General features: G+C 42.5%; 7 protein-coding genes across 9 annotated transcripts in view; all 7 read right to left on the reverse strand.

Moving 5' to 3' along the window:
• The window catches only part of LOC120572400 (serine/arginine repetitive matrix protein 1-like), a 5,038-nt gene extending 717 nt beyond the window's left edge, over nt 1-4,321 (reverse strand). Inside the window, exons 1-3 of one of the 3 annotated variants that reach the window (XR_005641432.1) lie at nt 3,564-4,321; nt 496-537; nt 341-393 (exon numbers count right to left, since the gene is read on the reverse strand). Coding sequence is in view for 1 of the 3 variants with exons in the window: in XM_039821702.1 (XP_039677636.1) it covers nt 3,699-4,283 (585 nt within the window). In the remaining 2 variants the exon portion in view is untranslated. The other 2 variants (XR_005641433.1, XM_039821702.1) reach the window with 2 other exon arrangements.
• Nucleotides 4,322-23,521: 19,200 nt separating this feature from the next.
• LOC120572382 lies at nt 23,522-25,719 on the reverse strand. Its single transcript, XM_039821680.1, has 6 exons — nt 25,634-25,719; nt 25,122-25,463; nt 24,941-24,979; nt 24,738-24,836; nt 23,906-23,940; nt 23,522-23,758 (listed from the first exon to the last, which is right to left on the reverse strand). Exons 1-6 carry the CDS (start codon nt 25,677-25,679, stop codon nt 23,636-23,638), a joined length of 684 nt encoding a protein of 227 aa, XP_039677614.1. The 5' UTR covers nt 25,680-25,719; the 3' UTR covers nt 23,522-23,635.
• Nucleotides 25,720-26,135: 416 nt separating this feature from the next.
• Nucleotides 26,136-28,048, reverse strand: LOC120572367. Its single transcript, XM_039821650.1, has 6 exons — nt 27,939-28,048; nt 27,427-27,768; nt 27,234-27,275; nt 27,002-27,121; nt 26,863-26,897; nt 26,136-26,412 (listed from the first exon to the last, which is right to left on the reverse strand). Exons 1-6 carry the CDS (start codon nt 27,982-27,984, stop codon nt 26,233-26,235), a joined length of 765 nt encoding a protein of 254 aa, XP_039677584.1. The 5' UTR covers nt 27,985-28,048; the 3' UTR covers nt 26,136-26,232.
• A 4,255-nt stretch (nt 28,049-32,303) lies between these two features.
• LOC120572376 lies at nt 32,304-35,203 on the reverse strand. Its single transcript, XM_039821674.1, has 6 exons — nt 35,153-35,203; nt 34,643-34,984; nt 33,045-33,086; nt 32,832-32,942; nt 32,688-32,722; nt 32,304-32,539 (listed from the first exon to the last, which is right to left on the reverse strand). The coding sequence occupies exons 1-6, from the start codon at nt 35,196-35,198 to the stop codon at nt 32,402-32,404; spliced, it is 714 nt and encodes a 237-aa protein (XP_039677608.1). The 5' UTR covers nt 35,199-35,203; the 3' UTR covers nt 32,304-32,401.
• Nucleotides 35,204-35,989: 786 nt separating this feature from the next.
• On the reverse strand, nt 35,990-37,749 carry LOC120572368. Its single transcript, XM_039821651.1, has 6 exons — nt 37,695-37,749; nt 37,240-37,581; nt 37,053-37,094; nt 36,829-36,948; nt 36,713-36,747; nt 35,990-36,264 (listed from the first exon to the last, which is right to left on the reverse strand). The coding sequence occupies exons 1-6, from the start codon at nt 37,738-37,740 to the stop codon at nt 36,085-36,087; spliced, it is 765 nt and encodes a 254-aa protein (XP_039677585.1). The 5' UTR covers nt 37,741-37,749; the 3' UTR covers nt 35,990-36,084.
• A 7,028-nt stretch (nt 37,750-44,777) lies between these two features.
• Nucleotides 44,778-47,888, reverse strand: LOC120572380. Its single transcript, XM_039821678.1, has 6 exons — nt 47,833-47,888; nt 47,325-47,666; nt 47,140-47,181; nt 46,932-46,973; nt 46,795-46,829; nt 44,778-44,979 (listed from the first exon to the last, which is right to left on the reverse strand). Exons 1-6 carry the CDS (start codon nt 47,876-47,878, stop codon nt 44,800-44,802), a joined length of 687 nt encoding a protein of 228 aa, XP_039677612.1. The 5' UTR covers nt 47,879-47,888; the 3' UTR covers nt 44,778-44,799.
• Nucleotides 47,889-65,131: 17,243 nt separating this feature from the next.
• Nucleotides 65,132-69,073, reverse strand: LOC120572365 (signal-regulatory protein beta-2-like). Its single transcript, XM_039821646.1, has 6 exons — nt 69,031-69,073; nt 68,600-68,938; nt 67,744-68,079; nt 66,710-66,844; nt 66,563-66,603; nt 65,132-65,353 (listed from the first exon to the last, which is right to left on the reverse strand). The coding sequence occupies exons 1-6, from the start codon at nt 69,071-69,073 to the stop codon at nt 65,231-65,233; spliced, it is 1,017 nt and encodes a 338-aa protein (XP_039677580.1). The 3' UTR covers nt 65,132-65,230.
• Between the last annotated feature and the right edge of the window lie 884 nt (nt 69,074-69,957).

Genomic DNA, 69,957 nt, shown 5'->3' on the forward strand with positions numbered 1-69,957 from the left:
ATCTTCTCCTTTTGAGGTCATAAGGAGCAAGTTTACCTCCCCTTTCTCTGCTTTGCCAGAGAATTTGGCCCACCGAGAGAGAGAGACATCATGGCTTTCAAACGAGCAAAGTGGCAGTTGGTCAAGGCCACACCCCCACCCTCCACCTTGCCCCCCCCTCTCCTCCTCAATAGCTATAGACACAGAAATGGTACATACTAAGGAAAGCTCATTGTGGGACTGGCTCTAGTGGCTGTAATTCTGCACCAAGGCTGAATTTCAGGAAAGAGACTTCAGATACAGTATTAGGGGACCACTAAGGCCTATATAAAAGCATACAAAGAGAACCATGTCATGGGACCTTTGATGCTGGGTTCACCCTGTTTCTTTCTGGCTGCAGTTCTTCATTCACAGCTAAAGGGAAAAAAAGACAAAAGTTTCATTAGTTTAATATTACTGACCGTATATTTTGCTTTGGATTTATCCATCATGTCCATCAAATTAGATCAACTGTACCTGTCTGAAGTTTCCTGATTTTAACAGCCAGAACAATGACGACTATAGTGAGGAAAACAGTCAGAACAGTCAGTGCACTCATGACGTTTGTCATTCCATCAGACTCCTCTACGAGACAAATGACAGAATTAGGCTGTTTTTAAAGAGATGGTTAAGATTTAAAGGGGTGATAGAATGCAAAACCGATTTTACCCTGTCATAGTTGAATAACGACAGCTCGGTGGGTAAATAGGACATACATAGAAGCTCAAAATCCCATTGACACCCCTTTACTATGAAAATCTCATATTTTGAAACTGCCGCTGAAAACGGGCGAATCTCAACAAAGCTAGTTGCTTACGTAAGCATCTCAGGACTTGTTCCTTTGTTACGCCCATGGGTGTATTAAGAGAACGGTCACGCCCCAACATTTACATAGGCTACACAACTGACCTGAGATCAGGTAGTCTTCTGAATCTAGGTCAAACAGATCTCTGCTATTCCATTACAAAATTCACTTCTGAAACTTTTTTATGCGAGAAATCAACATTGTAAAGCTCAAATATGGGCCGTTTTCCGAAAATGGATGGCTAATTGCAAATTTTGTCCGACTGTGTGTTGGAGTTCAGCGGCCGGTGCTGCCTGGGTTGCTACATCGCCGCCCTGCCTGTCCTCTGTCATAGACCCCGGCCTGCTGTGAGTTCGATTGAGCTCAGCCGGTGGCCGGTGCTCAAAATCCGCGCAAACTCACCCTTTTCTGGGTGACTGGACTACCAAACGCCGCTGCCCTGACAGAGCTCCAGGGCCTGCAGCTTGCAGTTCTCCCTCTACTCTTCCTGCTACCAGCCGGCCGGTGACTGAGAGTGCGGTCAGCGAGCTTGTTACGCCCGCAATCTCTTACCGCAACCCGCAGGTTCCAGTTAATCTTATAATGGATATGTGTGTTGAGTTATTTAAACAAACAATCGGGGAAATAAACGCCTCTTGTCCGCAAGTCTCATTGATAGAGCCCGCGGTAAAATGGAGTCCATCAATGAGAGCTAGCTAGCCTCCTCCTAACGAGACCTCTGACATTCACAAAAACGCATTAGCTAAGCTTGTTGCAGTGTTAGCTAAGCTTTGTAAGACCTTGGGGAACCTCTTGTTATATACATGCTGTGACGAAATTCAAACTGTAAATATACTATGGTTATGCCGAAAGTGTAGCTAGCTAGCTAGCCGCAATCGTTTCCCATTGTATTGAATGGGACACATAGCTAGCTAGCTGCTCCTAAACAGGACCCCTCGCGTTCATAAAAAATTCTTAAATTGCAAGTTAAGCTTTGTAAGACCTTGGGGAACCTGTAATATACATGCCGTGACGAAATTCAAACTGTAAATATATATATAGTTTTTTATAGTTGATTTCTCGTATAAAAAAGTCTCAGAAGTGAATTTGGTAACAAAACATTGCAGTGTCTGGAATATGAGATTCTGTCGCTTCTCTAATGTGTGTGTATTGGGGATTCGCTCAACCAATCAGCGCCCGTCTCTAATGTGTGTGTGTATGGCAATTCGCTCAACCAATCAGTGCGCGTCTCTAATGTGTGTGTATGGCAATTTGCTCAACCAATCAGCGTGCAGCTCATCTAAATATTCATGAGCATACCATATTTGGAAGAAAAGCTCTTGTTACAAATAGGGCCAAAACACAGGGATGCATAAGGGCCAATAAAATATCAACCAGGCCATTTTCAGCCCAACCAATGTTAAAGTGATGGTTCGGAGTAATTCACCCTAGGGTCCTTTGCACCATGACCTCGAGCCAAACACCCCCCCAGAAGCTTTTTTCACCTGGATCTAACATTGGGCGAGTTAGCGTAGAGTAGCGTTAGCCGCTGAATAGCTTAGCGCGGGGCTAATGGAGCCACGTTTGTATCTCTTAAATGACCCCACTAATAATGCCCGAAATGATACCAAAGGTCTACACTAGTATATATAGGTTATGCACTCATAAAACGATGGATTGGAAAGTTTGTAAGTACACCAGAAGTTTATGTAAATAACACTTGCCTGCTGGCTTCTGCTCTCTGCTGTTATTGTTGCTGCTGTAAGACGAGTGCTTAGGGACGTCTACAAATTACAACACCGAAAAGAGATGCAACAAAAATATTTTTTAATTTAACTTATTTTTTAAAGTAAGTGCTGTAATATAACTAGCAGGAGACAAGTAATAATTGAGGTAAGTTTGGAGACATTACCTTATTTAATCATTAAATTAATACATATTTTTGTTGTAACTCTTTTCGGTGTAGTAATTTATAGACGGCCCTAAGTCTAACTGCAGGTAGCAGCAGCAGCAGCAGAGAGCTGAAGAGAGCAGGCAAGTGTTCATAAACTTCTGGTGTACTTACAAACTTTCCAATCTGGGGGGGTGTTTGCCTCGAGGTCATGGTGCAAAGGACCCTAGGGTAAATTACTCCGAACCATCACTTTAAGTACCCCATTAGGAGACCATAAGGAACAGTGTGAAATACCGTATATAATCATTCTATCACCCTTTTAAATGACTGGCTCTGTGCTTACTTGCACAGTGGAAAAGTGGAAAGCTTTCAGGCTTTCTTTCAAAATCGGATTCACTGTCACCTTTAAAACATATATAAATGACCTAATTTAACACACAGTGGTTTCTTTTTTGTCTTCATGCTGTTTTAGTACGACTGTGATAATTAATGTGAAATGTACTGTGAATATGATGAGAAAAATAGATCATTAATGCTTAACATATCTTACCTTGAACTTTTAAATGTATTGGAAAAGACTACATTTTTTCCTGTAAATTCCACATACATACAGTCAAGAGTAAAATAAATCCACTCTCTTGATTTTAAGAAGACAGCAGAGTCGTTGGTGCTCATCTCAAATCTGTTTTGAAATCCATCACAGAATGAAGCATTTTTATCAGGGTACATAGAGGAGATGCGGCTGAGCTTGGTTCTGTTGATCAGTCTGAACCATTCTGTCAATAATTCAGTTCTTATTTGAAAGTTTACATTCTGGTGCGATGTCTCATGATTTGGTGCTGACAATAACCGAGTATCAGGACTTACTGAGGCTGCAGAGAAGTAAAGCTGTTATCAAGGTGAAGCTCCTTCAAAAAAAAAAATTGATCAGCTCTATCACTTAGTCAGGGTGGGTGTTTGCGGCCTCGCTGCTGTGGGTTTTATGCGGTTGGTGGGTGGTTCCTAGGGGCTGGGTGCGTCTGGTGACCCCCTGGGGCGAGCGAGCGGGGTTCCTGTCGCCCGGGGGCCTGCCCCGTTGAGGGAGGGGCTGGTGCCTGCCGCGATGGCCCGGGGGTGCTCCGGGGTGCTCCGACATACGGACTGTGTGGGGGATGGGGTTGGGTGCCGGTGGGGCATGGACAGTGAGGCTCGGGCCGAGTGGGAGCGGGGGTTTTGGTTCCTCGTTTCGGTGCCTGGGGCGTCGCTGCGCGGGGTGGCGCTGCGTCGCTGTTGGCTGGATTCGACGCAGTGGTTGGTGTATTGGTGGCTTGCGTTGGGCAGTGTGGAGTGTGGCGGTGTTTCCCTGTGGGGTATTCCGGCACCGGGATGTGGCAGTCTGCGCTCCGTGGCTGCCGACATGGGGGCGGGGGTCTGGGGGGCACTGGCGGTTCGTTGCTTTGGGTTCGCCTCACCGGCTTCGTGGTGCATTCGGGGTGGTTGTGGAGTGCCCTTTTCCAGTCTGGTGCTTGTTTTTGTCGTTCGCTGGAAATTTACTGGTGGGGTGGGTCGTTGTTGTGGGTTGTTGTCATTGCATTGTTGATCGATCATTTGGTTTTGGCCGTGTGGCCTTGGTGATGGGCAGGCCGTTCTTGGTGTTGCCAACTGTGGTTTTGTGCTCCTTTTTTATGTTTTGTATTGTGTCCATTGTGGTGTCTTTCGGTTCGGGGGTTGTGTAACTCTCTGCATAAGAGACATAACTCTCAGTATAAGAGACTCTGGACAGTCTCCTCCATCAAACACCAATCATCACCTTTTCTCTCAGATTAAGGTCACAAACACACTGTGTAAGAAAGAGACTTTGGCTAGAGAGTAGAATAAAAAGTTGACAATTTGCATGAATATAATAAACTTAGCACAAAACGTAAGGAAATTTGTGTTTGGTAGATTATTTCTCCGTGGTAACAATGCTTTTTGGCAATAAATCTTATACCGTTGGAAAGCCTGTTTAGTTCCTGTTCAAATGGTGCCCCATTTGTAAGGAACATGCATTTGTGGGATGAGCAGCAGCGCTGAGTATGTGGGAAAATTCATGCAGAGTCAGATGTGAAAAAGAAGTTTTAATGTGCACAAAAGATAACACAGAAAAACCCAGAGCAAGTACCGGTAAGCTTGCTAAAGATTCCTTTGTCTAGCTTCGTCTTATATCATCCAAAAGAGTGACCCTCCTCCTGAGGAGCGCTCCAATGATCACCTTCAGATCATGCGTGTAAAACTTCAATTGGCTACTTTTGAGGCCTAAGACCACCTCTTTTGGGGATTTTCCACTAGATGAAGTCATTTAGCTGACTTTGAATTTTGAACGCCTACGCTTAAAGGTATTATGGAGGATTTTCTTTTTCCGGGTGGATCATCAAGACTATTGGTCCTCCTAGTTGTCAATCGTTCTGGTGATATGTTTACGTAAGGCCGCCGTACGTGCTCGTCCCTAGGTAGTTTTCGCTTTCTGCGCATGCGCACTTTCAGGTGTATATGTGTGGTGAGCATAGGTAGTGAGCTACGGTTTCAGCCATTCATTGAAGCTCGCCGTTCTCATCGTGTTTTTTCAAAATGTCTGAGGGTCGCAAGAGAAAAAGTGTCTAGGAATTGTATGACAAGAAGAGAAAGGCCTCTGAAGAAAGAAACAAGACCGGAGTGTTTTTGGGAGAATATTTCACACGCTGGCGTGCGCTAAAAGCACAGGCTGGGCTTCCCATTGATGCCTCAGTCGCGAAGTTTCTACTCACAGGTAAAGTTTGGCATGCTATAAAATCCATTTAAAATCACTGCTAGTAAAAGTTGATGTAAGCTATGATTAGCGATGCTAGCCCCGGCACAAGTCATGCACCGCGCAGACATGGTAAACATCTCAATTTGTGAAAAAGTGCAAATCTTCTTTGGGAAAGTAGGCTTGTATGAACCATGCCGACAGCAACTTGTAAACAGTGCACTCTCGTGCACACGTTTAATAGGCGTTCCCTTTCGGGAGCAGATAGAGTGTTGCGCATGTTTGCGCATGCATTTTTCAAAAAGTGGAGAGGGCGGTTCTTTTCTAAAATTCGGGATAATCCTCCACTATACCTTTAAGGCGTTTGGCGTGGTGCCCGCCGTGGCTTTTGTGGCTATACAGTGGTAGGCAATCCATGGCTGTTGGGGAGCTGCACGAGTGGGGAGAGTCTATGTGTAGCAGTGAGGAAGGCAGCCGCGGGAAGCACTAGGAGAGAGAAAGTCTGTGACTCCCACCAGGCAGACACATTGACATCTCCTATCTATATCACATTGATACACATTGTATATGTCCCCATAATTCAATTAAAAACCAGATTTATCATTTTGCCACAACACATCCCATTCTTCAACCAGCATTGGTCGCAAGTCAGCCAACGTGATTGTGTTGGTCACTCTGGCACGAACAGCACACCCAAGCTGATCCCACAAGTGTTGTAGGGTTGAGGTCAGGACTGCTGGCAGGCCATTCCATCCTCTCCACTCCCACATTCTGGAGGTAGTCTCTCATAAACCCCGCCCTGTGGGGGCGAGCATTGTCATCTTGGAGAATAGAGTTTGGTCCCAGACTGTGGAGATATGGGATTGCTACTGGTTGCAGAATCTCATCTCTATATCTCTCTGCATTGAGATTGCCTCCAATGATGACAAGCCTAATTTTTCCACTGGGGGAGATGTCGCCCCACACCATCGCACTGCCTCCACCAAAAGGTGTTAATCTATCGGTGCAGCAATCAGCATAGCGTTCTCCGCGTCTTCTCCACACTTTGACCCTATGATCCAACTGCCGTAGGCAGAATCTGGACTCATCACTGAACATAACGTTCCTCCACGTTCCTCATGTTCAGGTTCCAGTGCACGTGTAGCAACCGGGCCTGACGGTGAAGGGCAATGGCAAAGAAGATTTGGCAAATTTTTCAGTGCTGCTCATCCCACAAATGCATGTTCCTTACAAGTGGGGCACTATTTGAAAGGGAACTAAACAGGCTTTCCAACGGTATAAGATTTATTGCCAAAAAGCCTTGTTACCACAGAGAAATAATCTACCAAACACAAATTTCCTTACTTTTTGTGCTAAGTAGAATCTTTATTACAATATGATATTTTTTTTACAGTGACAGTACTGAGGACTTCCAATGAAAAGAAAACAATGAAAGGAAATAACATTCACTGCCTGCAGGTAGCAAAGTGTCTTGTCTAATAGCAACATCAGCATTGCCGCATCATGTCATGCAACTGATGGTAGAATTAGAGATGATAATTGTTTGCTCTCAGAAGTGAAACTCTTTTCATATTTTTTAATCAGAATCTCATGCAGCCGATTACCAAGCCAAATTCTGTATTTACGGTGATTTGTGTGAAGCAGTAATACTGTAATAATAGGGGTACGGTTCATGAAAAAACATCCGAACCGCTTGGTTCGCTAGTCTCGGTTTGGAGCGTGTGTGTGTCGCACGGTTCGTCAGTACACTGCTAATGTGCACTAACCTCTTACTGCCGTAGTGCCCACTTTCGACACCTATGTTAAAACACTTACTGGAAATGACGAGCAGGATGAGTTTGACAAACGCAACCCATGGGAGCTGATTGGACGATCGCGTCACATGCTGCTCCCAAATTTCAAAACAGACTGTCATGGCGGCTCGTTCAGAATACGATCTAATATTATATATCACGTCACATGCAGAAATGTCAAGTGGGAGAGAGGCTGCCCGGAGATGGAGGATGCGCCAGCCTCGTTTATAGTCTGGTGTGTGGGAACTTTTTGGATGTTACGTTACCTATGATGAAATAAAACAATATATAGAACTGCCACAGTGTGCATGTATTGTGCAACATGCATTCAATATCCTAATTTTAGCTATATAATCATATGCTGAAGTATATTCTGGAGTGTTAAAGATTAAAAGAAAAAATAACAAGAACCGTACAGAACCGAAAACCGTGATACGAACCGAACCGTAGGTTTTGTGAACCGTACCACTCCTATATAATAACAATAAGTTTTATAAGTAACATTTGTATTTCACCTTTCTTTTTTTTAAGTAAGATTTGTATTTCACCTTTCTTTTTTTAAACGTCTATTTATTGGTATTTTAGAAAGCAAACATTGCATACAAATTCTATTAAATATTACAGAAATAGTTTTACAAAAACATTAACATACACAAACACAACCGGGGGCTGTTTCACAAAAGCAGAATTTATAAATCCAGCATAACTGATAAAGCGAGGCTTGACCTAGTCTAATCTGTGCAGCCTGGCTTGGTGCATTTCACGAAGGCCAAGCCAGGCTGAGGAGGAGCAACTAGGTCGAGCCAGGCTGAAGTAATTCAGATAGATGCGTGTTCACAGCTTTCCTTAACAGACCGCAAGGTCGATAACAGATTTACTGATGCTAAAATGGAGAAAGAATACTTTATACAGAGTGAGCAGCAGCTTCTTGTGGAAGTATAACGTGAAACACAAATTATTTGTAAAAAAGAAACACGACCGCTGTAATGAAACAGCGAGAGAAACTGACGACTGCTCTGAATTGAAACTGTCATAATCATACCATTCAAGGATTAGGCTACTAATCATTTGCACAAATTAACCATTGTACTCTTTGCCTTAAAGGTAAGCAGAAGATCATTTTACTCAGGAAATTTAACATGAAGATCAATTTTCTACAAGAATATGATATATAAATATCTCTTTCACTTTGTTTCTCCCCCTCTCTCTCATGAGCTAAACTATAAATCATCCAAGTTATATTAACTTACACTGCTCCCTTTTAAAGCAAGGTGTACAACTGTTCATTTTTGCAAATGACAAGTGACTCATTGAATGGTTTCAGTTAAGAGCAGTAGTTCGTAAATGTATATTTTTGGACTATCATTCAGCCGGGCCGTTAATATCTGCCACACTTTCTTTTTTTTTTCTTCTTTTTTTTAAATAGAGGACGTGTTTCCTTCTTTACATATTATATGCTTTGTTCCCTCGTATATATGGACAAAGAAAGACACTGAAGAAACTCTAAAAATCAGGAAACTATAAAGATAATTAAGTGATAAATTTCATGCACATTGTAAACATGAATGTAACAGAGTATATGCATCAGTTATTTACCCCCAGGTAAATTAGGATATGTTCTAAAAAATTGTACAATCATCCCAAATTATAGTTGTTAAAGAATACAAAAAATGTATCAACTAAAATAATTTATCGTGCATTGGTCCACTATAGAAACACACATGTAAAGCACTTTATATATAGTGCCCTTAGTAACAGACTTCATTTAAAACACATTTGGCAACTTTATCAGCCTTTTCTAAATATCTCAACAACTGCCGTAATACACCAAACTTCAAACAACACTATGAACAGCAGTCTTCATTCAGCAATATAACAGTAACAATGTCACATGAATAATTATAAAAAATAATGGTCACAACTTTAAATAATAACAGTACTTAAATGAACAGCAACATGCACCTGTTGTATTTTAATGCAGGCTGATAACAATAATGGAAAACCACTGCTGAGTGAACAGAAAAGACTCGAGGATTAATAAATCCTGGCTGTTAGCCTGGTCAGGAGCAGCCTAGCTGTACAGAATAAATCTCCATGGTAACTTACCTCTGCTTTTGTGAAACCGAATCAAGGCTAAATTGAGCCAAGATAACTGGGAAATCCCAGTTTAATCCCTTATCTTGGTTTTGTGAAATAGCCCTCTGTACTGTAGATAATCAGATTAGATAATAAGTACAAAGCTGCTCCACATACGTCTTGACATCAGACCTCAGGTAGTTATCAGAGCTAAGAGTTAAGGGAGGAGCCAAGTGGATATGTATTGACTAGCTTCTACTATATCAATGAAGGGTTGCCAAGTCTTACAAAATGTTTCAATGGAACCACGCAATGTATATTTGAGTTTTTTCAGTTTTAGGTGCTGCATAATGTCTTTGATCAACATAGTCAAAGTGGGAGGTTGTGTCTGTTTCCAGTTCAATAGAAAGAATGTGGGTGCTAGAAGGGTTATGAATCTTGGTACCGAGAGAAGGGGTCCTGTACAGCCAACACTGGGTTGGTTTTGAACCGCGTGTCTCGTGATATTATAGCATCTTTCTTACATGTAATGCAGCAAGCAGTACTTTCCAACGAGGTGCATGACATTAACAGAAACAGCCTCCCTGTGACTTATGCTGCTTTGTATTATCTGAGGGGAAGTGGAACTACAGATGAAACGGTGTCAGAGTTTAACAGAGACAAATAGAGAAAGGAAAGAAAAAAGAAAAGCGAGTAGTTAATTTTTTTTTAAGACAAATGTGAAACTGGATTGCTGCTGTATCTCTTGAATTGTATTCCCCATACCAGCATAGACACACTGCTATCAAGTCAGCATTTACAAAATCTTCTTTTTGTATTGATGTGCACTAATTACATCTTTAAAGTGATGGTTCGAGTATAGTTTGGGTCATTTGCATACTCAGACCAGCCAAACTTCTGCCAGCCTGTTCTAATACTGGGCGTTATAAGTAGCGAGTAGCGCTAGGCGCTTAGTGGCTTAGTAGCATGCTAATGGACCCACGTTTGTATCTCTTAAATGACCCCACTAATAATGCCCAAAATGATACCAAAGGTCTACACTAGTATATATAGGTTATGCTCTCATAAAACGATGGATTGGAAAGTTTGTAAGTACACCAGAAGTTTATGAACACTTGCCGCTTCTCTTCAGCTCTCTGTTGCTGCTGCTGCTACTACCTGCAGTTAGACGAGTGCTTAGGGCCGTCTATAAATTACTACTCCAAAAGAGATACAACAAAAATATGTATTAATTTAATGATTAAATAAGGTAATGTCTCCAAACTTACCTCAATTATTACTTGTCTCCTACTAGTTATATTACAGCACTTACTACAAAAAAATAAGTTAAATTAAAAAATATTTTTGTTGCATCTTTTTTCGGTGTTGTAATTTGTAGATGTCCCTAAGCACTCGTCTCACAGCAGCAACAACAACAACAGCAGAGAGCAGAAGCCAGCAGGCAAGTGTTATTTACATAAACTTCTGGTGTATATACACAAACTTTCCAATCCATCGTTTTATGAGTGCATAACCTATATATACTAGTGTAGACCTTTGGTATCATTTCGGGCATTATTAGTGGGGTCATTTAAGAGATACAAACGTGGGTCCATTAGCCCCGCGCTAAGCTATTCAGCGGCTAACGCTACTCTACGCTAACTCGCCCAATGTTAGACCCAGGTGAAAAAAGCTTCTGGGGGGGTGTTTGGCTCGAGGTCATGGTGCAAAGGACCCTAGGGTGAATTACTCCGAACTATCACTTTAAAAGAGATAAAAATCAAATTCGGCACTATGAAGAAGGTTGCACATCTTTTTTCCTTCTTTTGACAAAGTGATGGTCAGTCCTCCTGTCCAACATAAGCAGATGAATATGATAAAGCATCAGTTTTATTGTGAACCTCTTCTCTGGTTTCATCTTGAGTCTATCTAGTAGAAGCATACACAACATTGGGCTCCATTTCTCTTGTTTTTCTTGTTTTTGGACGGAAAGCCACAGCTGCGTAGTTCAGCTCTTCAGAGGCCCGGTTCTGTCAAAGAGAATATTTACACTCCCTTATCTTTAACAAAATAATGAGTTGACACAATTTAAAATGATAAAACAAATAAAAGTAAATGATACAAGTTGATTCACCTCAGGCTGTTGTGGATTCTGTTCCTCATTGGTAGCTGAATGAAAGAGACAAAACGTCCAATCAGGTCACTGACAATCATTATTCATCATTACTTTGCTCTTATTCTGATTCGGCAAACATTTTTCTTTCAATATAGAACACAAGATAGAAAGAGTAGCTTTCAGGAAGTACCTTTCTGAAGTTTCCTGATTGTAACAACCAGACCAATGATGACCATTAAGAGGAGAACAGTCAGAGCTCCCAGGATCAAAATCATCAGCTTTGCTGTTCCATCAGACTCTGCTGAAAGAAAGAGAATAGAATTACTCTGTTTTCATTTACTGGCTCAGGAACATTTGAGAACATTACATCTTTTATGTTGAATCTTACTTTCAGACTTCCTGTCATCGTCATCAAGAGATTCATCACTGCCTTTTAACAAAATAAAAGATACATTACTTTTGATTATACTTTGAAATATCATATCACACTCTTATTTGGAATCTTTTCAAATAGCCACAGATGTTCCTTTTGTGCAATTAATAAATTAGCAAATATAGAAAGATGTTTTTTCATTCATGGGCTTGAGAACTTTGAGAACATTAACCAAAGTTAGGATAGACACATTGTTTTTATCTTGAAAGGACTAGCAGTCACTCTGCACAACTAAAGAAATGTGAAAGAGAATCTTACTTTCAGACTTCCTGTCAGCGTCATCATGAGAATCATCACTGTCTTTAAACAAAATCAAGATAAGTTCATGTCTGATTTTAACTTGAAAAAAGGTATCACTCTCTCATTTTAAAATTATGAAATGTGCTCTTTTTTTGACAATTATGATATTAGCATATATATATATATATAAAAAAAAGAATACAGAAAACAGGATTTTTATAATCTGACCTTGAAGTGTTGGTGGAGATGTTGGTACTCATGTTGAATCTTCCATTATGAATTCCATTACTGTAAAAAGGTTTTCCTGTAGAGCTGAACATTGTGGAGATCCAGCTGGCCTTGCTTCTGTTGACCACTCTCAACCAGAATGTTAGATCGTCTTGGATGAACGGGTTAGAGCATGTGAGTGTGACTTCTCCACCCGGCCGACCCTCCACAGTCTCAGTGTGAGACTCAGAACCTGAGACAGAGATCCAGCCTGAAACAAACAGCAGAGACTTGTTATAGGAAGGTAAACAATACCTCTTAATAAAGATGATAATAATAAACAAATAAGTTTTAATATTGGAATATATTAAAGTTGAGAGAAAAGTCTTGTCAGTACTTACTGATGCTGCAGAGAAGTAAAGCTGTTATCAGGCTCCGTTTCATCGTGGTGCGTATGATCACAGCTCTGTGATGTCTAACTGTGCTCCAGGAAGGCTGCTCTCAACTTCAGAGGTGGAGTCTTTGACAACAAATGATCGTCTCAACAGATACCAGACCAAGTTATTCTTGAGGTCAATTCCTATTAAGTTGCCAGAGTAATGTTCAAACCAACTGAAAACAATTTACAACAGATTCATCGGTGCGTAAGATGGTCGAAAAACAAATCCACTAATACAAAATAAGATTCACATAACCTTGGTTGATCCTATATCCTACAGTATATTATATTTTCAGAATGTAGTGGTTTCCCTCACAGATGCTGCTCATGTTTGTTCTGCACAAGCTCTTGGTATCCAGGGCAGCTGAATTAAGAAATTTACTTTTATTAAAAAAAAAACATACTTTTAAATATCTAATAGAATAGCTGTTATCCTCCGCAACATGCTTCAGTGTGTGAGTGTGAAGATCTGTTATCATTACATATCCATACGTACTCCCAGCAGTGGGTCTCTGGCTCTGGCCCACACACATTATTCAAATTTTAAGGACAGACAACAGATTCTGTGGTTTTATGGGTTTTATTGAGTCAAAGTTGAAAGCCGACAGGAAACAAATGCAACAACAGTCTTACTGAATCTTATAATGGTCTCTACAAGAGCTGCAAAATTACAGTCACCACCAACCAAAGTGAGATATAGACCAAAAGTATTACCACTTTAATTATTATTTTTTGTGTTTTGTGGCTGTTGCTAAGTTAAAGGTCCAATATGTAATATTTGTACTGTAATAAATCCAAAAATGACACCAATGCCTCATCAGATATTAAGGAAACATGTTAAACTGAAATACTATCTTTTCTGACAACAATGCTAATGTCAGTATTTTTTCTTTTTGAAATTTACATTCCGTGATGGAATTTCTGTTTATGTTTTGATCTGTGTGTTGTTATCAACTGCCCAGTTTGACAGCCAGGCCGGGTTGCCAGATATACCTGTAAAAACGTAAACCCAGCACGCTACAGCTGTAACGTTAGTACAGCCATGAAAGCAGCACACAAACGAACAGGATCAACGGAGATAGATTCTACCCAACCTAAAAAAAAAAAACAGCATGTTTCTAACAGTTGCGTGACCAGAGACTTAACAACCCCCTGGTAAATATTGGAGATGTATTTGAAAGATACTGATATAAGACAGCTTAGATCCCAAAAGGACGCTGAGTTGGTTTATTTCCTCCTGAACAGGTAAGCATAGCTTCAGGCTAATTTATCACAGCCACTAGGTACGGGCATTTTATGTCATTTCAACATTTGTGTACTCACATTGAATTATATAGCTAGAGTACCCGAGTTGGTTACTCGCAAAAACAATTGAGACACAGCTAGTAAAGTGATCCCGACTGGTCCTGGCTAATGCCGCCATGCTAACCCTGTTAACTGCTAACGGAACCGGAAGGACCAGGCAAGTGGGCCATGGATGTTTACAACGTGTAGTTCAGCGGCTGGAGCCGACAACGGTGAGTTATTTTAAGCCACGAGAGGGGGGCTGTAAATCGGGAAGAGAGGACTGTGAGTTTGCAGTGTGTTTAGTGATTGTTGCCGTAATTCTAAGCCAATGAAGTATGTTCCGTCGGCAAGGTAGTGTTATTTTTAGCATTTCGTTTTGTAATTCTAAGCCGAGGAAGTGTGCCTGACTGGCGTGTGGAGAGGACGGTGAGGTTGTTGTGTTTTTAGCGGTTCATACTGTAATTTTAAGCCAAAAAAGTGTGTCTGTCAGTTGGTTACAGAGCTCCGCGTGAGCACGTTTTTTTATGACTGTCAATATAGCCGGCATATAACGTTAGCTACTCCGCTGTGCTGTGGAGTAATGTCTGGCTATGTGAGACTAGCATCTAACGTTAGCTACTCTGCTGTGCTGTGGAGTAATGTCTGGCTATGTGAGACTAGCATCTAACGTTAGCTACTCTGCTGTGCTGCGGAATAATGTCTGACTATGTGAGACTAGCGTCTAGCAACATTGTTGTGAATGCTGCGGTCTCAGCCTGGCAACCCCCGTGAACTTTGAGTCTGGGCAGGATGGGGCGGGGGAAACGACTCTGCAGTATTTTGAATTGGTAGTGCAGTAACTATTTTAACCGCTAGCTGCCAGTATTACATACAATATTACATATTGCACCTTTAAAGTGAATCCTTTCTCAATAGTACATTGTTAAACTGTTTGATGCATGCATTACAATGATTCATCCAGTAATAATGTACAGTTTATTTAACACTAATAGGCAGAGTACAGAGTAGACACAGAGACACTATGTGAAGATATAGCAGGGCATGTGAGTTTCTTAGCTACTTACATAATCGACAACAATATGTTGAACTGCAAAACTATAAGTCAAAGTTAAAGAAAATCACCTGTGGGGTCCCCCAGCGGTCAGTGTTGGGACCATTGCTGTTTAACTTGTATATAAATAATGTATGGGAGGTGTTAAAAAAGTTGAAAACCATTTTATTTGCTGATGACATTAATTTAATCTGTTCTGGGGAAAATTTGGAACAACTCTTGGATACAGTGGAAAATGAATTAAAAAAGATGAAAAGTTGGTTTGATGCAAATAATCTAACATTGAACTTAACTAAAACAAAATTTATAATTTTTGGTAATCATGCAATAACGTTACACAAAAAACATATGATAAATGACATTGAAATAGAAAAAGTAAAAGAACTTAAATTTCTGGGAGTAATAATCGATGAAAAATTATGTTGGAAGCCACATATACACTATATTAAGGCTAAAATATCCAAATCAATTGCTATACTGTATAAAACCAATTACCTATTGAATCAACGCTCAATGTATACATTGTATTGTTCCTTCATACTTCCATATATTACTTATTGGTTGGAAGCAGGGCCGTGCAGAGACCTTTTGAGGGGCAGGTGCTCAAAGTATAAAAGGGGCACATGAAACAAGGCTTTAAATAGGGCTGTGCTCAAAATATGACTGACAACAATTTTGTACCATTAAAAAATTGCCGAAGCTGTTCAACTTCAAGCAGAGGAGCTCAGCTCAGTCCCATCGCGGATTTAGCAAGTGTTGTTGAAAGATGAACTGCTGCAACCTATTTCTTGGTATTTGCTTGGCAAAATTGCTAGCCAATTTTCATCATACATTTTATACAATTATACACCACATTCCTTGTTTCAGTTTATTCCCACATTTCCTCCTTCGAGTTTAATATTGTTTTGTTAGAGCGTTTGTTCATTCATTCATTCATTCATTCATACAGTAGGTTAGGCTAGTGTTGTAGGGGTGAACTAGCTAGCCAGCTAGCAAACTGCACACGATGGCAGACAATGCTAATATTGTCGACCTGATTTTGGCAAAGCCATTTGAAAGTCTTCCTTACGAGGAGAAATTTAGAATTAAACAGCAGGCCAGATTAACACCTAAGATTGATTTAGTGCAAAAGATAGGGCAAAGTACCAAGTCTGTTCAGCTCTCCTGGTATGACAAAGTTAGCTGGCTGACTGGAAGTGCTGTGACAAAGAAAATGTACTGCTGGCAATGCCTCTTGATGAAACCTTCTCATGGATATTATAAATTATTATTATAATATTATTGTATTATATTATTATTATTATTATTATTATTATATAATTTAATTATTACATTATTATATATATTATTATAATATTAATATAAATAAATGGACCATTTTTATGATGTAGGCCAAAAATGAGATTCCCCTCTTTGAATGACCAGCAGCCGCCACTGGTATACTCTAATTACATCTTTAAAAGAGATAAGAATTAAAACACAGCACAAAGAAGAAGAAGGCAGCATATTTTTGTCCTTTTGACGAAGTTATGGTCACTCCTGTCCACCGTCTGCAGATTAGTATAAATTAAGCATCAGTTTGACTCTGAACAGCATCTCTCGTTGCCAGTGGTGGAAGAAGTGGCCCTAAGGACTGGCATACAGACATAAATAAAGAAAGTGGCTGTAAAGTCTCTGGTGACAGAGGTTTCTGCCATTTACAGTTTTTTACAATCACTTTACTACTAATTTCAGAACCTTGACGTAATTTTTCAAAACTCTAGACACAAAACTCACAACCAATGATCAAAATGCACATTTTTCAAAACTCTAACACTTTTTTCAATTGCTTGGATACAATACACATAAACCAAAGATCATTTGTTCATTTAACAAAGATCACCTGTTCAATATGACACAACTTAACATCAAAGTACTACTATTTCAAAAAGCATTTCACACATTACATTTCAGATGATTGTCTATTCATTCCATTACAATCATCTAACTATCAATCGATACAACTACTCAAAATGATAAGTAACTGTTGCATTACTCTTAATGCATAATTGTATGGAAACAGACAAACAATATTCCATGTTTAGATCATGAAAGTTTCAAGATAACGAGATTCATTGTCACCAATTAGTGTGGAGCAGGAACCAATTAGACTACATGATCTATGGATGTAATATTTTCTCATCATTCTTTACTGTAATGTATTACTGTTTATCAGACACTGTTTCTATGGTCCCATGTACCATCTTTGAGACTATTTACAGTATTGACAATACTGCACTGTATGCATGCAGGCCTATATATATATATATATATATATATATATATATATATATATATATATATATATATATATATATATATATATATATTTATATGAATCACCAGAGGCCTCACAATACGATATCATCACGATACTTATGTCACGATACGATATTATTGCCTGTGGCCAAATCCACAAGCTAGAGTTGATGAAGATGTAGAAGTACAGTAATCACTTCTTTTTTTAGCTTTTTACAGTACAAGCAAGTTGAGGAACACTGCATTTGATGTTTTACAGTACTGTCTTTTCTATTTTGTAGCTAATTATTTTGCTTTGATTCAAGTAAACCTATGTTGTGATACTGTATTGTTTTTCATCAATATATTTCAGGTTATGGTCAATGAATCCACTGTCTGTAGTTTTCTCTCAACTACTGCAGTACTTTTACAGGGACGTATTTACATCTAGTACCATGATGAAACAGGTATCACCTATTTTGTGCTACAATATTTAATGATTGTACGAACGATGACCCAGTGAAACTATGGGTAGCTTGTGTGTGGGTGATCTAAAGTAATGTTTCATTGGTATTTCACAATCAATTTGTCTTTTGAACCAATGATTGTATAAGTGCAAGATTTATTTAAAGATATGAATGCACAATGCAATGTTTTGAACATTGGACAGCCTGTGTTACAAGTGATGATCGTTTTGAGTTTTGTGTCTAGAGTTTTGAAAAATGACGTCAAGGTTCTGAAATTAGTAGCAAAGTGATTGTAAAAAACTGTAAGGGCCCTATTTTAACGATCTGAAACGCAAGTATGAAACGCAAAACGCAAGTAGCTTTGTGGGCGGATCTCGGCCGCTGTTGCTATTTTACCGGCGGGATAAATGACTCTTGCGCCCGACGCAAATCTTAAATGGGTTGGTCTGAAGTAGCTAGGTGTGTTTTGGGCGTAACGTGCAATAAACCAATCAGAGCGTCATCTCACATTCCCTTTAAGAGCAGGGCCCTTGTTCCATGGCGGTTTGCTATTATGGCGCCAGATTTGCCTGGCGAGCGCCAGGGGCTACGCCGATCGCGAGATGCGGCAAAGTAATAAATGCCCGTCTTGTCCGGGTGGCGATGTTGCTGCGGCCTCTCGGGCGCATCTCCTCAAGTCTGGAGAGGATTGCTGCAGCCATGGAGCGTGGGCCTCCAAACACACCACCTGCACCTGTTGTGCCCCTTCCTCCTCCCCCCACTCTATCTCCGTCCACCCGCTCCACCAGGAGCGCATCGCGCATTACTCCCGGACCAGATCCCGCCGTAGTTCAACATCACGTCTCCTTAAGTCCTCTAATATTTCCTCATTTATGTCATCAACACATCCATGATTCATGGAAATGTTGTGTAAAACACAACAAGCCACAAAGAATGCTGCGACTTTTTGAGGACTGTACTGTAAAGTGCCTCCTGACCTATCCAAACACCTGAAGCGCATTTTCAGTAATAATTTCCTTTGTAATTATGTATGGTTTTCAAAAATGGGAACTGCTGCATCCATTTAGATGAGAGAAGTGTATGCGCGTTGTGCACACGCTACATTATGGCCAAGCATGCGCCCCTAAAATAGCATCTGAATAACGCGCTACTGACTTTAGACTAGCGCCACTGACTTTAGACCAGGTTTTTCCTGGTCAGTGGCGGAATTGTTTTCTGAAACTGCAGAATAGCACAAAGTAACGTTTGCGCCGGAACACGCCTCCTCTTTTCGCTGAACCGCCCCCAGGAGCGCAAATACATTCCCTAATTTACCGACGTGCGTCTGTGGAGGGAAAAGTCCGCTGTGCGTCGGGTGCAAAATAGGAATGATACATGCGTCGGTGTACAAAGGCAATCGCGCTGAGTGCAAGATAGGGCCCTAAGTCTTCACAAACTATGTCAAATCCAAGATGGCACTGGATTTCTTCCTCCTTCACCAGCTGGAGGGCTGCTCAGCAGCTCTGTGCTCAATGCTGCCACTGCTGGCCAGAAGCTGTACTGCAGTCATTTCTAACTGATTACAGTTTTTTTTATTCGCTTTGGTACTATTATCGCAAGTATGTGGTAAAACCTCACAACTGTTAGTACAAAACTCAAAGCAGATCATCAAAAGTTTTTTTTTCAAACATGTAATCACATGTTCAATTGACTAAGTACAACGCACAAAATTACACATTCACTTTTTCACCACACCTAATCAGTGTGTCATCAAGACTTTTGATATGCTTCTCATCTGATTTGTGTAAATACATTTGACCAACACTTAATCCAACTGATCTTAATGGTTAATCACTTAACCATTTGGTAAACCTATATATTTCCATTTCAGCAATACAGCATATGGGTTTTGAGAACTATAGAAATAAAATATGTGTTTGTAAGAACATATAAAATAACCACACCTGATGAGAACTCGTTATTGCTAATTGATTTCAGATGGGGTAACCACAATTGGTCATTAGATATAAGTGAGGGTCTGAACACTGGCAATTTCTTTCAACATGGACCAGGATAGACAGCAAGGAATTGGAAGAGCTCGTGGACGAGGGATCCGTCAGAGAGGTGGGCATGGGGCCCATCAAAGGGTTGGTCATGCGGAGAGGGAGGCAGAACTGTTGTCTCTAATGAAGTCCGGGCCATCGTCGTTGATCATGTGGTGAACCGAGGCCGTACTATGGCAGAAGCTGCCAGATTAGTTGAGCCAAATCTAAAAAGATCAACTGTCAATCTATTTATCCGAACCTTTTGCCAAGAAAACCCGGTAAGTGTGGAAGATGTATACTATTACATTCACAGTAAATTGTAATGCATGTTAACATGTTACAGTATTTGTACAGCATGATCTATTGATAGTATTCTCAGTTCTATGCTTAGAATTAACAGAAAACCCCATAGTGGTGGTCGTGGCCGTGTGCTGACCGACCAGCAAGAGTTGGCAGTGGTGGAAATGGTGAGGGCCAGGAATGATATACGGCTGTCAGAAATAAAGCAGGAAATTGAGGAGAACAATGACAACTTTGCCAATGTGGCATCCATTAGCCTACCAACAGTAGCCCGCCTTTTAAAGCGGCACCAGGTATCAATGAAACACATTTACCTGGTGCCCTTTAGAGAAAAAAAAAACAATGACCGGGTGAAACAACTAAGGGCTGAGTATGTTCAGGTACAGCACTATACTGTATATTGTTTTAAGGTTACTATTTGAAGCATCACTTGCATCATATGTATATTGGAACAACACTGTAAAAAGAACTAACCAAATTATATTTTTCAGAGGGTTATGGTGCTTGACGCTGATGTGAACCATCACAAGTACGTTTTTGTTGATGAAGCGGGCTTTAACCTTGCCAAAACTCGTCGCCATGGACGTAACATTATCGGCCAACGGGCCACTGTCCAAGTGCCTGGACAACGTGGAGGAAACATCTCTATGTGCGCAGCTATCTCTGAAGATGGTGTCCTAGGACGTAGGCCATTACTTGGCTCCTATAATGCTGCACATCTTATTGAGTTTCTCAAAGAAATTGAGCTGGCCTGTCAAGGTGAAGGGGTCACATATGTAATTGTGTGGGACAATGTCAGTTTTCACCACGCAGAGGTAGTTCAAGCATGGTTTCAGACCCATCCTCGATTCATGACCCTCTACCTGCCTCCATACTCTCCTTTCCTCAACCCTATTGAGGAATTTTTTTCAGCATGGAGGTGGAAGGTCTATGATCGCCATCCCCTTGAGCGTGCCACCCTCCTTCAGGCCATGGATGATGCATGTGATGACATCAATGTAGACCAATGTCAAGCATGGATTCGTCATGCCAAAAGATTTTTTCCAAGGTACTTGAACAATGAAAACATTCATTGTGATGTGTACGAGAATCTATGGCCAAATGCTCAAGACAGGCTTGAGCCAAATTAATGTAATGTGTGCACTAATTGTTATGTTTTGTTCTCATTTAGTTACATTATAGAAAATATAACTATGTTACAATTATATCTGAAAAATAAAAACTAATTTGCCCAAATGATTGTAGAGGATGTCTTCATTGATCCTTCACTTGATTACACATAGGAGAGATATTTTGGAAATGATAGATTATGTAAATGTAAGTAATGTAAGTGTATTGCCTAATGTGTAACTGTGTAATATGTATTTTATAGTACTATAGCATATTGATTTCAGCACTTCTAAGGCTGATTTGAAACATGTATCTTGCATTGTTTGCTGTTGGATGAACTGACTGTTAAAAGTACTAAACTGAAAGAAGATCATACTGTTGTGTTTCGGTGATTAAACCAAATGTTCTCATTACATATTACAATAATCTTGTGTTTGAAACGATGATCATGTGGACTGAAAACATTACATCAGGTTTTGAAAGAATGACTAGCTGCGTTACAAGTGTGATCAGTTTGGATATTTGTACTAAGAGTTTTGAAAATGTACACCTTACTTGTGAAAATTGTACCAAAGCGATTAAAAAAACCTGTAAAACAGTGGTCCCATTTACATATCTTCCAGGAAGAAACTACTGTCGCTCATAGCACCCACCCTACCATCCAGTGAGTTTGATTCTTTAATGACTCAGCTGTTTGGGAATCACCAATTGGAGTGTGTATGAGTATGTTGTCAACTTACCAGTGGGAGGCTCCTAGCTCTCAGTTTAACGACAGGTTACGGTTAGGGTTTAATGTGCAGGTATGAGGCTGCAAGAGGCATATTTGCTGCATGCAGGGTGCAGATGTATGAAGGTTAAAGAGTAAAATGAGTGTGAGGAAATTGGACAACTTTTGTGTGATAAGTAGTGCAGCTTTTGATGCTTGTGGTTTTATTGCAGAGAGCTGAAGGCCAGTCTTCCTGTGGCTTTCGCTTTAGCCGATACACAAAGTGTTAAAACCACAGTGGAAAATAACGAGGTGGGGGCCCAACACTTGTTGTTGCCCATACTGTATGTGCATGCAAACACAGCCAGATCAGGAAGCTACCCCTTTGTATTTCTCATATACACATTCACTATGTCAGCATACTGTACAATAGAGACAATAAAAAAATAAAAAAGTCAGTACATCTAGATAGAGAATCAAGACAGTGTAACTCCCTGCAGACTCTCCCTATAAGGACATTTGACAGAGATCAGTTTCCTTCACTGGCTCCTCCTCCACCAAACCTCAAATATCTTTTTCATCTTCAGATTATGATCAAGGACAATAAAAAGATAATAAAAAAAAGACAGAGACTGAGAGAAAGATGCATGTGAGAAATAAATCTATAGTCTAATGCAGACTGTTCCAAAAACATTTTTCAGATGAGGGGCAAAACATCTCATGTTGGCATAGAATCCAGGGGTTACTCTAAAACAAGGTAACAGTAAACAACTGTCGAACAAAGTGAAACTAGGCACCAGTGGTGTTTTTTAAAGCAGCATTACTCTTGGTTAGTAAAAACAGCGAGTCATTTGGTGTTTGTGGTCATGGCTGAAGACTTCCTGTGATGGAACTCATACAGAACATGTTTGTTACTGCAGGGCGCTGGTTCATTCTATTGCTAGTTATATATTTATGTATTTACAATATTTCCAGTCTGTACTAATATAGAAGCTGGTATGATTTTGTTTCATTTTATACTTTGCTAGCCTGGCCTCGTCACTCTGGTGTCAGGTGTGCTCAGACAACACTGTGCTGTCTCTTCCTGTGAAGAGATGCATACCCCCCCGCCCCCGACAGACCATTAGACTCTCCATATGAGTAACTTTGACTTCATCATCTTCGGTGTCTTTGTGTCTCCTCCTCATCAAACATCAGATATGTTGCTGTTCCTCTCATCCAAATGACACAATATACTTCCAGTCTGTACTAATACAGAAGCTGATATGATTTTGTTTCTTTTTATACTTTTATACTCTGGTGTCAGGTGTGCTCAGACCACACTGTGCTGTCTCTTCCTGTGAAGAGATGCATACCCCCCCGCCCCCGACAGACCATTAGATTCTCCATATGAGTAAGTTTGACTTCATCATCATCATCATCATCATCATCATCGGTGTCTTTGTGTCTCCTCCTCATCAAACATCAGATATGTTGTTGTTCCTCTCAGATAAAGATCGGAGGCAGACACAATAAGAAAGACCGAGATTTTTTGCTGAGAGAGAGACGGAAACAAACACAAGGAAGGAAATGCAAACTGACCATGAGTATAGGAACTTTATTTAATAAAAGAATGTTGCCATTGACTCTGGCAGCAGATGAATATAGAGCATCAGTTCCACTGAGAGTTGCAGTCCTATTGCTGCTTGTGTCTATCTGCTGGCGCTATAAAGAACCTGAGTCTCCACTTCTCTCTCTGATGCAGGCCTCCTGTTCCTTATTGTGTTTGGAAGGAACCTCAGAGCTGCAGAGTTCAGATCATCAGAGCCCACATTCTGTAGATCAATATAGTATTTAGTATCACATATCTCACACACTGGAACTACTTTTTCAGAAGGCAGTGGAGAATCTGTACTGGCCCTGGTTAATGATTTAAACCTTAAATATACCAACATATATTATTAACTACTGTAATACTTCACCTTGTTTCTTTCAGGATGCAGTTCTTCTTTAGCAGCTATGTGACAAAACATACGCCTGATTAGTTAACTAAAGCCTGGTTCAGACGGCAGGATAATTAGGCCGATTTTAGCCCCGATTCACCCCTTCCGACAATCTTAAGGATGCTCCGATTATCGTAAAATAATCTGATCAGATATTCCTGCCGTGTGTGGTGTGTTAAGACTGCTCTCGTCTGCTCGGAAGGACGTCGGGACCGCTCCGATCTCAAATCGGGGATATCGGCTGGATTTTTTTGGCCCGATTTCTCCTCGTGTGTGGTGTCCCCCGGGGACAAACGAGCACGGCGAGGAAAAGCACCGGGAAACAAAATCAAAACAGTCATGGACCAACTCGTGATGTAGAAAGTATAGTCCATGCTCGCGTTGTCTCCACTTCTTTGACCATCGCCTTTTCTTTGGATAACGTTTTTTTTTTTTTTTTTTTTCGGTTAAAAACACACTACAAACTATCGCCACTGCATCCTCTTCGTCCGCCATGATTGTTTACTCTGAAGTCATGTTTGATCTCGAGGGATTTTGCGAGATTTCCCGTCTGACCTGGGAATGCTCGGCAGTCAAATCGGTTTGTGTGTGATGTGTTGATTTTGCCGTGTGCTGCGCACCACACACTGTACGACCAAAACTGTTAGACCTGTGATTTGTTATCGCCGTGTGTGGGGTCTCTCAGGATTGGAAAATCGGCCGACAATTTTAAAATTGGCCCATGTGAACCAGGCTTAACCAAATACTTAGCAGTGGATTTGTCTGTTAAAACTTAATACAACTGAATGTGCAACAAGTGCTACGTCTGTACCTTTCTGAAGTTTCCTGTTTTTAACAGACAGAACAATGACAGCTATCATGAAGAAAACAGTCAGAACACCCAGGATCACAATTATTCCATCAGACTCCTCTACAAGAGAAAATACAGAATTAGAGTCTGTTTTTAAAAGAGATGGTTGAGATTGAAATGGCTGGCTCTGTGGACACTTGCACAGTGAAAAAGGAGAACCTTACCTTCAGTCTTTACATCCACTCCAAAATCTGATTCGTCAGCTAAAAAACAAAATGTTACATAATTTGACACATTGATTTCTTGTTTGTCTTTATGCTGTTTTTATATGACATGTGACAATAAATGTGATATACACTGTTAATATGATGGAAACAGATCTCTGAGGCTTAACTACAATCTTACTTTGAACTTTTAAATGTGTTGCACCAGCGATGACTGAATGTCCTTCTATGTAAATTCCACAGAAATACAGTCCAGAGTCAGATAAATCCACTCTCTTGATTTTAAGAAAGACAGTAGAGATGTTGGAGCTCATCTCAAATCCATTTTGAAATCCATCACAGAACGAAGGTTTGCCATCAGACCCGTACATAGAGGAGACACAGCTGGGCTTGGTTCTGTTGATCACTCTGAACCATTCTGTCTGAGTTATAACGCTGGAAATGTTGGAGCACATCAGAGTGACGTCTCCACCAGACTGGACCTCCACAGTGTGAGACTCAGAAGCTGAGACAGAGATCCAGCCTGAAACAAACAGCAGAGACAGAAAGAGAGTTATCCCTGAGTGTATCATGCAGCACTTACTGTATTAAGGCAACATTAACAATAATTCAGTTCTTATTTGAAAGTTGAAATTCTGGTGGGTAATTTGTTAGATGATTTGGTGCTGAGAATAACCAAGTATCAGTACTTACTGAGGCTGCAGAGAAGTAAAGCTGTTATCAAGGTGAAGCTCCTCATTCTGTGTTCAACGTTTCACTTCAAAGATAGTTTGTACCGCTGAGCTCTTATAAAGGAGTTTAGAGAGGCGGGGTGTCTTCTTTTTTTTTTTTTTCACACAGCGACCTGCCAAGCAATGCCTTGGCACAGATTTAAGCTCAGAAACGTTTGGTTCTTGGATCTTATGTCATACACGTTAAAGCACCCTTACCTAATCCATAACAGTCTGGTATGACATGAAATATGACAAGATCTTCTACCAAGGACCAGCTCCCATATAATAATGTTGTTAAAGGGTTCATTCACTCTGCATCTTTGTGTCAAAGATTCAAAACCCAACACTATGGAGTTTTCCTGTTGATGCTCAAATCTGTCCTGGTGACATGACATGAGTGATGGCAAGGCCAGTCAGCCGGTCAGTTGGATCAGGACTCTCTGTACAGTTTTGAATGCAAATGATGATGTAATTTACAAAGATAAAGTAGTTAAGGGAGTTTATTTAAAGGGATGAACTATTTTAGCAATTGTACAGCTAGTTCCACACACTGTCCACACATAAAAATACATCAGCAGATTAACATAATGAAGCATCGGTTCCAGTCTGAGCTGCAGTTCCAGATGTTTCCTGAGTCTCTCTGGTGGCAGCATACACAACATGTGTCTCCAGCTCTCTCTCTGATGCAGGCCTGCGGCTTCTTTTGGGTTTTGCCTGGAAATTTAGAGCTGCGTAGTTCAGTTCATCTGAGCCCAGATCCTGTAAATCAGAGCATTCAAAGTCACACACTGAATCACACACACACTGCAGCTGAGTTTGCCAAAATTCTGTGAAATTTGTGGATTTGTTGGTCTTTCCACAAAGGAATCGTTAACAATTAATAATTGTTAACCCCAGTTTAGCTAACCATAAACATGATTTTGAATAAATTCCCAGCTGTCTTACACATAAAAAATACAAAAAACTGTTTAATGATTGAAATCGAGGTTCCTCAAACACCATTTAGACATAGGTCACATTGTCAAATATGACAAACACTCATTAACATAACTAAAATTGCTGCATCCTACAGTGGTTATATTTTAGGTTGAAACAACCATTTTCTAACTAGCAGGAAGGCTACATGTTCTCTCTCATGACAAGATATCTTCTGGTTGAGCATATTTAAAACCATAACACACAGTTTATATAAGTTAATGCTGGGTTCACCTTGTTTCTTTCTGGCTGCTGTTCTTCATTCACAGCTAAAGGGGAAAAAAGACAAAAGTTTCATTAGTTTAATATTATTGACCATATACTTTGCTTTGGATTTATCCACCATGTGCAACGAATTATAGATCAACTGTACCTGTCTGAAGTTTCCTGATTTTAACAGTCAGAACAATGATGACTATAGTGAGGAAAACAGTCAGAAAAGTCAGAGCACCCAGGATCACACTCATGACGTTTGTCATTCCATCAGACTCCTCTACAAGACAAATGACAGAATTAGGTTAGTTAGTTTTTTAGAAGACATGGTTAAGATTTAAATGACTGTGTGACTCTGTGGTAACTTTCACAGTGAAAAAAGAGAACCTTACTTTCAGTATTTAAATCCACTCCAAAATCAGATTCACTGTTACCTTTAAAACATAAACAGTATCAATTAAATAATTTGACACGTATTGGTTTCTTGTTTGTCTTCATGCTGTTTTCATATGACTGTGACAATAAATGTGATATACACTGTTAATATGATGGAAACAGATCCCTGAGGCTTAACTACAATCTTACCTTGGACTTTTAGATATGTTGCACCGACGATGACTGTATGTTTTTTCAAGTATAATCCACAGAAATACAAACCAGAGTCAGATAAATCCACTCTCTTGATTTTAAGATAGACATTAGAGATGTTGGAGCTCATCTCAAATCTATTTTGAAATCCACCACAGAACGAAGCATTGCTATCATATGGGTACATAGAGGAGACACAGCTGGGCTTGGTTCTGTTGATCACTCTGAACCATTCTGTCAGAGTTGGAACGCTGGAAATGTTGGAGCACATCAGAGTGACGTCTCCACCAGACTGGACCTCCACAGTGTGAGACTCAGAAGCTGAGACAGAGATCCAGCCTGAAACAAACAGCAGAGACAGAGAGAGAGTTCTCCCTGAGTGTATAATGCAGCACTTACTGTATTAAGGCAACATTAACAATAATTCAGTTCTTATTTGAAAGTAGAAATTCTGGTGGGTAATTTGTTAGATGAATTGGTGCTGAGAATAACCAAGTATCAGTACTTACTGAGGCTGCAGAGAAGTAAAGCTGTTATCAAGGTGAAGTTCCTCATTGTGTGTTCAACGCAGGCCAGCTGACAGTCTTGCCTGGGCCCGGGACGAGATAAGCTTAGATGGGCCCCCCGTGCCCAGATCTCTCCTTTTCCCTTGCTTTTCCTCTCCTCTGCTCTTCCTCTCCAGTTCCTCTCCTCTTCCTCTCCTGCTCCTCTCCTCTGATCTGATCTTCCTCTCCTCTCCTCACATCTCTCACTGAAATTAAGTGTGTGATCAGTCTCTGATCCATCCTGCTCATACTCTCCAACAGGGCAGCGGGCCCCTCCCGCATCTCTCTCTCTGTCTCTCTCTCTGTCTCTCTCTCTGTCTCTCTCTCTGTCTCTCTCTCTCTCTCTCTCTCTCTCTCTCTCTCTCTCTGTCTCTCTCTCTCTCTCTCTCTCTCTCTCTCTCTCTCTGTCTCTCTCTCTCTGTCTCTCTCTCTCTCTCTCTCTCTCTCTGTCTCTCTCTCTCTCTCTCTCTCTCTCTCAATTCTCTCTCACCGGTAGCCTGACTCTGTCCCTCCGTTGCGAGGCAGCGGGCCCCTCCCGCATCACTCTCTCTGTCCCCTGACAGCAGCTGGATCTCTCTCCTCTCTGTCTCATCCTCTCTGACGGAGCTACCAAACTCAACTCTTTCTGTCAGAGAGAACGTGTTGTCTCAGGCTTTTATACAAGCTAATGGACGTTAACATTAGAGCTGGCCTGTTAGCTTACGTTACAAGGCTGCGCTGTTTTTTACCTCGCTCTACGTTGACAGTTCCAGCTTCACCGTCACCACCTTTTTTTTTATATATATATTTATTTAGAAAATCTCTAAGGCCTCTATTTTCTTCTTCTCTTTTCCTTCCTTTTCTGAGCACCGGACTTGTGCTGACCGGAAATTTTGAGCGTACTGAACTTCAACAACACCAAACCATTTTTGTGTTGGGGGTGGGGGGGTTCTTGACCACTATTTCAAGGACAATTAGGAAGAAAACAAATAAAAAGCTTTTATGTAACTCAAATATTACATATTTTTTTCCACAAATAGGCCTATTAAAATTTTTTTTTTTTCAATTATTCCATAATTTAATGAGGGCCCAGTTCTGGGCCCCCCCTACTCTGGGCCCGGGACAACAGACCCGTTTGTCCCCCCCTATCGGCGGGCGTGGGTCAACGTTTCACTGCAAAGAGAGTTTGTACCGCTGAGCTCTTATAAAGGAGTGTAGAGAGGTGGGGTGTATTTTTTTTCTTTCGTACAGCGACCTGCCAATGCAATGCCTTTGCAGATATTTAAGCTCCGAAACATTTGGTTCTTGGAACATCTTATGATACTTAATCCATAACAGTCTGGTATGACATGAAATATGACAAGATCTTCTACCAAGGACCGGCTCCCATATAATAATGTTGTTAAAGGGTTCATTCACTCTGCATCTTTGTCTCAAAGATCCAAAACCCAACACTATGGAGTTTTCCTGTATTAATGCTCAAATCTGTCCTGGTGACATGCCATTAATTTCCTTTTTGCCAATTTTCCGGAATTATTATCGTCATGACATCTTGTACAGATATTCATGGTCCCGAGAAGATGTAGCCTAATGACTTTAGAGATCCCCAGACTCTTCCTCTAGCACCAATGTGAGGTTGACATTTGTGGTTTTAAGTGAAATATTCCAGCAACTGTTTGATGGATTGCTGTGAAATGTGATGTCAACCTAACATTAAATGGCCGGGGCTCACAATAGCTGGCTCACAGTAACTTTTTCTCGGCTAAAATTAAGTTGAAAGTGAACATCATGTGACCGTTTCGGCGGTCGCTGTAATTTCGTAGGATATCATCTGTTGTGCATACTTCTTTTTTTCTTTTTTCTTTTTTACGATATAAGAACACGTTCATGAGAATTCGTTTTGTTATACCCCAGACAAGCAAGACTGAGACAAAATGTGTATTCTGAAAATGGAAGCTGCACCCCAGATTTTACTGTTGTATTCATTGTTGTTGTATGGATTGGTGATTATTTGTTATTGCCATCCATTACACCACATATCATACAATCATCCTCCAAGGTCCAGTTCCAACTTAACAGATGTTGAAGAATTTATTCACAGTGGATCTCTCTTCTAACTCCGATTCTCCACTGGGCATGTCCGTGCTGCGTTCCGGTTTTTTTCCGTCCTCTGCCACGTGCCATACCACACTGGGAGAGTCTCAGAAGTGGAGCGTCTTGCCTGCCTGACTCTCACATTTTATTGGGTCCACGTTGTACTTTACAGAACAATCATGTGTTTATTAAGCTAGTATCTACCTTCCACTCCAAGCACTCCTGTAATTAAACTCCATGCCTTCTCTTTTCTGGTGTTGTCCTTATAAAAAAGTATCTGTGCTGTCATATTACATTTTCAACCTCCACGATGAATCTTTAGTCATCCATGGTATTGTAAAGGAGACATAAAAGATATTGGGGTGGTTGTTTTGGTAAATTGACTGGATACACTCACTGTTTTACTTCCTGCCCGGCTGTCCAAACGGCTTGCGTAAAAATAGACCTGGCGCTTAGCTTTAGCGGAGCGGAGAGCCGCTTCACACGCACATCTGGGATGCGGCGTGGCTAGTGGAATATCAAGCATTGACTTGAATGGCTGCGATTGCTCACGAGGCCCTCATTCCAGTGGAATATAGGGGTAATATGCAAAAAGTAAATGCTCTCATGTCTGGTTGTGCACGTGTGTTTGAGCTTTCCACAAGTCTGCAATCAGATATTGACATATTTTGTAAAGGTCAATTAGTCTTTTTGTGTGCAGTGATGAGTGGAGTACAGAAGGGGATGACAACTACTGGAAACTTAATTGCTTTAAGTAGCATCATGCTTCTTTTTATAAAAATGTGTCATTTTCACCTCAGCCGTGGTCAGACACCACTGCTGTCTCTTCCTGTCAAACAAGTGATGTGTCATCTGTGTCCAATGGGAAAAGTGACAGGAAGATGTTGAAGGGAAAAATAAAGACACAACCATCATCGTTAACAGACACATTTAACATTACTTCTAGTGACAAAGGAGATGGTAACACTTGAAACGTGTTTCACCATGACTTGCATTAGAAGTTTCCCTAATGAAGGACTGGCATAAAGAAATGAAATTAAGTGGCTGCAAAGTCTCTACTGACTGAGAAAGGTTTCTGCCATTAAAGTCTGTACAAACTATGTCAAATCCAAGATGGCACTGGATTTCTTCCTCCTTCACCAGCTGGAGTGCTGCTCAGCAGCTCTGTGCTCAATGCTGCCACTGCTGGTCAGAAGGTGTACTGCAGTCATTTATAACTGATTAAAACAGTGGTCTCATTTACAAATCTTCCAGGAAGAAACCACTGTTGCTCATAGCACCCACCCTACCATTCAGTGAGTTTGATTCTTTAATGACTCAGCTGTTTGGGAATCACCAATTAGAGTGTGTATGAGTATGTTGTCCACATACCAATGGGAGGCGCCTAGCTCTCAGTTTAATGACGCTGTCATCTGACTGTGCAGGTATGAGGCTGCACGAGGCATATTTTCTGAATGCAGGGTGCAGATGTATGAAGGTAAAAGAGTAAAATGAGTGTGAGGAAATTGGACAGCTTTTGTGTGAAAAGTAGTGCAGCTTTAGATGCTTGTGGTTTTATTGCAGAGAGCTGAAGGCCAGTCTTCCTGTGGCTTTCGCTTTAGCCGATACACCAAGTGTTAAAACCACAGTGGAAAATAACGAGGTGGGGGCACAACACTTGTTGTTGCCCATCCTGTTTGTGCATGCAAACACAGCCAGGTCAGGAAGCTACCCCTTTGTATTTCTCATATATACACTCACTATGTCAGCATACTGTACAATAGAGACAGTTAAAAAATAAAAAGTCAGTACATCCAAATAGAGAATCAAGAAAGTGTACCTCCCTGCAGACTCTCCCTATAAGGACATTTGACAGAGATCAGTTTCCTTCACTGGCTCCTCCTCCACCAAACCTCAAATATGTTCTATCTTTATTTATTTATTTACTATACTTCCAGTCTGTACTAATACAGAAGCTGATATGATTTTGTTTCATTTTATACTTTGCTAGCCTGGCCTCGTCACTCTGGTGTCAGGTGTGCTCAGACCACACTGTGCTGTCTCTTCCTGTGAAGAGATTCATACCCCCCCGCCCCCGACAGACCATTAGACTCTCCATATGAGTAAGTTTGACTTCATCATCTACGGTGTCTTTGTGTCTCCTCCTCATCAAACATCAGATATGTTGCTGTTCCTCTCATCCAAATGACACAATAAGAAAGACAGACTTTTTGCTGAGAGAGAGACGGAAACAAACACAAGGAAGGGAATGCAAACTGACCATGAGTATAGGAACTTTATTTAATAAAAGAATGTTGCCATTGACTCTGGCAGCAGATGAATATAGAGCATCAGTTCCACTGAGAGTTACAGTCCTATTGCTGCTTGTGTCTATCTGCTGGTGCTATAAAGAACCTGAGTCTCCACTTCTCTCTCTGATCAGGCCTCCTGTTCCTTATTGTGTTTGGAAGGAACCTCAGAGCTGCAGAGTTCAGATCATCAGAGCCCCCATTCTGTAGATCAATACAGTATTTAGTATCACATATCTCACACACTGGAACTACTTTTTTCAGAAGGCAGTGGAGAATCTGTACTGGCCCTGGTTAATGATTTAAACCTTAAATATACCAACATATATTATTAACTACTGTAATACTTCACCTTGTTTCTTTCAGGATGCAGTTCTTCTTTAGCAGCTATGTGACAAAACATACGCCTGATTAGTTAACTGACTAAATACTTTGCAGTGGCTTTGTCTGTTAAAACGTAATACAACTGAATGTGCAACAAGTGCTACGTCTGTACCTTTCCTAAGTTTCCTGTTTTTAACAGACAGAACAATGACAGCTGTCATGAAGAAAACAGTCAGAACACCCAGGATCATAATCATGACATTTGTCATTCCATCAGACTCCTCTACAGGACAAAGGACAGAATTAGTCTGTTTTTAAAACAGATGGTTGAGATTGAAATTACTGGGTCTGTGGACACTTGCACAGTGAAAAAGGAGAACCTTACCTTCAGTCTTTAAATCTACTCCAAAATCTGATTCACTGTTACCTTTAAAAAGACAATATGACAAAATTTGACACATATTGATTTACTGTTTGTTCTTTATGCTGTTTTCATACCACTGTGACAATACATGTGAGATATTCTGTATATGATGAGAAACACAGATCTCTGAGGCTTAACTACAATCTTTATAAAAAAAGTAACTGTGTGCACATCCCACCTTCTGGCAGGTGCAGGACAAATGAAAATACTTAAAACGAAAATAATATAATGTCCGCAACACTGGCTTCAATTAGCCTGATTAGATGTGAGCTACCCAAAAAGGCCCCACCCATGACATTTTCATAGACTTTTTCACCATATACATCCCAAAGAGAGGGGGGGGGGGGTTGCTTTTTAAAATACAATATATCCAAAGAGACACATGATATTACCATGCACAGAACTAGAGAAAAGGGAAAAAGAAAAAATGGGAAAAAGAAAAAATATATAGAGATAAACATTCAAAGGGAAAACAATTCCATATAAAGTTACCACAAACAGTTAAGAAATTAATTAACACTACCCCACATATTCATAAAATCTACTGCATTAGTACTTACACAAACAGACAATATCTTACAATGTTTTATATAAGAAACAAACAATATCTAACAACATTTTTTAGAAATAGTTTTGTATCAAATTCTTCATTAAGAAACAAACAATATCTTACAACATTTTTTATAAGAATGGTTTTATATCAAATTCTTCATTAAGGCCATGAGGAGACATTGTGTTTAGATAATGAATCCAAAAGGTTTCCCGTTGGAGGAGCCTTTTGTCCTGGTCTCCCCCTCTAGGAGGTTTGTTGACTCGCTCCACCCCTATATATCTGAGGGCGCTGACATTATGCCCTACCTGTTTAAAATGAGCTGCTACAGGGCTGCGCTTATCCCCTGTTCTAATGGTGCTTCTGTGTTCACTGATTCTGGTCCGTATCGCTCTCGTTGTTTTACCCACATAAGCTAATGTGGTTTAGCTTATGTGGGTAAAACAACGAGAGCGATACGGACCAGAATCAGTGACAATTCGTTTGTTTCTTATATAAAACATTGTAAGATATTGTCTGTTTGTGTAAGTACTAATGCAGTAGATTTTATGAATATGTGGGGTAGTGTTCATTAATTTCTTAACTGTTTGTGGTAACTTTATATGGAATTGTTTTCCTCTTGAATGTTTATCTCTATATATTTTTTCTTTTCCCATTTTTTTCTTTTTCCCTTTTTCTCTAGTTCTGTGCATGGTAATATCATGTGTCTCTTTGGATATATTGTATTTTAAAAACCCCCCCCCTCTCTTTTGGGATGTATATGGTGAAAAAGTCTATGAAAATGTCATGGGTGGGGCCTTTTTGGGTAGCTCACACCTAATCAGGCTAATTGAAGCCAGATGGTGTGTCAGCTGAATGTGAGCCCTACATATATCCCTTCATCAAATGTGTTCACCATTTGCCTGAAGAAGACCCAGCTGGGTCGAAACGTTGCATTTTTATATTAAATATGGGAGTTTAAAGCAGTGTTGCGGACATTATATTATTTTCGTTTTAACTACAATCTTACCTTGAACTTTTAAATGTGTTGCACCAGCGATGACTGTATGTCCTTTTATGTAAAACCCACAGAAATACAGTCCAGATTCAGATAAATCCACTCTCTTGATTTTAAGAAAGACCGTAGAGATGTTGGAGCTCATCTCAAATCCATTTTGAAATCCATCACAGAACGAAGGTTTGCCATCAGACCCGTACATAGAGGAGACACAGCTGGGCTTGGTTCTGTTGATCACTCTGAACCAGTCTGTCAGAGTTGGAACGCTGGAAATGTTGGAGCACATCAGAGTGACGTCTCCACCAGACTGGACCTCCACAGTGTGAGACTCAGAAGCTGAGACAGAGATCCAGCCTGAAACAAACAGCAGAGACAGAGAGAGTTATCCCTGAGTGTATCATGCAGCACTTACTGTATTAAGGCAACATTAACAATAATTCAGTTCTTATTTGAAAGTTGAAATTCTGGTGGGTAATTTGTTAGATGATTTGGTGCTGAGAATAACCAAGTATCAGTACTTACTGAGGCTGCAGAGAAGTAAAGCTGTTATCAAGGTGAAGCTCCTCATTCTGTTTAAACGTTTCACTTCAAAGATAGTTTGTACCGCTGAGCTCTTAAAAAGGAGTTTAGAGAGGCGGGCTGTCTTTTTTTTTTTTTTTTTCGCATAGCAACCTGCCAATGCAATGCCTTGGCACAGATTTAAGCTCAGAAACGTTTGGTTCTTGGATCTTATGTCATACACGTTAAAGCACCCTTACCTAATCCATAACAGTCTGGTATGACATGAAATATGACAAGATCTTCTACCAAGGACCGGCTCCCATATAATAATGTTGTTAAAGGGTTCATTCACTCTGCATCTTTGTGTCAAAGATTCAAAACCCAACACTATGGAGTTTTCCTGTTGATGCTCAAATCTGTCCTGGTGACATGACATGAGTGATGGCAAGGCCAGTCAGCCGGTCAATCAGTCAACCTCTTGGGTCCAGACTGAAATATTTCAACAACTATTATTATCATGACATCTTGTAGAGATATTCATGGTCCCCAGAGGAAGTAGCCTAATGACTTTAGAGATCCCCTGACTCTTCCTCCAGCACCACTGTGAGGTTGACATTCGTGGTTTTAAGTGATATATCTTAACAACTGTTGGATGGATTGCTATGAAATGTGATGTCCTCTAATATTGATACTGTGACCATGTTAGCATGCTAACGTACCTAGCTCGGAGAGACTTAGATTATGAGACTTCCACTTACTTATTCCAGTGTACTTGCCTACAAAATAAAAAATGAAGCAGTTGTATCAGGACTCTCTGTACAGTTTTGAATGCAAATGATGATGTAATTTACAAAGATAAAGTAATTAAGGGAGTTTATTTAAAGGGATGAACGATTTTAGCAATTGTACAGCTAGTTCCACACACTGTCCACACATAAAAATACATCAGCAGATTAACATAATGAAGCATCGGTTCCAGTCTGAGCTGCAGTTCCAGATGTTTCCTGAGTCTCTCTGGTGGCAGCATACACAACATGTGGCTCCAGCTCTCTCTCTGATGCAGGCCTGCGGCTTCTTTTGGGTTTTGCCTGGAAATTTAGAGCTGCGTAGTTCAGTTCATCTGAGCCCAGATCCTGTAAATCAGAGTATTCAGAGTCACACACTGAATCACACACATACTGCAGCTGAGTTTGCCAAAATTCTGTGAAATTTGTGGATTTGCTGGTCTTTCCACAAAGGAATCGTTAACAATTAATAATTGTTAACCCCAGTTTAGCTAACCATAAACATGATTTTGAATAAATTCCCAGCTGTCTTACACATAACACATACGAAAAACTGTTTAATGATTGAAATCAAGGTTGCTCAATCACCATTTAGACATAGGTCACATTGTCAAATATGACAAACACTCATTAACATAACTCAAATTGCTGCATCCTACAGTGGTTATATTTTAGGTTGAAACAACCATTTTCTAACTAGTAGGAAGGCTACGTGTTCTCTCTCATGACAAGATATCTTCTGGTTGAGCATATTTAAAACCATAACACAGTTTATATAAGTTAATGCTGGGTTCACCTCATTTCTTTCTGGCTGCAGTTCTTCATTCACAGCTAAATGGAAAAAAAGACAAAAGTCTCATTAGTTATTTGAGATTTATCCATCATGTGCATCAAATTATGGATCAACTGTACCTGTCTGAAGTTTACTGATTTTAACAGTCAGAAGAATGACCACTATAGTGAGGAAAACAGTCAGAACTGTGAGAAAACCCAGGAACACACTCATGACGTTTGTCATTCCATCAGACTCCTCTACAAGACAAAGGACAGAATTAGAGTCAGTTTTTAAAAGAGATGGTTAAGATTGAAATGACTGGCTCTGTGGTAACTCGCATAATGAAAAAAGAGAACCTTACTTTCAGTATTTAAATCCTCTCCAAAATCAGATTCATCGTCACCTTTAAGACATATAAATGACATAATTTGACATGTATTGGTTTCTTGTTTGTCTTTATGCTGTTTTCATAAGACTGTGACAATAAATGTGAGAAACTGTTAATATGATAAGAAAAACAGATCTCTGAGGCTTATCTACAATCTTACCTTGAACTTTTAAATGTGTTAGACCGGCGATGACTGTATGTCCATCTCTGTTAATTCTACAGAAATACAGTCCAGAGTCAGATAAATCCACTTCCTTGATTTTAAGAAAGACAGTAGAGTCGTTGGAGCTCATCTCAAATCTATTTTCAAATCCATCCCTTAACGAAGGTTTGCCATCCGTCCCGTACATAGAGGAAATGCTGCTGGGTTTGTTTCTGTTGATCACTCTGAAGCATTCTGTTGTAGTTATAACGCTGGAAATGTTGGAGCACATCAGAGTGACGTTTCCACCAGACTGGACCTCCACAGTGTGAAACTCAGAAGCTGAGCCAGAGATCCAGCCTGAAACAAACAGCAGAGACAGAAAGAGAGTTCTCCCTGAGCGTATAATGCAGCACATACTGGCAACAACAACAATATCTCAGTGCTGAGAATAACCGAGTGTCAGTACTTACTGAGGCTGCAGAGAAGTAAAGCGGTTACAAAGGTGAAGTTCCTCATTCTGCGTTTTTAAACGTTTCACTGCAAGGATAGTTTGTACCGCTGAGCTCTTATAAAGGAGTTTAGAGAGGCGGGGTGTCTTCTTTTCATCTTGCCGCTCATAGCGAACTGCCAATGCAATGCCTTTGCACATATTTAAGTTCTGTCAGTTTATATCTGTCAGATCCAATATGAGATAAAAGTTTTCACTAAACATATCATTGACTCCTGCAGTTATATACAGCCATTATTTAAGACACCCTCATGACCACCAACATGCCTTTACAGATTTCTGACCCATTCTCCTCCTCTATTGAAGCCATTTCCTTTTTTACAATTTACATAAAAAACATTTGTTGAAACTTGAAAGAAGTTGAAATACTGCAAAAAAGTGTTTACGCTTGGCTGCGGCGGCGGATAAAAACATCAGAGGCGTGTACTACGAACCAAGATTTGGCGTTAACAAGGTAACTTCAGGTTCAACCCAGGGTTTTCTGTACCACGACGGTGGCTCACTTGTTACCGGGTTCAATCGCCATGGTAACTTACGCTGAACACCTAACCTGGTCGGGAGCAGGTTAAGTTGGAGATCAGAGATCAACCGGTGTAAAAGCACCGCCTACCGACCAATCAATACTCGATTGATAACGGCGTCACCGTTCTTAGAAGAGTGGAGAGAGACAGAGAGAGAGAGACTCATTATAGTTAAAAGATTTAGAGACCGACAACCCCGTTAACATTCCCTGATGGGTATTTTTATGAAATAAATAATTTTAATGGGAGGGAATTACATAAGGGCCATTTGTCGGCTTCTTGAGCCGTGTGTTGCCAATTCGCACATCTGTGTGACTTACGTTTTTATATTTTTTATTTGCTCTCACGATCGCTTCCACTGCCAGGGTTGCAACTGAAATAATAGGCTAAAGCAACGACAGTTTATGGAAAGGACAAGTGTAATTATGGTCAGATCTAGTGCCTGACTGATGGGGAAGTGATATTGATAAGCGTTGTTATTTACACATTTACAGCGTTGTCTATTTTTTATGCCAGCTTTCCTTCCTGTTTTAGGAAGCAGCGATTATATTGCGTTTTGCCTGCAAAACCGTGTCTGTGTTCTTCATATTTATGTAGAATTATAATTTGCTCTTCTGGTGCTCTGGAACGTGTGCCGCTGGATTGGGAAACCCTGGGTTAATTGATCTAGTTGATAACCACCGTCGTGACACAGGTTATGCACGCCCGCGGTTGTTGATTTGTAGTACAGGCCTCAGATATGTGTTGATCAATGAGACTGTAAGGTTTCCCACATTAATACCTGAAATAAACTACTATACTAAAATAAAAAGTCTTTCATTTTTTCCACATTGTTTTCCATTGTCTGAGATTTGATTGGCAATCTTTTAATTACATCATCTGCAATGATTTAATGGCCCACAACTGGAGAATTTGCAGCACCAACTCTCCATGAACCAACTCTTAATATGTACCTAACAATAGTGGATGGGATTTTGCATTAATTTGCATTTTTTGTTTTTGTAATTTTAGCTACATTTGGATGGATATTTTTTTCTACACCGAAGCAATGTCAGTCGGTCAGTCAGTCGGTCCACCTCTTGGGTCCAGACTGAAATATCTCAACAACTATTATTGTCATGATATTTTGTACAGATATTCGTGGTCCCCAGAGGATGAAGACTTGTGACTGTAGAGACTCTTCTCTAGCACCACTGTAAGGTTGACTTTCATGGTTTTTAGTGAGATATCTTAGCCACTGTTGGATGGATTGCTATACAATGTGATGTCCGCTAACATGGATACTGTGACCATGTTAGCATGCTAACGTACCTATAGCTCAAAGCACCTTATAGTCTAAATACAGCCTCACTGAGTCACTAACATGGCTGTGAACTCTTTATAGTGCATAATGGTACTTTACAAGACAGATTTATTGTTGTGGGTTAGTTCTAGCCAGGTTAGCCATTGTTAGTAATACCAACAGTTAACAATGGATAACACTGTTTTTGGTGCATGCAAAAAGCATAACAACATGTCCACAGATAGAAGTTGGACAGGAATGTGTGTACGCCTGATTTAGTGAGACACAAATAAGACAGAAGTGCTAACAACCTCATGTTACTACAGCTTTCACAACTGTTGATGCACGGAGCAGCCATGTTGGATTTTGAGCTTGGGGTACTGCGAGGTTGTCTGAGTTCCGAGCTCGGAAATATGAGGTCAGGGGGCGTGTTTCCGACTTTGACCTCGGAAGTCTGACTTCAGAGTACAAATGGGACGCACTATTGGCGCTTATCCACTGCTAGTACTAGTTCTACTCGGCTCTGCTCGACTTGACTTAGCCGCAGTTCCCCATCATCCTTTTTTCCATTGCAGATTCAGTACCGCCTCATGCTTGAAGCGAGCGTGGCTGGTCGTCATAGCAACGTGGCAGGACACTGCCGTGACCTAACGCGACACACACAGAATGTCGAAGGTGTGTTGTTCTCGGCTGTTGCCACAGCCAGAAGACACATTTTGTTTTCAAAAGAAAAAAACACCGCTGGCTAAACTATTTAAAAATTGTGGTTTTTTTCAGGACACCCCCATCTGTCGCTAGCAATGATGACGCAGTGATTAGTGACGATTCTCTCCGACCAATCAGTAATCAGCAGGTTTTCACGTCACCTTTTGGTATCGCCTCAGAAAAACACCATATTAGTCTAGTTTAACATCCCCATTCTGCTTTATGCTGCTGTTTGAGTTCTTCATTATGAGAATAGCTATTCCAGCTCACTTTCCTGCACTCTAGTGAAACTATTTCAGTGAACAGCTCTCTACATCAGGAACCTGATAGGTCAGAGTGTAGACTATGGCTGAGTATGTTCAAAATGAAGAAAAAATGGAAAATGAAGCAATTGCATCAGAGTGATTTAACAGTGTCAGAGATTGATATACATGTTTTGAGGGAGCATTGTCCATGTTCTGTGAGAATAGCAATTGTACAGCTAGTTTCATGTTGTCATTAACCAGTAAGCTGCTTACTTTTTATACTTTTATACTTTCCGTTGACCTCAGACACCTCATGATCTTTACCTCAGTTGTTCTCAGACCACACTGTGCTGTCTCTTCCTGTCAAACAAATGATGTGTATCACTCCCTCCTTCCTCCACACACCATCACACCATCACACCATTTCACTCGCCCTAAAATAACTTTGGCAGCCATCATTGTCATCATCCTTTAAATAAAAAAAAAAATAAACATAAAAAAGACCGAGAGAGAGACAGAAAGAAACAACAAACAGAAACATTATTCTAAATTTATTTTTTGGCAGTAGACTCCTCCCCCACATTATCCACACACAAACACACAACAGCAGAATAACATAATGAAGCATTGGTTCCACTCTGAGCTGCAGTTCCAGATGTTTCCTGAGTCTATCTGGTGGCAGCATACACAACATGTGGCTCCATCTCTCTATCTGATGCACGCCTGCTGCTTCTTTTGGGTTTCGGCTGGAAATTTAGAGCTGCGTAGTTCAGTTCATCTGAGCCCAGATCCTGTAAATCAGAATATTCAGAGTCACACACTGAATCACACACATACTGTTAAAATTGGTGGATTTGTTGGTAGTTCCACAAAGGAACTGTTTTTTAGCAGTTTTAGTTTAGCTAAGAACAAACATGATTTTTAATAGAATCCCAGCTGTGTAGCACAATTTAAATTAAAACTCAAAAAAAACTTCAAAAATTAAACTTAGGTTGTTCAAATACCATTGGGACATAGGACACATTGTAAGACAAACACTCATTAACATAACTCAAATTGCTGCATCTGTGGTTGTATATATTTTAAAATAACCATTTTCTAACCAGCAGGAAGGCTACATGTTCTCTCTCATGACAAGATATCTTCTGGTTGAGCATCTTTAAAACCATAACACACAGTTTATATAAGTTAATGCTGGGTTCACCTCATTTCTTTCTGGCTGCTGTTCTTCATTCACAGCTCTATCGAAAAAAAGACAAAAGTTTCATTAGTTTAATATTACTGTTCATATACTTTGCTTTGGATTTATCAATCATGTGCATCAAATTATAGATCAGCTGTACCTGTCTGAAGTTTCCTGATTTTAACAGTCAGAACAATGATGACTATAGTGAGGAAAACAGTCAGAACAGTCAGGATCACACTCATGACGTTTGTCTTTCCAGCAGACTCCTCTACATGACAAATGACAGAATAAATGTCTGTTTTTAAAAGACATGGTTAAGATTTAATGACTGGCTGTGTGGAAACTTGCAAAGTGAAAAAAGAGAACCTTATATTACTTTCAGTCTTTGAATCCACTCTAAGATCAGATTCACGGTCACTTTTAAAACATATATAAATGACATAATTTGACACATTTGTTTTTTTATTTGTCTTCATGCCGTTTTTTATACTACTGTGAAAATAAATGTGAGAAACTGTAAATTTGATGAGAAACAGATCTATGAGCATTAACTACAATCTTACCTTGGACTATATGGAGTGCTTTGGATACATCCACAGACATACAGTCCAGAGACAGAGGAATTCTCTCTCTTGATTTTAAGAAAGATGTTGGAGCTCATCTCAAATCCATTTTGAAATCCATCACACATCAGAGTGACGTCTCCACCAGACTAGACCTCCACAGTGTGAGACTCAGAAGCTGAGACAGAGATCCAGCCTGAAACAAACAGCAGAGACAGAAAGAGATTCATCCCTGTGTGTATAATGCAGCACTTACTGTAGTAAGGCAACAACAAACATTGTGTTCTTATTTGTGGGTTGTTAACCGCATGATTTGGTGCTGAGAATAACCGAGTATCAGTACTTACTGAGGCTGCAGAGAAGTAAAGCTGTTATCAAGGTGAAGTTCCTCATTCTGCATTTAATCGTTTCACTGCAAGAATAGTTTGTACCGCTCTTATAAAGGAGTTTAGAGAGGCGTGGTGTTTTTAGATTTTTATCTTGCCGCTCACACCAACCTACCAATGCAATGCCTTTAAACATATTTAAGCTCAGGAACATTTTGTTCTTGGAGACTCAACATCTAATGATAACATTTTATATTTGTGTCAGATCCATTTGAGACAAACGTCACCAAGAATTGTGGATACATGAAGAAGAACTCCTCAGTGACTCCTGGAGGTTTATACAGCCATCACTGAAAACCCTCACCTAACCCAGAACAGTCTGGTATGACATATAAAATATGACAAGAATAAAAGCGTGGGACCTGTGGAATCATAGTTTAATGCTGCAATCTCTGGATACAGTGTTTGGGTTCATTCTAAAGGTTGTCATGTATCAAGTTGCCTTTTTTTTAGATTTGTGTACCATTTTCCACTTCTATTGTATCCATTTCCTTTGTTTTTTTTTCTTTACAGTACATGAAAAGCAATTGTGGAAATATCACAAAAACGTTTTTATGCTTCGCTACGTCATATTCCCCCAATTAATACCTGAAATAAACATAAATGTAATATTTCATGTTTAATACATTGTTTCCCCCTAGTTGAGATTTGATCGTCACACTTTATAATGACTTCATCTGCAATGATTTAATGGCCCCCGACTGGAGAATTTGCAGCACCAACTCTGAAAATTTCACTTTATGAGTTTTTTTAACATTAATATGCGTTCCCCAGCCTGCCTATGGTCCCCCAGTGGCTAGAAATGGTGATAGGTGTAAACCGAGCCCTGGGTATCCTGCTCTGCCTTTGAGAAAATGAAAGCTCAGATGGGCCGATCTGGAATCTTCTCCTTATGATGTCATAAGGAGCAAAGTTACCTCCCCTTTGTCTGCTTTGCCCGCCCAGAGAATTTGGCCCGCCCATGAGAGAGAGACATCATGGCTTTCAAACGAGCAAAGTGGCAGTTGGTCACGGCCACACCCCCACCCTCCACCTTGCTATAGACACAGAGAACTGAGCCTCCATGCATGGGCGTGCGCTCTACCACTAGGTCACCCAGGAACCAAATTCACATTTTTTTTTACCATTTTTCTGGAAAATTGGTGCTACATTTGGATGGAATGTTTTTTTCCACTAGAACGATGGCAATGCCAGTCAGTCATTCAAAGGTCCACCTCTTGGGTCTAGACTACAGTATATCATGAAATATGGAGTGTTGTGACATTTTCTACAGATATTCATGGTCCCCAGAGGATGAAGCATAATGATCCCCTGACTTTTCCTCTAGCACCACTGTGAGGTTGACCTGTGTGGTTTTACGTGATATTTCTCAGCAACTGTTGGATGAATTGCTGTGAAGTGTGATGTATCATTGATACTGTGATCATGTTAGCATTCTAATGTACTTACAGTAACTAAAAGCATCTCAGAGTCTAAATATAGCCTCACAGAGACACTAACATGGCTGTGGACTCGTAGTATTGTTTGATATTATTACCATTCTCCTTTATGCTGCTGGTTGTGCTCTTGATGATGAGAATACCACTTACTAATTCCAGCGTACTTCCCTGCACTCTAGTGAAACTATTTCAGTTAACAGCTCTCAACATCAGGAACCTGATAGATGAGCATGTGCAAAATAGAAAATGAAGCAGCTGCATCAGGCCTTTCTGTTCAGTTTTGAATGCAAATGTTAACGTAGCGTACAAAGGTAAAGTAGTTAAGTGAGTTTGTTTAAGGTGATGATGAGTAGAGTGATTGATATGTTTTAAGGGAACATTCATTGTGTTCTGTGAGAACAGCAGTCCTGTTTAATTTTGTCCTAAGCAAGTAGGCTAGTTTCCTTTCTTCTTTTTTTACTTTGCACAGAGCTTTGACCTCAGACACCTCACGGTCTTCATCTCAGTTGTGTTCAGACCACACCTCGCTGTCTCTTCCTGTCAAACAATAAGTCTGGCAGCAGCCATCAGTGTCCTTTCTTCCTCTTCCTCCATCACACATTAAACATGCTCTGTTTCCTCTCAGACAAATAAGAAAGACGGACACTTTGACCCAGAGAGAGACACATGAGACAATTTTTTTTCCTCAAATTTATTTTTTGGCAGTAGACTCCTCCCACACATAAAACCACAACAGCAGATTAACATAATGAAGCATCAGTGTCACTCTGAGCTGCAGTTCCAGATGTTTCCTGAGTCTTTCTGGTGGCAGCATACACAACATGTGGCTCCAGCTCTCTCTCTGATGCAGGCCTGCGGCTTCTTTTGGGTTTCACCTGGAAACTTAGAGCTGCGTAGTTCAGTTCATCTGAGCCCAGATCCTGTAAATCAGAGTATTCAGAGTCACACTGAGTTTTCCAAGTTTTTGGTAGTTCAACAAAGGATTTGTTTAAACTAAAATGAGTGTTGAGCACAGTTTAGCTAAGAACATGCTTTTGAATAGAATCACAGCTGGGTTGGGCAATTTAAAGAGCCCCGATTATACTCCTTTTCAGCATCATATGTGTACTCTTGGGGTCTACTAGAATATGTTTTCATGCTTTGATAGTGAGACACATAGGTCACAGATCTAAAATTGCAACACCTTACAGTGGTTATATTTTAATTTCAAAATAGTTTTGCCTTGATTTTGTAATTGTTGATTGTAACTCTATGCAACTGGCTTGGCAAAAAGGCCATACGTTCTCCTTCTTAACAAAATATCTTCAGATTGAGCTAATGGGGCATTTTCATTTGTTTCGGACTACACGTCCTCAAACAGAAAAGGTAGATTGCCAAAGACTCCCAAAACGACACATACAGTAGAACCGTTCTATTTACTGCCACACAGTGGCGGATTAATCATGTGACTGTTCTATTTACAGTGCTGATATTATGCTTTTTGGCTTTTTCCCTTTCCTTCATTGTGTTCTATATCTTTTTGTGCGTGCAATAGGGTTACAAAGTGAAAAAGCCCAAAGTCCACCTCAAAGGGACTTACCATCTCCAACAGAAAACACTGTTCACCAACTAATCCAAACAGCTCTATTGTAGTCCAGTGATTAACACGCATCATTTTGCGTCACTTTGTAACACAAGTTATAATGCTTGGCTAGCTCCTGTGGCTAGCGTGGCACGCCCTCAAACCAAGCTAGCTTGCTTGTAAGGCCACGCCCTACTCTGCTTCTGACTGGCTAGTAGTCCTTACCTAGCTACTGTGCATGTTTGACTCCCAACAAAGATGGAACAGAAGTGAGATGCCTCACTCTGTAGCTAAAACAGAGAGCTCAACACACAGGGTGAAAAGAGGAGCTGCAGCATGTGTAGTACAACAAATATATCGTTTTTTTTTTATTAAACCATGTAAACCTATTCTGGTACAACATGTAAATACAATTATGAACCTTAAAACTGAGCATAATATGAGGTCTTTACTGTAACAGGTGCAGTTTTAAACACATAGTAAACATTGTGAAAAATGAGTAGTTCTATGTAGTTAATAGGCAGCGCAAATACTTAGTTAGGGTTAGTAGAATATCAGGGATTGGTTTAAAATAAGTCACTTAAAACTACTAAAATAACAATGTGACATAACAACACAGACTTCATTGCGGAAAGGACTAAAACTCTGTTAATTTCAAAATGACAGTTAGCTTTTGGTTTCACACGGGACTGTGTTTGTTTGACCCATCCACCCCCCCAGGCTGCCTCGTACTCACACAGAATTTTGCGCTCCTATACTTTGTAACCTTACTTCCTCGTTTGCGCTGGTGATAGTTACTTCAGCCATGAGGTGGCCGCCTAACAAGAAACCTAACTGTGGGTCGTTATGAGCTGCTTGCATAATCAACCTATACTATCTTTTTCTGGGTGAGGAGGGGCTGGGTTCAGCTGGTCTAGCAAATGCTGGCAAAACCAGTAATTTGGCTTAAAGAACCTAAACTGTCACTTTAAAGATCACAGCTGAAATTAGAGTTTAACATTAGGAATTATTGAAGATCATCAAATTTTACTTTGAATATGATGACTTCCTGCATGCCTGAATTAGCTGTTTGCAGCAGCTCGGAACACAGACCATTAACAGATTTGTCATGTATTTGAATGCATTTTCAAACACACACACACACACAGTTTATATAAGTTAATGCTGGGTTCACCTTGTTTCTTTCTGGCTGCGGTTCTTCAATCACAGCTAAATGGAAAAATCATGAAGTTTTATTAGTTTATTACTATTGACCATATATTTTGCTTTGGATTTATCCATCATGTGCATCACATTATAGATCAGCTGTACCTGTCTGAAGTTTCCTGATTTTAACAGCCAGAACAGTGACGACTATAGTGAGGAAAACAGTCAGAACAGTCAGAGAACCCAGGATCACAATCATGACGTTTGTCATTCCTTCAGTCTCCTCTACAAGACAAATGTCTGTTTTTAGAAGAGATGTTTAAGATTTAAATGATTCTGTGGAAACTTGCACAGTGAAAAAGGAGAACCTTACTTTCTTTATTTAAATCCACTCCAAAATCAGATTCACTGTTACCTTTAAAAAGACAAAAATGAAATAATTTGACATACTGGTTTCTTGTTTGTCTTTATGCTGTTTTCATATGACTATGACAATACATGTGAGATAAACTGTAAATATGATGGAAACAGATCTCTGAGGCTTAACTACAATCTTACCTTGAACTTTTAAATGTGTTGCACCAGCGATGACTGTATGTCCTTCTATGTAAATTCCACAGAAATACAGTCCAGAGTCAGATAAATCCACTCTCTTGATTTTAAGAAAGACAGTAGAGATGTTGGAGCTCATCTCAAATCCATTTTGAAATCCATCACAGAACGAAGGTTTGCCATCAGACCCGTACATAGAGGAGATGCAGCTGGGCTTTGTTCTGTTGATCACTCTGAACCATTCTGTCTGAGTTGGAACGCTGGAAATGTTGGAGCACATCAGAGTGACGCCTCCACCAGACTGGACCTCCACAGTGTGAGACTCAGAAGCTGAGACAGAGATCCAGCCTGAAACAAACAGCAGAGACAGAAAGAGCTTTACTCCTCAATAAAGTCACTTCTAAACGTGTACAATACTAAGTCATCTGAGTGTTAAAAGTAATGGTGGGTTACTGGATAAAAGACAGATTAGAATTATATTTGCTGCTCAGAATAATTAATTACCAGTACTTACTGAGGCTGCAGAGAAGTAAAGCTGATATTAAGCTGAAGCTCCTCATTGTGCGTATAACGCTGCAACAGCAATGGCGCTCTAAATCAGTGTAAAGGGGCTTTTATTGTTAAGGGGCGGAGTATTAGTTCATGCAAGGAAGCTCAAATCTTTCCCCACCTGATATCTGTACCAGAGACAATATCAGTCAAAGCATGCCTCAAATCATTTCAGATGGCATAAGTTACTATTCTTCTGATGCTCTTTGTTTTTGTGGAAGGAATCACCTCATCTGTCACAGTCGGATACAGCAGCTCAGATGGTCAGACATGCACGTTGTGATCCATAAATATTGAAGAATGCAGTTAAACGCCAAGGTGCACAGTAAAGCAAATGTATCTGACCCATCCTGCAGCCCACGGCCATGTCTTTTGTCCAGTCCACATTAAGAGTCAGTCTACCATTACTGCGTCGTTGGCTGACTTTTTGACATTTCTGAAGCTGCTAGGTGTGAAAAGTAGTCAGCGTTGACAGAGCCGAGATGTATTTCCCCAAACTGACAGTGCGGGGCGTTGACCACATACAGTATGTAGAACAAAGTGTGACACTTTAAGTCCCCAGCGCTTCTTTTATCAGATCAGAGATCCACTGTGCATGCACACACCGCCATTCTCCCTAATCTCGTATAATCAGTTGACTCCTGCCAACCACATATGTTCCACTTGCCCCCTCTAGGAGCCAATGCAGATCTCTGTCTACCACAGTTACCTAAAAAAACATTTACTTCCAACTGCAATAAACACTCTGAACTTCTGAAAACAAGCAATACCCCCCACCTCCATAAAAAAAATTTTTTTGGGTTATTGTTACCTGAGTTTGATGTTTAACCTTCACTGTTGATACTAGAGGTTGTTTTCACATTAATTTACTGAGTGAGGAAAGTTTCTCTGCACTGACCTTAAATCTCAGTTTCAGTTTACTGTTAAACGTGTATGTGCGAGCAGGGTATTGTGACATCACAGTTTGGAAGCCAATCATGGTCCAGTATGCTGGATCATATGCATCAAACGTATGTACACTATAGGCTATAGACTTTTCAGTGAAGTAGGAGACATCCTGTGTCCAGCAGTTACACCTTTTTAAAATGTAAAATATCGGCACATTCATAGATACTAGATGCAACTTTAGTCCTTTAAACTAAAGGTATTGAATGTTTTTTTGTTGGACAAAAAAACATATCAGACACATTTTTTTTCAGAGAAAATTATTTTTACAGTATATATCATAAAACATGTCTAAAGGGGATTCAGTATCCAGTAATGAACAAAACATAAAAATCATAAGAAATAAATTATAAACACGTAAGATAATTGTAACGAAGCAAACTGATTAAGTAAGCCTTAACATACACTCTATAAAGCCCCCCCCCCCCCAACCCCCCTGTCCTTTCCTTTATTTATAACTCTTCCCCAATGTTTGGGTACGTTTTCAAGCCTGCGGTCTGTCCTGTGTTCGTGGTATCTCTGTTCTATAAGGAAGTTAAACAAGTTCATAATGAAGCTTTTGAAACCACATGGCAGGAAAAGAACGCGTTAGTTCTTCAGCAGATTCTAATCTGCTGCCATATTTGTAAAACTCACAGTGTGATTGTCAGACTGAAGGCAAAGACGGATGTTTAAAGCATCCCACAGTTTGACCCTCTTAGCAACCAATCAAATGTAACCTCATTTTTAACCTGGTGTCAGCTCTATTGCTCAAAGCGTTCACTTCTAAAAACAGCCGAGACGATGCACCTGTATATGATCCTCTGTGGAGTATGTAATTGTATTGATATGAGATATTTTCAGTGGAATAATGAAATCTCAGCTTGTGTTTCTCTAACATTGTCTCTTCTTGACCTAGTCCATCTGCCAGCAGTGATCCAGGAGGCAGCGCAGCCTGACGGGACACTGGGGTTATCTCGGCCAGTGTTGGGGACAATGGGACTTTACATTGCTTCTACGACAGCCAAGTGGCGCTGCAATTCTCCTGCTACCGACAGACCTTAGGAGGGGGACCTGAGCTGCTCTCTTCTGTTTACAAGTATGATTCAGCATCCAAAGTGTTCCACTGGATGGAGAAGAACCCTCGTTTTTCTGTGCAGAGGAAGGAACCGATGAATCATTTACACATCTCTGACGTCTACTTCTCAGATTGGGCTGCGTACTTCTGAAGAAGCTCACACTCCAACATGGTGGAGTTTGGAGAGGGGGGTCTCTCTAAGTGTCAAAGGTATTGTGCTTCTCTTTTTCTTTGGTTTTGACTTCCGAAGAAATGCAGATGTTGTTGGAGATTTTCATTGCAAATAAATGATGCACGTTAAAAATTAGCAAAATCACCAGGGTTCAATTTGCTTAGAGTGAGTTTAAGTAAATATGCCCAGAGGTTATATAGCAAGTGATAGTTTTAGGCATATGAACTCTCCAATCAACACTCATCACTTTGTTCATGAAGCTTATCAGTTTTGATATTGTCGCTGTCGGGCAGAAACCTTGTATGTCCGTATTGTCATTTTAATTTGTTTTCATAAATCAGTGCTATTGGTCAACCTTTATGGCCATATGTGGGTTTTACAAATTTCTCTAACTTCCTCAAAGGTAAATGGCTCAACATAATGTTATATTAATCAATACTATAATATATAATTCAAATCAATCATTTTTGGTGAGCCATGGTTGAGTAGTCCACAAAAACTCCTGCTTGTGCTGGGCTCATTTCCCCAAAACCAGTTCAATAACTACGCCAAAAGCCCCGCTCAAAATGTTCTTAGAATTAGTGATGTGCGGATATCGATACTAAAGTATCGATATTTACGATCCCAACGTCTCCTGCTCTAGTATCGATTCTCGTATAAAAAGATCGATATTTAAACTCAGTAATTTGGAGTGAGTGTTTATGTTATCATAAGTAACTTGTTGTCACCAGAAAAGTCTAATTATATTCGGTTAGGGGAAGGAACTACTTCTCCTTCCGCCGGTCAGTTGTGTGTGCACTGCGGCTCTGTGATGGAGCCGGCCGCTGCAGCAGCCCTTCTTTAATTTCCCGCTACAAAGACTGCAGGCTGCAGAGTGACTATGGCTGACTGCAAAAGGATTCATGTCTGGCTGTATTTTAGCTGTAAAGACAGCAGTGACGCTGTGTGTGATGTGTGTGGAAAGACAGTGAAATACAGTTAACACTACAAACCTTGCTAAACATCTGAGGTTAAGTCATAAGAGTGAATATGATGATATAATGAAGCGGCGGTCTGAGGAGGAGGTCCAGGGCGAGAAGACGCAAGGTGCTAGGGCAAGACAGACTTCAATCAGTGAGTCATTTGGCAGCAGCGGCAGAAGTTATCCAGGTACAGGGAGATAGCGTGATAGTCGCGTTATCACTGACTGTGGGAAAGTTATTCACGTCTGTTAAGAGACAAGGTTAAGAGTCAAAAATGTTTTATTTGTGTGTAATTTTCAACCTGTTTTACTGTACAAGTATCTGAGATTTTCTTTATAATTAAACAATATGAGAGTAGTTTATTGTCTTGTCATTATGCAGCTATTTTTACTTTAAACTAGTTGTCACATCACACTACAAATAAAATATGTAAAAAGTATTGGTAATGAAGCTCAGCGCAAATTCTTTCAGGAAGACGTCATTACCCCAGTCACTACTCCATTCTTAAATCAAATCAGCTGTTCAAGAAGTGACGTGTCAGTTAAACCAATCAGACTCGACCACGAGATTCAAGGGCCAATCACAGCCTTACAACTCTGCTTTAAATCTGTTCTCTCCTTGTGCTGTCAGCTGTCGTTTCAGGCAAAGCGCTCGACTTTTGTCTGTCGGACAGCTTCATGGATCACTTTCCCTCTCTGTTTGGTGTGTTTATTTTGGTGATCGCTATGTCGGATTCCGAGCCTGCTCTCGCTTCGGACCCGTTTCCTGTACTCTGCTCGTCGCAGGAGCTCGCGGCTGGCTTCGCTGCCCGGCTCCCGCTCGGATGGGTCGGAGTTGCTCCTTCGGCGGCTCCGTGATCGCGACGTCGTGCCGGCTTCGGGTTTGCCGTCTCCTGAGCTCCGCGAGCTGGCCGTCCAAGTCGGGTGCGTCTCGCCGGATCCCTCGCCCGCGCCCGCCGCTCCTGTGGCTGCCCGCGGTCGGAAACGGACCAGGAAGGCGGATCCCTCCCTCGGCGCCCCCGCGAAGACCCGCGGCGCGGGTTCCCTCGGCCGCGCTGCTGCCCTGGACGTTCCAAGTGGGTCGTCGGACACGAGCCTCATTCTCGCTTCTCTCCAGTCTCTGGCCGGCTCGTTGCAGTCAATCGAAGCACGACTGCAGGCCGTTGAAAGCATTCCAGCTGCCGCTGGTTCCGTGACCGTCGGGGCTGCTCTCTCCTCCGCTGCGCTGCCGGCGCTCTGCTCCGCCCAGACGGGCCCGTCGGCCCAGGCCAACGCTGCCTTTTCTCTGGCAACTGCTGCTTCGGCTCCGTCCCCCGGCCTTTCGGCGCCGGTGCCCTACCGCCAGCCCCTTCCCTGTCACTCTGCCTTCTCTCCAGGAGCTGGCCCTGTATTAAACCTATCGCCCCTGCATCATTATCTAGATTCCTCTAGGGGGTATATGAGACAAGGCTTGGCTGCGTCTACTTTGAAAACTTATGATTTTGCTTGGCGTACCTTCTGTTTCTTTTGTGTTTGTATTTCTGTTCCTCTTAAACCCGTTCTTACAAGCAGCATTTGTGCATTCATTTGTTATTGTACTGACACTCGCAAATTTAAGTTGCAGTAATACTCGAGGTTTGCTCGCCGGCGTTCAGTTTCGCATCCGCTGTTACGACCCGTCGTTTCCGAGCATTTTTTCTAATCAGGCCGTTAAATTGCTGCTGAAAGGCATTTCCAAGTCCCATCCTTCTCCCCCCGATCCGAGGCAGCCTATCACTCTCGGTATTTTGCACGCTATGGTCTTGGTTCTTCGGGCGGGGGTGGTTTCTCCCTACGTTGACTCCTTACTGGAGTCCGTGTTTTTGCTGGCTTTTTATGCCTTTCTCAGATGCTGCGAATTTACTACCTTCTAAATCTTTTAACCCTGATAGTGATGTTACTTTTTCTGATTTGGCTTTTTATCCTGGTCATTATCGCTTATCTCTCAAACATTCTAAACGCGGTGGCGCTTGCTCGGTCCTCGTCGCCCGCACTGATACTTGTTTTTGTCCCTTCAAATCCATGCTAAACTATTTACTGTTGCGGCCTCGCACTGGCTCCTTAGCGCCTCTGTTCCTCGTCCCCGGGGGATTTCCCCTGTCGAGAGCTTGGTTTGGGCTTCATCTAAAGCTCGTTCTCCTTAGCGCTAATATGTCCCCTCAGCATTATTCGGGCCATTCGTTTAGGAACGGGGCTGCGACGACTGCAGCTAACCAGGGCATATCTTGTGCTTCCCTGCAACTGCTGGGTCGCTGGTCATCTGCTGCTTACTCCTCATACATTCGTCCTGACGTCGACGACCTTCTCACCATCCAAAGATCATTGAAGCCTTGATTCTGGTGAGCATGCATATAACTGGTGGTGGTGTGTTTTCACGTCTCTGTTATTGTCTCATTTAGGATGTTGTCCTGCTTGTGTCACATTTATTCTTTGCTTGTCGTGGTTCATGGCCTGCATTGCCGGTCATCGTGCCGTGGTTCTTCAGCCTGGTTAGGGTTTTGCTTTGTATGGCCAGTTTCGCCATTCCGGTCTCCGCACCGAGCTTAATAAACTCAGTTAGGCTAGGGCTTTATTTGGTTTTGGCCAGTATTTCATTCCGGCCGCGTACCAAGGTTACTGAATATGCTTGGGACTTTATTTTGCTTGTTGCTGGCCTGACTTGCCACCCCGGCAGGTATGATGTGATTTGTCCTGCTGGTGCAAGGCGTGGCAGTGGAGTTAATTCCTATATGTAGTGGTAGGGCTCAGGGTTTTGTATCGCTTATGTTTGAGTAATTGCTAGAAATGTGTTTTCTATGTTTAGTCAGTCGATCATTACTTCTTTCTGTTGCCCGTTTCTTTGTTACTTATTTTCCTGTTTTCATATTTACCTTCGAACAAGTCGGTGTTGCGGTGTTATGCCGGCCTGACTTTCCAATGCCGGCTGGGGTTGCCGATGCCAGCCTTAATGGCCGATGCCGGCTGGTGGGGCCAATGCCGGCCTGAATTGCCGTTGCCGGCTGGTGCGGCCGATGCCGGCCTGTCTTGCCGATGACTGACTTCCAAGTTGTATTTTGCCTGCTGTTTTAGGGCTGGATCATTGCGTTTGTTTTCTACTTCCAGATCCATGGAGGTGAGGTGTTATGCCGGCCAGGATTGCCGATGCCGGCCTGGATTGCCGATGCCGGCTGGTGCGGCCGATGCCGGCTGGTGCGACCGATGTGGCTGGTGCGGTCAATGTCCGCTTGAGTGGCCGATGCCGGCCCGAATTGCCGATGCCGGCTGGTGGGGCCGATGCCGGCCTGAATTGCCGATGCCGGCTGGTGTTGCCGATGCCGGCTGGTGTTGCCGATGCCGGCTGGTGTTGCCGATGCCGGCTGGTGCTGCCGATGCCGGCCTGTCTTGCCGATGACTGACTTCCAAGTTGTATTTTGCCTGCTGTTTTAGGGCTGGATCATTGCGTTTGTTTTCTACTTCCAGATCCATGGAGGTGCGGTGTTATGCCAGCCTGATTTACCGATGCCGGCCTGTCTTGCCGATGCCGGCCCGATTTGCCGCATGTGATGCCGGCGGGTGTTGCCGATGCCGGCCGGTGTTGCCGATGCCGGCCGGTGTTGCCGATGCCGGCTGGTGTTGCCGATGCCGGCCTGTCTTGCCGATGCCGGCCCGATTTGCCGCATGTGATGCCGGCTGAGTTGTTGGTGCGGCCAATGCCTGCTGGGCCGGCTGATGCGGCCGATGCCGGCCTGTCTTGCCAATGCCGGCTGGTGTTGCCGATGCCGGCCTGGATTGCCGATGCCGGCTGGTGCGGCCGATGCCAGCTGGTGTTGCCGATGACCGACTTCCCCGATGTATTTTGCCTGCTGTATTAGGGATGGATCGTTGCATTAGTTTTCTACTTCCAGATCAATGGAGGTGCTGTTATGCCAGCCTGATTTGCCGATGCCGGCCTGTCTTGCCGATGCCGGCCCGATTTGCCGGCTGAGTTGCCGGCTGAGTTGCTGGTGCGGCCGATGCCGGCTGTGTGGCCGATGCCGGCTGATGCGGCCGATGCCGGCCTGTCTTGCCGCTGCCGGCTGGTGCGGCCGATGCCGTTCTGTCTTGCCGTTGCCGGCCTGAATTGCCGGCATCGGCTGGTGCGGCCGTTGCCGGCTGGTGTTGCCGTTGCCGGCTGGTGTTGCCGATGCCGGCTGGTGCTGCCGATGCCGGCCTGTCTTGCCGATGACTGCCTTCCAAGATGTATTTTGCCTACTGTTCTAGGGCTGCATCATTGCATTTGTTTTCTACTTCCAGATCAATGGAGGTGCGGTGTTATGCCGGCCTGACTTTCCAATGCCGGCTGGGGTTGCTGATGCCAGCCTTAATGGCCGATGCTGGCTGGTGGGGCCAATGCCGGCCTGAATTGCCGTTGCCGGCTGGTGCGGCCGTTGCCGGCTGGTGTTGCCGATGCCGGCTGGTGCGGCCGATGCCGGCCTGTCTTGCCGATGCCGGCTGGTGCGACCGATGTGGCTGGTGCGGTCAATGTCCGCTTGAGTGGCCGATGCCGGCCCGAATTGCCGATGCCGGCTGGTGGGGCCGATGCCGGCCTGAATTGCCGATGCCGGCTGGTGTTGCCGATGCCGGCTGGTGTTGCCGATGCCGGCTGGTGCTGCCGATGCCGGCCTGTCTTGCCGATGACTGACTTCCAAGTTGTATTTTGCCTGCTGTTTTAGGGCTGGATCATTGCGTTTGTTTTCTACTTCCAGATCCATGGAGGTGCGGTGTTATGCCAGCCTGATTTACCGATGCCGGCCTGTCTTGCCGATGCCGGCCCGATTTGCCGCATGTGATGCCGGCTGAGTTGCTGGTGTTGCCGATGCCGGCCGGTGTTGCCGATGCCGGCTGGTGTTGCCGATGCCGGCTGGTGTTGCCGATGCCGGCTGGTGTTGCCGATGCCGGCCTGTCTTGCCGATGCCGGCCCGATTTGCCGCATGTGATGCCGGCTGAGTTGTTGGTGCGGCCAATGCCTGCTGGGCGGGTTGATGCGGCCGATGCCGGCCTGTCTTGCCAATGCCGGCTGGTGTTGCCGATGCCGGCCTGGATTGCCGATGCCGGCTGGTGCGGCCGATGCCAGCTGGTGTTGCCGATGACCGACTTCCCCGATGTATTTTGCCTGCTGTATTAGGGATGGATCGTTGCATTAGTTTTCTACTTCCAGATCAATGGAGGTGCTGTTAAGCCAGCCTGATTTGCCGATGCCGGCCCGATTTGCCGGCTGAGTTGCCGGCTGAGTTGCTGGTGCGGCCGATGCCGGCTGTGTGGCCGATGCCGGCTGATGCGGCCGATGCCGGCCTGTCTTGCCGCTGCCGGCTGGTGCGGCCGATGCCGTTCTGTCTTGCCGTTGCCGGCCTGAATTGCCGGCATCGGCTGGTGCGGCCGTTGCCGGCTGGTGTTGCCGATGCCGGCTGGTGTTGCCGATGCCGGCTGGTGCTGCCGATGCCGGCCTGTCTTGCCGATGACTGCCTTCCAAGATGTATTTTGCCTACTGTTCTAGGGCTGCATCATTGCATTTGTTTTCTACTTCCAGATCAATGGAGGTGCGGTGTTATGCCGGCCTGACTTTCCAATGCCGGCTGGGGTTGCCGATGCCAGCCTTAATGGCCGATGCCGGCTGGTGGGGCCAATGCCGGCCTGAATTGCCGTAGGCGTCGCGTTGCCGGGCCGGTGTTGCGCCGATGCCGGCTGGTGGCGGCCGGTCGGCCTGTCTTGCCGATGACTGACTTCCAAGTTGTATTTTGCCTGCTGTTTTAGGGCTGGATCATTGCGTTTGTTTTCTACTTCCAGATCCATGGAGGTGAGGTGTTATGCCGGCCTGGATTGCCGATGCCGGCCTGGATTGCCGATGCCGGCTGGTGCGGCCGATGCCGGCTGGTGCGACCGATGTGGCTGGTGCGGTCAATGTCCGCTTGAGTGGCCGATGCCGGCCCGAATTGCCGATGCCGGCTGGTGGGGCCGATGCCGGCCTGAATTGCCGATGCCGGCTGGTGTTGCCGATGCCGGCTGGTGTTGCCGATGCCGGCTGGTGCTGCCGATGCCGGCCTGTCTTGCCGATGACTGACTTCCAAGTTGTATTTTGCCTGCTGTTTTAGGGCTGGATCATTGCGTTTGTTTTCTACTTCCAGATCCATGGAGGTGCGGTGTTATGCCAGCCTGATTTACCGATGCCGGCCTGTCTTGCCGATGCCGGCCCGATTTGCCGCATGTGATGCCGGCTGAGTTGTTGGTGCGGCCAATGCCGGCTGGTGCGGCCGATGCCGGCTGGTGCGGCCGATGCCGTTCTGTCTTGCCGTTGCCGGCCTGAATTGCCGGCATCGGCTGGTGTTGCCGATGCCGGCTGGTGTTGCCGATGCCGGCTGGTGCTGCCGATGCCGGCCTGTCTTGCCGATGACTGCCTTCCAAGATGTATTTTGCCTACTGTTTTAGGGCTGCATCATTGCATTTGTTTTCTACTTCCAGATCAATGGAGGTGCGGTGTTATGCCGGCCTGACTTTCCAATGCCGGCTGGGGTTGCCGATGCCAGCCTTAATGGCCGATGCCGGCTGGTGGGGCCGATGCCGGCCTGAATTGCCGATGCCGGCTGGTGTTGCCGATGCCGGCCGGTGTTGCCGATGCAGGCCGGTGTTGCCGATGCCGGCCCGATTTGCCGCATGTGATGCCGGCTGAGTTGTTGGTGCGGCCAATGCCTGCTGGGCCGGCTGATGCGGCCGATGCCGGCCTGTCTTGCCAATGCCGGCTGGTGTTGCCGATGGGGGGGGGGGGGTGGGGGGGGGGGGGGGGGGGGGGGGGGGGGGGGGGGGGGGGGGGGGGGGGGGGGGCTTGGGGGGGGGGGGGGGGGGGGGTGGGGGGGGGGGGGGGGGGGGGGGGGGGGGGGGGGGGGGGGGGGGGGGGGGGGGGGGGGGGCTGGTCGGGGGGGGGGGGTTTTTTTGGTGTTCTTGGGGGTGGGGGGGGGGGGAATTATTTGCTTCCGTTTTGGGGGTGTATCACTTAACCGATATTTTTATTTTCAGATCCGTTGCTGCAAGAGGTAAGCCTTAATGTGTATATGCTAGTTTGTATGTAGTCTCTACCGTTAAGAATGCATGTTCCAGTCTACATATTTAATGTGTTATATCTATAATCTATAATTCCCGTCACGTTTTGGGGGTTATGTTCCTATTCCCTACCCCTTTAAGAAGATTAATTCGATGGAGTCCAATCTCCAAAAGACTTTGTACATTCAATATCATACAGTTGTACAATAAATATTTTTTGCATATCTGCAAACGAAGTCTCTCCTGATTGAATTGGTATCAGTATTGGCAATACCAGCCTGGGTATTACTTGGTATCGGATTGAATAGGAATTAAGTGGTATCGCACATCACTACTTAGAATCTCTGTTACAGTTAAAGTATGTTATCACAAAAAGAATGCATGTTAGATACATATCATTTCACAGCATTTCAGATATCTGCTAGACGAATGGGGCTGCAACGCCAAAGGCTCGGTCTCCGAAGGTACAGAGTCTGGTGTGGGGAATGGAGAGCAGGCCAGTGTCTGAGGAGCTTGATGGTGTTTTAAGCCCCCAACGTCGACTTCAAGGCAGCGCTGCGACCATTGACTTCATTACATTACATTACATGTCATTTAGCTGACGGTTTTATCCAAAGCGACTTACAGTTGCTACATGTGTCAGAGGATGCATGCCTCTGGAGCAACTATGGGCTAAGTGTCTTGCTCAGGGACACATTGGTTGTATCGCAGTGCAAATTGAACCCAGATCTCCCACACCAAAGGCATGTGTCATATCCACTGAGCCAGGCACGGCGTTATGGGTGGGCCTGACGGGCCTAGGCCCACCCACTTTTCAACAGGCCCACCCAAAACATTTCCTCAAAAAACATTAAGTAGCCTAATTAATATTAATATTTGGTGAAGAATTATTAAAAATCGGTAAATAATCTCATAATTTGTGCTAAAATTGTCTAAATGTTTAGTTTTCAAAAACAATTTAAAAAAGCTGGTCATGTCTATTTTTATGTTTCTGCGCAAGTTCAGCAGACAGTGAGGTTCGGATTGGATGTAGCTTGTCGGTATGCTATGCTAGCTCCCAGTGATCTGAGAGTGTGAAAATCATTTCCAGTAAAGGACAAGGTTGCAACAGTCGTTGTTTAGGTACCTAAACGTGCACGAACGGTCTCAGAGTCATCGCTGCAACCAGGAGATGAAGGAGAGCTGAGATCCACAACGCCTAGCACATCTTTGTCTAGGCCACCGCAGGATGCCAGCGATGCTAGCGCGGCCAGCGCAGCCAGCGCCGGTGCTAGTGCCTTTGCCTCGCGAGTGGATGATATATCCCTATGGATATAGCCCTGTGGATCGGTCTTCCGTGGATGAGCCCGCAACTCAACCAGTGCTAAAGTATCCGGTCACTTCTTCTGCTTTAGGGAGTTTAATTGTGTAGGACCGCCAGAGGATAACAGTAAGGTATGTGGCTACTCTGCCTGTATTGTATTATGTCGTTATATGAGATATATGGATTAAAATAATCAATTCATAACCCACTACAGAGCTGCAGGCGCAGTTCTATTTCTATAACAGCTTGTTACTGTTGTCAAGTTGTTTTTCCCTCATTGTTTTCTCTTGTTATGGCCAATAATGCTTTAGGGCTTGTTAATGCGATTTATTTATTTTTGTTAAACATGTTTTTAACATGAATCATCACACTAAAGTAAGGAAATAACTTGAGTCTTGTTTTACATGACAGATGACGTTGTCAATGAACAAGTTCTGTGGCCGAGTATTGATTGAAACTGTCGGGCAGTGTTGTTGATTTGTATATTGTTGAAAACTTAAAACCATTGAAAAGAATTGTGAAATATTCGGCCTCATGTTATACGAGCAGAACTAAACTATGTTTTGGGAAAATATTAGATTCCTGACCACTTTTATAGTCTATAGGCCTTAGGTTAGGAGAGATGCGCTATAGCACAGCCAGGTATGGTGGTAATGGAGATTCAAAAGCGCTCTTCTTTTGGTCAGAACCAAGGAGAGCGATCGCGGATAGGTCCGTCCTTTGCACCGAAACTTTTTACAATGCAACAACATATAAATAGCATCAAGCTATTACAATCTTTATTATTTAAGCACATATAATATATATAATATAACAGTATATTAACCAAGTCATTTGTATTAGGTTAAACAGGGATTTGATAACGTTTTTAATTTAAGGCCCACCCACAATTGGTCTGGCCCATCCAAAACTGGAATCCTGGCGCCGTGCCTGCACTGAGCCATCACCACTTTTCAAGGCATGTAACCCTAACCTTAACCCTTACCATTGCCTAATCCTAGTGCCTTCCACCTTAACCCTAACCATTGCCTAATCCTAGCGCCTTTCAGGCAGCGCTGCCTGGAAGAAGGGGTGGGGTGTATGGATAGAGGAGGTCGGAGAGGCACTGAGGGGCCAGGGAATGTAGGGATTTGTAGGTGAGAAGGAGGATTTTTTATGTGATGCAGGACTTAATTAGGAGCCAGTGAAGGTGGATGAGGGTTGGGGTGATGTGCTGCCAGGTTTTGCTGTGGGTGAGGACCCTGGTGGCAGAGTTTTGGACATACTGGAGCAGGAACAATAAGTTAATGAATGCATCAATTAAGGGATTTCATTCATCATGATTTCTGATTTATTAATGATGTTCATGTCTTCTTCAAAAAAACTGACCAGTCATCAGTCTAAATGTATTCTAAAAAAATCTAATCATTGTTAACTAAACATTACTACTTCATTACTTAATCATGTTTGTGGCCCTTCAAATAAAGTGCTGACCTGGTCCATCTCTAACATTGATAAAATAACATTAGTGGTGGCATACAATTAATTGTATTAAGAATTAAAGCAGTGGGGGAGTGGGTTGGCAAAATGATACTGAGGTTACTACATTTACACAAAATACAGTATACTGCAGATTTTTATAGTTGCTTTATTCACAACAACATAAGGCACTTAAAGAGTTATGTCTAAGAACAATGCTCAGCCAAGTAGGATATTTATGAATTTTACTTTTTACTAACTAATAATTGTTTGATACCAGAAATGTCTTGCCAGTTTTGGTATTACTGATAGTTAATGAAGTACTACATGAAATTAATACGTGCCTTTTCGTGCATGAAGTCATACATGAATTAATGATAATTCATGTACCATTGTGTGGTTACCATAAACTTTGACAAAGCTATTATTTGTGGAGATATAATTAAAGCCAACTGGTAAAGCAGTGAGAATACTTTGAATGTATTGTCTGATCAACCCATAACCTTTGTTTGGGTTTTTCTAACCACATCGCTACATAACTTCTGTGATTTTCTTTTGCTCATGAGCTGTGTGCGGTTTACCCACACAGAAAGACATCAATGAACTTCTGCTTCTAAACACAGTTTGATCACAAAAATAGGTTCCTGTGATCCCCTGAAAGTCTCAGTGGTGGAGTTACATGGGTTCCTTGCAACAGAATGAGGACATCCTGCTTGAAACCACCAACATACAAACACAGAGAGAGCACCGGCTCTTAAATAGGCACATGAGCAAACTCTACCTATGTATAGAAAGTTCTCTTCGTTTACGGACGACCACACTATTTCTGTGTCGAGGGGGTAATGTTAAGCAGGAGTTAACAAGCTAACGTTAGCCAACTAACGTCGGCTGGCTGACTTGTTGGTTCCGCCGTACTTTTATGCTGCATCGGTTACAGAGAAGGCAACACCAACTCCAACTCCATGACAGTCATCCTCATTTACCGGCCACCTAAACCAAATCCCTCCTTCCTCTCTGATTTTACTGAACTCCTCACACTAGCCTCATCTCTCTCTCCACATCTGCTGCTACTCGGTGACTTAAACATCCACATGGACTCCTCCACCTGCAAGCTGTCATCATAATTCACCATTTTACTAGACAACTTCCCTCTTACCCAACATGTCACATTCCCCACCCATGAAAAAGGACACATGCTCGACCTGGTCTGCTCCACAAACCAACCGGTGCTCGACCTCCATCCATGCCTCGTTCCCCTCTCTGATCACAAACTTATACGGTTCGCCATCCCTTCTCCAACCTCTATCGATCCCCACCATCTCTCTGACCTGCTCTCCACCACTCTCCACCTGGACTCAACCCTCAGCTGTTGATCTCACAAACCACCCGAACTCCACCTTGTCTACCTCCTTCAATACTCTGGCCCCCCTCAAAACAAAAAATGTCACTTTTAACACCTCTTCACCCTGGTACACACCTGCACTCCGGAAAATGAAACAAACTGGCCGCCAACTTGAACATCTGACAATAAAATCAGCGATCACAGTTCACCATGAAGCCTATAAAGTCCACCTCACTGCCTACAAAGACACCCTCATTGCTGCCAAATCTGTCTACCACTCCACCATCCTCATCAACCCCTGCCAAAACCCCAGAACCCTCTTCTCCACAATGAACAACCTCATCAAGCCTCGGACCAACACCCTTCCTACCTCTACTCCGGATCACTGTAACTCATTCCTTCACTTTTTCGCTGACAAAATCAACATCATTTACCAATCTCTATCCCCTGTATCTGACCTCCCTGTATCTACTCCAGCACCTACCACGGCCCCTCTTCTCCCCATCCCTCCTGACCTCCCAACCCCTCCTCCACACTGCCTCCTCTCCCAGTTTGACTCAATCACCCCTCCTGAAATCTCTAAACTCATCAGTTCTTCCAAACCCACTACCTGCTCCCTTGACTCCCTCCCTACTCCACTCCTGAAGTCCTGCCTCCCCATCCTATGCCCCTACCTCACTAACCTCTTCAAATCCTCACTGTTCCTTGGAACTGTCCCCTCTGCCTTCAAAACTGCCGCTGTCACCCCAATCCTTAAAAAACCTGGTCTGGATCCCTCCTCCCTCAACAACTACCGCCCAATATCCAACCTCCCCATTCTGTCTAAAACCCTGGAATGGATAGTCGCCTAACAAATACAAACCCATCTTCATACCAATAACCAATTTGAACCTCTCCAATCAGGTTTTCGCCCCCTCCACAGCACAGAAACCGCTCTCCTCAAAGTCCTCAATTACATCCTCACCTCTGCTGACACCGGTTCCCTCAACATCCTTATCCTCCTTGACCTGAGTGCAGCCTTCGATACTGTGAGCCATAACATCCTGCTCACCAGACTCAAAGACCTCGGTATCGAAGGTACTGCACTCAGCTGGCTCCGCTCCTACGTTTCCAACAGATCCGACTTCATCTCTCTCCATAACCACACCTCTGCTACAGCCGCAGTCAATCAAGGTTTTCCCCAAGGCTCTGTACTCTGCTCCCTCCTCTTCATCATCTACATCCTCCCCCTTGGTGAGATACTCCGCCACTTCAACTTGGACTTCCACTGTTACGCCGATGACACCCAGATCTACCTCAGCACCAAATCCACCCACAATCCTCCCCTCTCCCACTCAACTCACATCAACTCCTGTCTGTCAACTAGTAAAACCTGGATGCAACACAACGTCCTCAAACTCAACAGCAATAAAACAGAATTCCTCATTATAGGCTCCAAATTCACACAATCACAAAATCAATAACCCCACTCTCACCATCAACGGCACCATTGTGTGGCAGCCTTGGCGTGATCTTTGATTCCACCCTCTCCCTTGAGCCCCACATCCGTCATGTCATTAAAACCTCCTTCTTTCACCTCCGCAACATCGCCAAAATCAGACCCTCTCTCACACCCCCCGCTGCTGAAAGACTCACTCACGCATTCATCTCCTCCCGACTGGACTACTTCAACTCACTTCTCCTTGGCATCAGTTCTACCAACATCAACCAACTCCAACTGGTCCAGAACGCAGCCGCCCGCCTCATCACCCGCTCCAAATCCTGGCACCACATCACTCCAGTCCTAAAAATAACTCCTGGTTTCCTATCTCCCACCGGATCACCTACAAAATCCTGGTCCTCACCTACAAAGCCCTCCACCATCTGGCCCCCTCATACCTCACTGACCTCTCCCCGTACCAACCCTCATGGTCCCTCAGCTCCACCTCAGCCGGTCTCCTCTGCATCCACAAGTCCAACCTCCACAGTTTTGGGGACAGAGTCTTCTCCAGGGCAGCTCCCAGGCTCTGGAACTCCCTCCCCCAAGAGATCCGCACCTGAGTCCCTCACCATCTTCCAGTCCCACCTCAAGACCCATCTCTTCACCTCTGCCTATCCATTTCCCCACGCCTCCTACCTTTTCATCTGTGCCTGAATCTTGTTTTGTTTGGTTGTGCATTGATTTTATTATCTACCTGCCCTGTAAAGTGACTTTGAGTTTGTGAAAAGCGCTATTTAAATTCAAAAATTCAATTTATTATTAGAATGAGCTGAACAGCGGGCTGGGTCTAACGTTAGCGGTCTGCTGACCCACTGCCGCTGGGTCTAACTGTCCCTCCTCACACCCTGCAACTCCGAGATCGTATCTCGAGCTGTGTCGGGCAGCTCTCCTCCCAGCGAGCTGTGACACAGTTTACAGCCCTACTGACGCATATTGTCACTATGACAACTAAGATCAATTGTCATTTTGTTGTATACCAATGAAATGACCACAGGAAAAAGGTCAATGGCCTTTCTATCCATTTTATTTCTCCATTTTATTTCAATCTCTTTATTGTTTTTTCCAAGTTAGCGACATTTGCATATACAAAGTGTTGTACAGATAAGTGATAACAAAAAGGAGCTTCACACCCATTTACTGGACCGTCCACACACCTGTCTTCAGGTCCCTGTATTGCCCTATCCATTTTATTTCTATGATCCAAATACAATAGACATTTTCTATAGGCTCAATCTGCCACTTAAAAAAAAAAATTCCAGTGCTGGTTCCATGTTATCAGAATTTTGGATGGTCATCATGGAAACATATTTGGTCATGTGGCAAGGGCTGGGAAGATTGGCAGAACAGTTAGCCAAGTGACAGTACTCTGATCCAATGGAAATAATAATTGTCAGATTGACAGCACAGTAGCCCAATGGATTGGGGGGGGCACCGGGGAGAATATGTATCTCCCATGCAGCCTGCTTGGCTTGCCTGTTTAATGTCCCATGCAGGTCCTAACTGTATATATCCCTGCAAGATCACATGTCCAGTTGTAATGCTTCCTGTTTTTCCTTTTACTTGCAAGTCTGTCAGTCCTATTGAGAGTACTTCACATGAGAATAAACTACGGCGTCGCTACTGTATTCCACTGGAGCTGTTCTGCAGGAGGAGCCTCTGGGAGCAGAACACACTGCTGCGTACATCACTGCATCTCCAGGCTGAAAGACAATGAGTGTTTAGTTCTTAACATTTGGACTCCGAAAGAGGAGACATAGACCACATTAAGTTGCCATTTAACAGTGACTGAGAAATACTGTATATACCACATTATAACCTTTTAAAGGCATACAACTGAAATTGTAACCAGAAACTGAGCTAGAAGAAATCATGCTGTTCTCATGAACCATTTGTAGGTATAGCTACGGAAAATAATTTCCTGTATATTGTATTTATTCCATGCATTTATTGCTGTATGCGCTACAGTAACTGCTGCTGTGTAAGACTGCCGTTCTCCGCGTAGAGGAGTTTGGGGTGGACGGTTCGGTCATAAAACAGAGCTTTCAAGCCGGGGAGCGGAGTTTGTGTCCTGGGATGAAACCAAGACTTTCCCCCAGTATACGTGTGTTTATGTTTAAACCCAAACCATGATCTTTTATCTAATCTTAACTAGTCGTTTTGGTGTCTAAACTGTTGTCACATCTAGTCTAGTATTGCCAGACCTGGCAATGCTAGACTAGATGTGACAACAGTCACAGCGCTGTGGAGGAGGGTCTGGCTAGTCCAAGCAGCATTCTGGGATGGGAGAAAAACATGCTCTGGTTTATTGGCATTTCTTTAAACCAATCACAATCGTCTTGGGCGGTGCTAAGCACCGGACGGAGCCACGGTGCCTCTGCAAAATAGTCTCAGGAAGGAACTTGTTTTGGTGGAACGTGTACGTTCAAAAGTTGTTTTAGTCGTGCAACAGAAAACTCAGATTGGACAGATAGTCTAGCTAACTGTCTGGATTTACCCTAGAGAGATCTGAGGAGCAGTTAACCATAGTCCTCATAAAGCCACCGGGCTTTAGAATGCCAACACAAAGAAAGCGGAAGATTAGGGACATCTGGCCGAAAAAGAGGGACATCCGGCAGAATTTCGGGCGGCACCGGATCAATCCCAGGAGTGGAACGTCGTTGATAAATACTAGTTGTCACACAACAGCCACCTTTTGTTGTCACCACAGGACAGTCACCTTTTGTCAGCTAAACTCAACTGCAACGGCCCCTGCAAGAACCGTACCCTGTATCCAACTATCAGTATCCTTTTCTCGGCTAAATTTAACTGTAAGACTGCTTAACTTAACAGTCGTGTGACCGGCCGGATGTCACTGTATTTTTTTGTACAATATCATACGTTTATGAGAATGCATTGAAAAAATGGATTACCTGATTGGCTTCAAGAGATCCATCCCTGGATCCGGATGCAGCTAAAACAAAAATGACTTCTGTCACTGCTACTGCAGAATATAACAGAACATATCTGCTTTTGCTTTAGATATACAGATATTTAATATAATACATAGTTGTTCATACGTGTGGGATCTTTCTTGTGGTTTTTGCAAAGTGTCCATACAAGCACAAGTGTCCCAATCCCAAGAACGGTGTTTGACAGCATCAGTGCAATAACAGTTGGACTCAGATCAACTGATTCGGTGAAGGCAACATCTCCTTTGAAACATATGAGAATTAACAGTATTCAATAATAGCCTCTGTAAATGGCTGCAAACATGAACACAAATCTTACTTTCTTAAATGAAAACATTCATAGGAGCAAGGTTTTCTTGGACTGAAACCTTCCATTTTCTTCAACTTCTAACCACAATATGTCTCGAACCTATTCACCGTAAACAAAAACTTGAAAACATGAAAACATTGGCTTTAGGGCAGCGTAGCAATTATGTTCTGCTGAGTACTGAGATTTTTAATTAATTTGATCTATAAAATATCAGGAAATGGTGACAAATGTTTAGTGTGTTTGCTTGGAAAAGGACAAACAATGAATCAATTATCAAAATAGTTGCTCATTATATTTCTGTCAATCGATTGAAGGAATAATCGTTCTTCATTTCAGATCTAGCTGGCTTTGGACTTAATTTTGGGTTTTACAGCATTGTTCAATATTGACCTAACATTTTCTCTGTGGTTATGATTCATAATATTTGCTAGGAATTGGACTAAAACGCTACATGTATAGTAGGGGTGTTGAAATGAATCATTGCATCGATGCATAGCAATGCGGACCTGGGCGATTCTCCATCGATGTAGTGACAGACAATAACCGATTGTTGCCTACTGATGATGCTTGTTGATTTTCCGGGTGCTTTTTTTGTTTTTGTCTGTTGTCTGCTTTGTTCAGACTCTGCTACATTCAAGAAGTGTATTTTTTAAGAGCAGATACAATAAAAAAGGGAGTTTATGCATATCTGTCTGCTTGAATTTGTTGATGAAAACCATGTGTAGCAATAAATAATAAAATTGAGGAGGTGAAGCAATTGTGATGCATCGCAATATCGAATTGGATCGAATCGTTGACAGGATTATTGTAATTGAAACCAAATTTGTCTTACTGTGAACAATAATCCTGGTCCCGTTTCCAAACAGCGTCTGTCCACATGAAGTCAGGACACAGTAGAAGGTTCCAGCATCATCAGAGCTGAGGTTCCTCAGGAGAAGCTCGTACACACAGCTAGTCTCTCCACTCTCAGTCCTCCGGCAGCTCTTATTTCCAGAGTAGTAGATCATTTGCGGAGCAGAGTGATGAGAGTTTTTCAGCCACGTGACACTAATGTGTTCTGCTGCACAGCGGCCAGTGTGAACAGAACAGCTGAGAGTCACAGAGTCTCCTGGCTGGACGGGTTCAGACTCCCGCTGCTGGACGCCAGAGTCACTGATCGGGTTCGCACCTTGGGGAAGAAATCAAAGAACCATTTAGCTCACATTCAGCCAGTGGTGGAAGACGTATTCAGATCCTTTACTTAAGTAAAAGTACTAATGTAAATGTTGCTGATGTAAAACTATGTGACATCAGGAAAATGTTATTAAGGTATTAAAAGTAAAAGTACTCAATGCAGAAAAATCCTCACATTTTAGAAACTTTACAGATAGAGTAGTTCTAGACCACACTATCATTTACAAAGACCCAACAATTCCCCACGAGTAAGCATTTTGTGCGACAGTGGCGAGGAAAAACTTTGTGTTTCAATTTGTAAAGTAAGTAAAGCTTTCAAATGAATGTAGTGGAAAAAGTAAAAAGTACATTATTTCCCTCTGAAATGTAGTGGAGTAGCAGTAGAAAGTGGCATGAAAAGGAAGGACTCAAGTAAAGTACAAGGACTTCAGTGAATGTACTGAGCTACATTCCACCACTGCATTCAGCTAAAATTATAAAAAAAAATTGAATCTTAAACTGTGGAGAATAAATACCTGTTATCATCAAAAAAGTTCCTTGTCCAAACTGAATGTCTCTTAAGTCCATCACTCCACAGTAGTATGTGCCAACGTCTTCCCACGTTGTCCTCGGGATAGTCAGAAAACTGCTGATGTGGTCCGATTGGACTTCATAACGGTGTGATTTCTCTTTAAATATTGTCAGATTATATAAAGTATCCGTGGAGGCCAGCAGCTGAAGTCTCCTCTCAGTGTTTAGTGTGTACCACATCCTGGTTCTTGCAGCGCTTTTAATGTTACATGTAAAAGTAACTGTGTGTCCTAGCTCTACTGCTTGGAAAGTATCCGGCTGAGAGACGTCAAGCCGTGCTTCACCTGAAAGATACAGAAAACAACAAGTCACTTTGATGTATGGAAATCCTCATTAAAAGGATTTAATTTAATTAAGTGGATTTTGAGTTACTTACACACAGACCAGAGCAGAGAAATATGTAGAAGGCACACGGTCATCTTCTCAGCTTGCATCCCCATCCTTCACACATCAGGTCTGACAAAGTACCAGCAGTGTCAACACTCTCACCACGCAGGAACATACGCTGCTGACTGTTGTCTGATTGGTTCAATAGATTCATCTACATTCACCTGATTGGCTGCTTGGGAAATCAAATAAGGTTGGTCACAAAGCAGCGGAAAAAGCTCCACTAGACATAAGATTCACGTCATCAACATAGTAGTAACCATTCATGGCTTTTTATTTTAGTGTCATCTTTAGCTGTGCTCAAGATCAAAATGTAATCTGTTTGTCTGTTTACTGTATCTATCTATCTATCTATCTATCTATCTATCTATCTATCTCCATTCATATCCATAAACGAGGAAAGGTAATCCATACAATTTAAGTGACAAAATTAGGAAATACAATAATATTAAATAAGAGAAAACAGTTGCTTTGCCCCAGTGCTGTTGCTGTAGTAAGTTCAGCTGCTTTTCTTCTCATATGTCCTGAAACAGGAAGGACAGAAGGTTAGTATACAACCACATCCTTTTCATACTACATCTATTAAAAAAAAAAAAAAGCACCTGTCCATCATCAGTCTACTTGAAAAGTCTGTCTCTGTGAGACATCTTTACAGATCTGGATAGACATGAGGATAATGACTGTAACAACTGTGGCAGCAGCATTAGGCTTCTGATTTTCTCCAGCAGTAATCATGACATACCAAGTTATATGTCTAATACCTGGATCAATTCGGGTATTAGACATTTTTACACACAGACCTGAGACCTGTGGTAGTGAAACAAGACTAGACTAGTAGACTATAATTTAGTCCCAGTCTGACTCAGGTCCTGGATCGAGTCTTCTTTAAAACTGATTGGACCTGTGTACCAAGGGC

The sequence above is a fragment of the Perca fluviatilis genome, chromosome 14 (genome assembly GCF_010015445.1).
Source record: "Perca fluviatilis chromosome 14, GENO_Pfluv_1.0, whole genome shotgun sequence".
In the NCBI taxonomy this organism is placed as follows: Eukaryota; Metazoa; Chordata; class Actinopteri; order Perciformes; family Percidae; genus Perca; species Perca fluviatilis.

Coding starts and splice junctions, on each gene's coding strand:
- LOC120572365 (XM_039821646.1), bottom strand. CDS start 69,073: ATGACCGTGTGCCTTCTACATATTTCTCTGCTCTGGTCTGTGT. Junction 68,080..68,599: donor AACTTTTTTGATGATAACAG/GTATTTATTCTC, acceptor TTCTTCCCCAAG/GTGCGAACCCGATCAGTGAC. Junction 65,354..66,562: donor GATCTCTTGAAGCCAATCAG/GTAATCCATTTT, acceptor ATTGTCTTTCAG/CCTGGAGATGCAGTGATGTA.
- LOC120572382 (XM_039821680.1), bottom strand. CDS start 25,679: ATGAGGAGCTTCACCTTGATAACAGCTTTACTTCTCTGCAGCCTCA. Junction 23,941..24,737: donor AAACAGGAAACTTCAGAAAG/GTACAGACGTAG, acceptor TTTGTCACATAG/CTGCTAAAGAAGAACTGCAT. Junction 23,759..23,905: donor TGCATCCTGAAAGAAACAAG/GTGAAGTATTAC, acceptor ATTGATCTACAG/AATGTGGGCTCTGATGATCT.
- LOC120572368 (XM_039821651.1), bottom strand. CDS start 37,740: ATGAGGAACTTCACCTTTGTAACCGCTTTACTTCTCTGCAGCCTCA. Junction 37,095..37,239: donor AACACATTTAAAAGTTCAAG/GTAAGATTGTAG, acceptor TATGTCTTAAAG/GTGACGATGAATCTGATTTT. Junction 36,949..37,052: donor AGAGGATTTAAATACTGAAA/GTAAGGTTCTCT, acceptor TTTGTCTTGTAG/AGGAGTCTGATGGAATGACA.
- LOC120572376 (XM_039821674.1), bottom strand. CDS start 35,198: ATGAGGAGCTTCACCTTGATAACAGCTTTACTTCTCTGCAGCCTCA. Junction 34,985..35,152: donor TTTACTTCTCTGCAGCCTCA/GTAAGTACTGAT, acceptor TGTTTGTTTCAG/GCTGGATCTCTGTCTCAGCT. Junction 32,943..33,044: donor AGTAGATTTAAAGACTGAAG/GTAAGGTTCTCC, acceptor TTTGTCCTGTAG/AGGAGTCTGATGGAATGACA.
- LOC120572380 (XM_039821678.1), bottom strand. CDS start 47,878: ATGAGGAGCTTCAGCTTAATATCAGCTTTACTTCTCTGCAGCCTCA. Junction 47,182..47,324: donor AACACATTTAAAAGTTCAAG/GTAAGATTGTAG, acceptor GTCTTTTTAAAG/GTAACAGTGAATCTGATTTT. Junction 46,974..47,139: donor AGTGGATTTAAATAAAGAAA/GTAAGGTTCTCC, acceptor TCCTCACTATAG/TCGTCACTGTTCTGGCTGTT.
- LOC120572367 (XM_039821650.1), bottom strand. CDS start 27,984: ATGAGGAACTTCACCTTGATAACAGCTTTACTTCTCTGCAGCCTCA. Junction 27,122..27,233: donor AGTGGATTTAAATACTGAAA/GTAAGGTTCTCT, acceptor TTTGTCTTGTAG/AGGAGTCTGATGGAATGACA. Junction 26,898..27,001: donor AATCAGGAAACTTCAGACAG/GTACAGTTGATC, acceptor TTTCCCCTTTAG/CTGTGAATGAAGAACAGCAG.